Raw genomic sequence first — 60,948 nt, 5'->3', positions numbered from 1 at the left:
TATTTTCATACATACAGTGCCTTCAGAAAGTATTCACACCCCCTAACTTTTTCAACATTTTGTTGTGTTACAGCCTGAATTTAAAATGGATTAAATTGAGATTGTGTGTCACTGATCTACACACAATACCCCATAATGTCAAAGTGGAATAATGTTTTTAGACATTTCTACAAATTAATTAAAAATGAAAAGCTGCAATGTCTTGAGTCAATAAGTATTCAACCTCTTTCTTATGGCAAGCCTAATAAATAAGTTCAGGAATAATAATGTGCATAGCAAATCACATAAGTTGCATGGACTTACTCTGTGTACAATATAGTGTTTAACATGAATGTTGAATGACTACCCCATCTCTGTACCTCACACATACAATTATCTGTAAGGTTCCAAGCACAGATTCAACCAAGAAGACCAGGGAGGTTTTCCAATGCCTTGCAAAGAAGGTCACCTATTGGTAGATTAGTAAAAATAAAATAAAAAGCAGACATTGAATATGCATTTGAGCATGGTGAAGTAATTAATTACAGTTTGCATGGTGTATTAATACACCCAGTCACTACAAAGATACAAGCGTCCTTCCTAACTCAGTTGCTAGAGTGGAAGGAAACCGCTCAGGGATTTCCCCATGAGGCCAATAGTGATTTTAAAACAGTTAGACTTTAATGGCTGTGATAGAAAACTGAGGATGGATCAACAACATTGTAGTTACTCCACAATACTCATCTAAATGACAGAGTGAAAAGAAAGCATGTACAAAATAAAAATGTTAAAAACATGCATCCTGTTTGCAATAAGGCACTAAAGTAATACTGCAAAGAATGTGGCAAATAAATTGAATAGAAAGCATTATGTTTGTGGCAAATCCAATACAACACATCACTGAGTACCACTCAGTATTTTCAAGCATGATGGTGGCTGTATCATGTTATGGGTATGCTTGTCATTGGAAAGGACTAGGTAGGTTGTTTTGGATAAAAATAAATGTAATAGAGCTAAGCACAGGCAAAATCCTAGAGGAAAAACTGGTTCAGTCTGCTTTCCAACAGACACTGGGAGACAAATTCAACTTTCAGCAGGAAAATAACCTAAAACTCAAGGCCAAATATACACTGGAGTTGCTTACCAAGACGATGTTGAATGTTCCTGAGTGGCCTAGTTACAGTTTTGACTTAAATCGGCTTGAAAATCTATGGTAAGACTTGAAAATGGCTGTCTAGCAGTAATCAACAACCAACTTGACAGAGCTTGTTTAAAAAAAAAATAATTGTATTTAAGTATTAAAAAAATTATAATGGGCAAATATTGTACAATCTAGGTGTGCAGAGCTCTTAGAGACTTACCCAAAAAGACTCACAGCTGTAATCTCTTCCAAAGGTGATTCTAACATGAATTGACTCAGGGGGTTGAATGCTTATCTAATCAAGCAGTTTGTTTTGGTGGTGTTTTGGATTATGTTTTGCCCAATAGTAACTGAATGATGACTTGAGTAATTTTCTTTCTAAATGAGTAGATAAGATGTTTCTGAACACTTCTAAATTAATCCTGATAGTAAGAAAAATCATGATTGAATCATGAATAATGATGCCGTTCAGAGGCTACAACAAACATGCTAACCTCTCACAATTACCAATAACAGGAGAGATTAGCATTTTCTGGGGGGTATGATCTTTATGCCTCTGTAACCTTCTCACTCAGACATTCACGATTCATTCATGGCTATCCATAATCATGGTAGCATCCACATGAATGTATAAGTGTTCAAAAACATATTCTATTCTTACTTAATGTACAATCAAAGTGACTCCAAAATGGCATAAGACATTATTCACCATTCAGTTCCTGTTGGGCAAAACATAATCCAAATCAAACCGCAAATTCATCCAAAAAGTTTGTAGAGTCACAAGCTTGATGTAGTCATTGCGTGCAAGGAATATGTGACCAAATACTACACTTTTAACTACTTTAATACACTATGTGAATTTGTCCAAATGGGTGGACTAGATACATAAAGTGCTTTCATTTCTAAATAGTAAAACAGATATGTTTGAAAATACCCTCAAATAAAACCTGACATTCTGTACTGTCGCCTATATGAAACGTTCTATATTAAATATAAAATGCTGGAGTATAGAGCCAAAAAAAAGTAAGTGCTTCACTCTCCAAATACATATGGAGGGGAGTGTATTTGCTTCTGCTGTGTTACTATCCAACTCTGAAAATTAGTTACATTGACTTGCATTCTCACACTCAACCATGTTCTCTGTTTTTAAAAGTTCAGCTCAGGGGAAAACCAATCCCTTTCAAGGCACATTCACCCTAGTGAGAGGGAGAGGTGGGAGTTGGCATACATAGTGAAAACATTAGTGAGTCAAGCATTACTATGTAGTAGTACTGTCTACAATCTTCAAGTGTTCCCTCCCTGTGCAGAGAGCAGGAAACCTGTTGAGATACCAAACAGATGGGGCATGGACTAGTTTGTCATAATATTCATCATTAATTTCCTTCAGCCAATTCTGTAATGATGAACATGCCCGATTCTCAAGGCAAGGGCATATTGTCCCTTGTAGCAAAGCAAGGTCCCCTGTAGCTCAGCTGGTAGAGCATGGCACTTGCAACGCCAGGGTTGTGGGTTCGTTTCCCACGGGGGGCCAGTATGAAAAATGTATGCACTCACTAACTGTAAGTCGCTCTGGATAAGAGCGTCTGCTAAATGACTAAAATGTAAAAAATTACACCATTAATGATGGGGTTCTCTCCATGTCTGCTAAATGGCATATTATTATTATTATTATTATGTTGGCATACAGCATTGACTGTAAGCATACACACATAATTTAATCCATTATGAGGTTGGGGGTCTTGGTCCCTTCCATGACAGTCATGCTTAATTTTGACTGCACATTTTAGTGGTCTACCATGGTTATGTTGTAGGATACAACCAACAGAATACAACCATAGAATGGACACAACCACAACTCCTTTTGCTGTGTGAGTCGTTACCAATGATTTATATATACACTAGATGACACACAGGGTGCACTGTTTTGAAGCCACCACACCTCTATCTTGGCACTCCCCCACAAGCGTAAAAAAAAATATTTTGGAAGGCATAAAAATGCATTTATTAATGTTTACATTTCTTTTTGCCACGTTTATTATATTACTGACACCTTCATGCATACTGTTTAAGTATATTATGTGAGCTAAACATAAAAAATTAAAAACTATATTAAAATATTTTACTTAAAATATATTTTTTGGAAAGTACTAATATTACTGTCCCACTACAACAACACATATTTAAATACATGTAATTTTGTCCTTGAAACCTTTAATTGAAATACAGCTTCAAAGCCTCTCATTGGCCAATACATAGCATCAGCAATCCAGGGTTTATATACATGATTGGTCGTGACCTACATAATGAGCATGAGCTCGCAGGGGGAGTGGCCAATTTCGACATGTGTATATATATAGGACCTCCCCGCGCTGAAATAGAAGTTATGATATGGCCGGTAGAGGCGAACTGAAATGTCCCCCTATAAACCAGAAGGCGGAGAAGAGCACGAAGTGAGGAGGCTACGATCCAGTCGTGAGTGATACTCCATTTCTTTACTCCATCCTTGAGTCAAGTTCTCAGAACGAACGGTTAGCGGGAGAAATACTGTCAATCTAGCCATAAAAAAAAGCAGAATGACTAGACATGATGCACGTGCAATAATTGCTGTTATCTCATTACGAGGAAGAATAGATATTGTCAATAAATGCATTGTATCACATGTTGTGCGGATTGTCATTGTTTGGTTTACAGTGCAAGTCCACTGCGTGCGGTCATTCGCTTGAACCACAGACAAGCTGTCAATTTAGAGCGGATGGGCACCAGACTTTCTAGCCAGAAATCCAGAAACGATCATCATGCTCAGAAATACATTCCGGCAGACAAACTGAGGCTGTAACAAAGTAATGCATTCAGCCAGACAAACTGAGGCTCTAAGAAAGTGTTTCATACTCGCTGTCAATCTTGTCTTGGAGCATTTCGTATTATTTTGTACGTAAATCCGAGACCCTGTTTAGAACGTTTCATATGGTATGTATTTATTTGTGGCTGTCATCACACATTTTAGCTAGGGTTTAGGGTTAAATTTAAGGGGTAGGTGAAGGGTTAGCTAAAAGGGTTAAGGTTATGGGAAGGGTTAGCTAACATGCAAAGTAGCTAAAAGCAGTAAGTCGTTGAAAAGTTGCTAATTAGTTCAAATGCTGAAGTTGTATGCGATGAGATTCGAACTCGCAACCTTTTGGTTGCTAGACGTTTGCGTATACGTCTACCCCGACTAACCACCCTCCTATCGTTTTAAGTAACCATCTGTCTTATGTAACCATACCAAACATAACATATCATACTAAATGGGGTGTCTCGGATTTACATACAGAATAATACAAAATGCTCTGAGACCAGGTTGCAACTGTACCTGTATTTGGCCAATTTGATGTACTATTTGGGTCCACGAAATGAGTGCCTTTTGCGTTGACATTTTAAGTAGAAATTGTGTACAAATATTGCATTTTAAAAGCATGTTATATTAAATAAAGTGCCTTTTTAATATAGCTACAGATTTTTTTATTTTTTTGGGGGGGGGCGAGATTAGTTTTTTAATAAGTTGAACATGTGCTCTTTATGACAATGTCGAAATAATATGAAATAAAGTGGTGTAATCACCCAATTTCTGACCGCATTGCAGCAGTGGACATATGCCTACTGGACATGTATGTTCTTTGAAGGCTGTAGATCTGTGATGCAGAGCCCCAGTATGAAGGCCAGTCAGGCCGGTGGCCCCCCTGATGGGGGCTATGGATGGGTGGTGGTCACCTCGGCCTTCTTTATCATGGGCCTCACTACAGGCGTCCTCAAGAACTTCGGCCTCTTCTTCCTAGAGATCCAAAACCACTTTGGAGTCCTCACCAGCACCACTTCATGGGTCACCTCCACTATGATAGTCATGTTTCACTTGGGAGGTAAGTGATGGTGAGGGCAACTTGTCTTGTTTGCATTGCAGTTTAACTTCTATTTCATCGATCTACACGTGACTGTATTGCATTGTTCTAAAGTGTTATAAGTTGGCCAAAGAAACAAACATGGGTTTCATGCTCAAACAACTAGAGACAAGGATGACATTTTGTTATAGTAACTATTACCTAGTAATAACCACTAGAACATTCCACTCTGGTTCCTGTAATGATTTGTCTCCTCAACTCAGCCCCAGTCGCCAGTGTCCTGAGCATGCACTGTACCCAGAGGGCAGTCGTTATGATGGGAGGGCTCCTCACTGCTTCAGGGATGATCCTGGCTTCTCTCGACCTCAGTCTTCCATGGATGTACCTCAGCATCGGCATACTGCAAGGTAGGGTTGAGGGCTCCCCAAGTTTAAAAAAATGTCACATTTAAAAACAGTTTCTGAGCTGAGTTCTTGGTGAGTTCCCAGGGTGACTTTTAAAAAAAGGTGAAAAAACAAGAGTTTTTTTTGTCAATGACCAATCACAGGAGACAACGATCACCATACCACCACACCAGCCCATACAACCTACTGTACCAGTACAGTTAACAACAAAATTAGTTACATGAAAACAAAAGGCATTACCTTGACCTTGAGTGATTTTTAGATTTCAGGAGGTTGAGAAAATAGAACTGAAATGGTCATCCCTGAGGGTAAACAATCCTGATGAGTTTTGCCTTGTGACCCCAACCAGAACACATTGTAACTAAACAACTTGGGGTGTAGTTATTGATTAGCTATATTGGCTCATTAAATTTGAGCACATACACACTATAAATTACATTTAGAATCAGACCAACACAGACCCAAGATTTATCTTAACTTTTATTTTTATTTTTTAGGTTTGGGTCTTTCATTTTCCTGGTTACCAGCCAACAGCATAGTGAGCCACTACTTCCTGAAGTGGCGTCCCATAGCGTATGCCATAGCCAGCTCCGGGGAGTGTGTTTTTGCCATGGTGTTCAGTCCTTTCTTCCAGTGGCTCATCGAGGCCTACACCTGGCAGGGAGCACTGCTCATCATAGGGGGCCTTCAGCTCAACCTCTGTGTCTGTGGAGCCCTCATGAGACCTCTGGAATTCAAACCCCATAATCCCACCAAGCCAAATAAGGACAACCACCAGGACTCCAAAGCTGCTGATGACCCGACGCCAAAGAAGCTAAGCTTCCAGTGGACTTTGCTAAGGAAACCAGAACTGCTGCTCTACATCCTGTTTGCCATTTTTGCTGCTGCAGGATTTTTCATCCCACCTCTCTTCCTGGTTCCATATGCCACCAGCCTGGGATTGAAGAACTACTGGGCGGCGTCCATCCTGTCTGTGCTGGCTTTGGCTGATCTGCTTGGTCGTCTGGGCTGTGGTTGGCTGGCCAACCTGAGGCTGGTGAGGAACCTACAGCTGCTGACGATGGTGGTCACCATGTTGGGGGTAGTGCTACTACTGCTGCCCATTGGCAAGGACTACTGGATCCTCCTGGTCTTCTCCTCGCTCTATGGTTTTCTGTTTGGCTGCGTGGTAGCCATCCATGTGACGTCCATTGTGGACATAGTGGGCCTGGAGGGGTTTGACAGCGGCCTGGGACTCTTCATGCTCTTCAGAAGCATCGGGGGCTTCATTGGTCCACCTGCTGCAGGTGAGAGATTGGGGCGAATTTACAATGTTAACATGCACTAACTGAAGATTTGCACCCATTTTCACTTTGAATGAACTAAGCTTTCATTCAGTGAAGCTACTGGTTTATTCATCCAGGGCAGCAGTTGGTGTGGGCTCAAATGTATTCTCCTCTTGGCACAGGTTGGCTGGTTGACCAGGACAAAGACTTTGGTGCAGGCTTCTACCTGTCTGGATTGGTTCTCATCATATCTGGTGTGTTTGTGGTGCTGGTGGACCGGCTTGTCGAGAGGAAGAAGGCCTCTCCCAGTGAAACCGACCTAGAGGCCACTCAGGCCTGTGCTTACAAGATGGGAGTGAAGGTGGTTGTGAGTGAGAGCAACTGTAAATAATGTTAATCTGTTTCAGGGGATATGGAAGTAAATATGTTTGCAGTTCATGGGCTCTTGGGATGGCTTAAGTCTGAGCTTGTAGCGTGTAGTCAGGGTTTTATATATATTAAGCTGCGTCACAGGAGTAAGGTACAGTAAGTAATGGAGGGTGTTGATATTATACTTGGTCGGTCACCATTTGCAAAGTTGCCGGTGTACATATGTTTGAACAGATTGTACAGTAGTGTTTATCACTTTTAATGCCTACCACTAAGTTTTTGAATGTTCACTGATTTTGTCTTGAAATTGTCAGTTATATACTCGTTCATACAGGTATACTGTATGCCATCTAGAAAGTTATATCAGGTATTTTTATTGTTTTTATCTCTGGTGCAATGCATGTATTTTACCTACATTTTAAATGGTGATTGGTCAGACCTGCTGCTAACATCACCTATGCTAAGGCACATAATCTGAGTAAAGGTAAGTACTTTCTATGTGCCGCTTTACCTGTACGTTTGTTAACTCGGGGGCGGCAGGTAGCTTAGTGGGTAAGAGCGTTGTGCCAGTAACCGAAAGGTCGCTGGTTCTAATCCCCGAGCCGACTAGGTGAAAAATCTGTCGATGTGCCCTTAAGCAAGGCACTTAACCCTAATTGCTCATGTAAGTCGCTCTGGATAAGAGCGTCTGCTAAATGACTAAAATGTAAAAAAAAAAAAAAAAATTACATGTTAATGATAAATCAATGTTATTTATCCCCCTTTTACACAACAGAATATTGCCCATGTCAATCTAGTACTAGAGCTGTGTCTCAGCACTTTACATGTCACCAGTGCCTTCTTATTGTTGTATAATTATTGCTTATGTATTACCATTGATTTTTCAATACAGACTCTCTATTGAAATAGTATATCAAGCTTAATGGTTATGGTTGTGCAAATTCCTTCCATCCACATCAGAAAAGGTTGTCAACTGTTGCCACACCATTTAGTCCTCCCCTGATAACAATGTTTCTGAAATAATGATCAGTCTGTTTCAAAAGCTGAATGTCTTCTGTAGCCATTAAATCTTCCTTCACCAAAATGGGTCAACTGAAGAGCAGAAATGACTGATGGGAGGAGCTAGAGGAGGACGGCCTCGTTGTAATGGCTGGAATGGAATAAATTGAATGGAGTCAAACATGCGGTGACCATGTTTGAAACCATTCCATTCCAGCCATTACAATGAGCCTCTCCTCCTATAGCTCCTCTTCTGCTGAAGATGCATTGCCCAGCATTTCTTTTGTTTAAAACTCACTGTGATGGAAGTACCCAAGCCCTGCTCTCTCAGGCGCCATTGTCGTTCTACTTGAGTTGCACACCTAGGGGCTAGATATGTGCTAGCTGACACCCTCATAGTGGTTGTTTTGACATTTTCTGAGGTGCAGAGATATCCAAGCCACAACCGGCTCCTTGCATTATCTTATCGCGGACACTGCCATTGGATGCAACGAAACCACCCGACTTTATAATCCAACAAATCCCATGCAGCCGCGTTACAAATTAAAACACTTGAATGCGCGATATGTTTACACCTCGATTAGACTATAAATTCCACCCACCCATCCATTGTAATATGACAACATGCATTAGCCTACACTCAGTGGCAGCTCCTGAAAAAATTCTCAGGAGGGGCAATTTTTCTGATGATTTAGGTGACCTACACACATTTTTAAAAAGATATGTCCAGCAACAACATGAAGACAGGGGCAGCATATAAGTCAATACCAGAAGCATTTATTGACTGATCTCAAAAGTGTTGGCTTACAAAAGCAAAATAAGTTATCACAGTAAAAATAATCAAGGGTGTTCTTTCACATTCCTCAACACTGCATAAACAATATGTATGGCTTTGTAAAAATGAACAACCATATTCTGGCCAATTGTATAGATTTGTAAATATGAACAACCATATTCTGGCCAATTGTATAGATTTGTAAAAATGAACATGAACAGATTTTTTATTTTTTTGAATGGCAGTACCTTTCAAACATGTCTGCTTGCAGTAAGGTAGCACTCACAAGGTGGCCAGAGAAAGAGAACCTTTCTTTGGTGTGATCCAGGATGGTGTTGCAGACCTCTTCAGACAGCCTCTGCTTCTCCTCTTCTCTCAAAGCTGTTCTGGGTCTTTTGGCTCCTGTTGCTTCTTGCAGCTGCTGTTGAGAGGAGTCCCTGAAGGCAAACAGACCAATGTGTTTGTTGGCTTTGTACAGTATTGTTGTCTATGTGATGCACAGGTATATGCAATGTATCCATGTATAGTACAAATACTTCAGTTCCACTTAAAATGGGCAGGGATGCATAAAGTCTTTAGTGTTTAAGTTAGCCTTTGTGTCTCACATAGCCTGGATGTTCAGCACAGTATACAGTGGTGCTCATAAGCTTATGATCCCATGCTAAAGTTGACTAAAAAGAGGAATAAAAAAGAAAAGAAAATTGGTGTCCTTAAAGGTTGGATTTTCCAACTTTTTTATTAAAGTCATTAAGATCAATTTCCAAAAGATGATTTTTTTATTTTTTTATTCCTCTTTTTAGTCAGCTTTAGAATGTGTTCATACACTTATGAGCACCACTGTACAGTACACATAGTATATAAAATAAGATAGATTACACCACTGGCCATATATAATGACAATAATGTAATTTCAAACACAAATGCAGTCTCCTTTCATGCATACATTTTCAAATAAAGCTCTGCTTTGAGAAAGATCGAATGATATTGTTTAATCTTTATCTTACCTTATGGCCTGCACACTGCTTGCGAAGCTGTCGAGGGCACGTTTGATAAAGACAGCATCGATGTCCTTATTCTGTAGCTTCTGGTACGGTGGGCTGGTCAAATGAACCCAATGAACCCGTCCGGATGGCTTCAAAACATTCTATGAGGTCGTCTCGATTCTCGTAGACAGTGTTCACGACTCTGCTGTTGCTAACCTCATCGTTGTGGCGGCGGACAGCTAGCCTGTATCCCTCATCCAGTTGAGTGGCAATATTCACTCTCACCAAAGCAGACAATCTCAAACAGCTATCAATGTGGGTCTTTGACAGCTCATTTTTCTTAATCTTTTCTGAAAGATGGTGCATGTCGGTTACACCAGTCGCTGTCCAAGCGTTGCTGTCTGCCGTTCATGGTTACGTTACGTTACGTATGACGAAAGCGCGTAAGTGCAAGCCCTCAGACACCCATAGAGAATGTATTGAAAGCTCAGAAATTTGAAAAAAAAATATTTTACATTAGAGGCTATGAGAGACTTCTGGGCGATTTTCAACCTGACTGAAATCGCCCCAAAACGGGCGGGGACATTTGAAGCACGACTTTAGCCTGATTGGACATTTAGTGGCTGGCAGATCAGACGTGAACACTGAACTACTGTTGCCATGATATAATTGATTAGAAAAAAAATCCCTTCCTTTTCCCGTTTGGCAGTGCGTCGCCCATATCGCCCTATTGAACACACCGCCCATGCCTACACTTTCTATCACGGTTTGAACTTCTAAAGTGGTCGGGATAAGGGAGTTGTTGCGTGTTGCGTCATATGATGCAAACGCATCGTACAGGGATGATTTCTGTATTTTGATTTCTGTATTTTGATACATATCTTAAACTTCATTGCTGACAAGCAAAACATTTTGGGACTATGTCAACAATGGACTACTAAAACAAATAGCAAAATAGTTATTGGGTGGATTTAAGGACTTTAATCAAGGAATTAGTTGGCCGAATAGTGGCCTCCATTTTGGAAAGATAGAAGGGTACTTTTGCACTATTAAAAAAACGTTATCTGAAAATGTTACTTAAAAAAAACATCTGTATGTATTTTATGCCCATCAAAGTGGGTTACGTGTTTATTTTTGCCAACATGTTGCAATTTACTGAATGTGTGGTGGCTGTACCATAGCACAAACCTGTATTTTTTTTTATCCCGAAAGGGCACGAGGCAATTGTTGTCTAGGGAACAATCGCTCTTCCCTGTGCTCCTTAAGTTGATTTGCTACTGTAATTTCACTTACACACTAACCAGACCAAGGCCAGTGCATACGTGAGAACAATGGTGTGCGTGAACGGAACAGACCCTCAAGTTAGCAAGCTTTTCAAATTGAGTCTCATACACCCTTTGAAAATGGTATTCCTACATGGTGAATGAGTTGCAAAAACAACCTCATTAATCACAAGTCCATGTGTAATTTAATCATACATACAGGCTGTAGATCTTACAAGTTGTCTATTTTGGGTCTAACCAATCTATTTACGTTGACCTTCACCACAGCACTAACTTTAAAGTGTCAGGATTATTTTAGTTTAAAGTCATTTACATTTTAGTCATTTAGCAGACACTCTTATCCAGAGCGACTTACAGTTTGTGAGTGCATACATTTTCATACTGTCCCCCCGTGGGAAACGAACCCACAACCCTGGCGTTGCAAGCGCCATGCTCTACCAACTGAGCTACAGGGGACCAAGTCATGCACCCACAACTGTTCCATTGATTGTGCTTATGTTTTCAGTTGTACAATAAGTCACACAATGTATTTACTGAGGCAAAGAGAAAAGATTATCACCCAATAGGATTAACAAAATGAAGGAACTTCTCTGGGGTTCTCATGCCATGTCCGTGGGCAGAGTGAACTGGACATTCATTCTTTGAACTAATACTTTAAGCCCAATTAGTTAGAGATAAAGACTGAACGCAGGACAGTCACGAGAACTGTAATCGTCACTTTCACACAATTACAATGTCATCTTAGTCTCTGTTTTGGAGATGAGAAATATCTCAATGTCCAAATGTATTAGTATCAAGTTTCTCAGAACAAATCATGTGGCAAACTGAGTTATTGCTGGTGTTCAACATTCACATCTAGATGGCAGTATTTCCTTAAATGTGAAAAATAACTTACTGAAGTCTAGTCTACTTCCAAAACTCAACAAGAAAAGACAAGGAAAATAGTTGTATTAAACATTGTCTAAATGGGTTGAATTTCTTTTTTAAGATCATTAGAAAACTATCCATAAAAATTCTTAACATCAAGACTAGTATAAGTGATTAGGCAAACGTGTCAAAATACACATTTTAAACATTTTCATGCACAGAACACAGCAAATATTAACAAAAACCCTACACAAGTTGATCTACGTGTCAGTCCGATCCGGTATTTTAGAGCATAAAACGGCATGGAGGGAGAGTCAAGGCAACTATTTGTACAACAGAAAAGAGTCGAGGCACCGAGGGCATATCATTGAAATACAGAAAAACTACGGTGTACAATACAACTCAATGGATTTTCAGAATTTGGAAGTGTGATGAATGATGACTGCTGGTATAACGGAGGCGTTCGTGTCATGAGGAAGCTCTCTTCTCCTCGTATGGTGACTCGTACACGTCCATGGGGGGGCAGGTGCAGACCAGGTGCTGGTCACCGTAGATGTCGTCGATCCTGGAGATGGATGGCCAGAACTTGGTCTCGGGCCTCACGAATGGCTGGAAATGGGGGAAAAATTGGAGTTGACCTTCCTTATTAGAAAGAGTAAAATAATCTGTGTATAAAGATTGTTAACGCTGATGTAAACATGTTGACATTCACATGAAAACAGAGCCATTTTTAGCTCCGGGGGGGGAAGTGGAGTTGGTAGTGTGTGTTGATGTTTTCCAGAGTGAAAACTCACCAAGGGGAAAGCAGCGTACTCCCTGGAGTAGGGCCTATCCCAGGTAGAGGAGGTGATGCTGGCCAGGGAGTGAGGTGCCATCTGTGGACACAGAGACCCCAGTGAACACCTATTTTAACTGCTCTGGTGACATACAGCAACTCTTGCTACATTTAGGTGCTACCATTAATGCACAGATTTATGCTCAATAAAACTATAATAAGGTTGTCCAAATCACAGCGGTATGTCTTATCACAATTAGTTGTTATTTCTTAAACTGACTAGTGAAAATCTTGCTTTTAAAAGTTCATACTCTGTTAACTCCAACCCCAAATAATGTTGACTAATTCTAAAAATAAATAAAACACTTCAAAAACCCCACCTCAAACAGAGTTTCAAAAATGCTTGCCATTTTCTCAGAGGACGTCAACAACACTAAACAGTTACTTTAAGTTGAAATATGGAAGGCTGTCACTCACACCGATTTGATTTAGTAAAATTGCTACGAGTTTAAAGACCACTGTATGTATGTAGCTGACTGCATGGCTTGACACACACACACACTCACATATTGTTAGTTGTCTAGGAGTCAGGACAGTGCCGTACCTTCAGTGGGTTAATGCGGGCATCCATTCTGCCTTCCTCAATATCTGCTATTTCCTGTCTGATTCCCATCAGCGAGTCACAGAAGCGGTCCATCTCTGCCTTGTCCTCCGACTCAGTGGGCTCAATCATCAGGGTCCCTGCCACGGGCCACGACATGGTGGGGGCATGGAAACCTGACCAAGGTCAGACACACAGGGGGATGAGGGGGCTCACAGCTAAATTCCATTTTTTTTAAACTATATATATATATTCCTAATTATTTTTGATTTAATAGAGTAAGATGCGGAGAGACAAGTGGACCATGTTGACCTTTCAGCAGTACCCAGTGTGTTCCAGCTCACCATAATCCTGGAGCCTTTTAGCCACATCCACCGCTTCAATGTTGGCGGACTTCTTGAATGGCCTCACATCCAAAATAAATTCATGAGCACAAAAGCCTGTGGACAAAAACAATCTGTGATAATTAAATCAACATTTTGCTAGTGTCGGCTAATTACTGAAGGACACAGGAAACCATAAAACAGGGATGGGTTCTCAAACTCATTTGTCCCTTGACCGCATTTTGTTAAATCAGAACGTTTTCGCAACCCCACCATGTTTAAAAAGTGATGTAATCAACAGCAAATGTTAACTTTTATTTGGGAGCATGACAGTCCATTACAAATCAGTATTCTAATCTGAAGGGAATATGGTTCCAAGTGACAAATGCATCAGAAAGGTATTGGGAAGTTTAGGGGAAAAAATCAAGGAAGATCATCTGGCAATAATCGTATGATCTTCTGTGTAGAAAAGATAATTGCTTTCAGTGATGTGTTCTTTTTCCCTCCAGTCAGATTTGGTGACTGGTCCTGTCCACTCTGTTTTAAGTCCTGCGCAGCTTGTGCGCCGCAGCTTGTGCGCGTCGTAGAGGGAAAAAGACACGTACGTGTTCCTGCGAGTTTCACCTTTCAAACAATGGGGTCATAATAGCTTATAGCTCCAACCGTTCAAAAATTTGAGCCACATTTGTAGGAAGAAAAAAGAAACTGCTGTTTGTCCCGACCGCTTATAGCTGATATCAAAGGTTACTCGCGTACCTGCGGTTCTATGAACTGAGCGGCACATTAGTTTCTCTCACCCAATTTTCAAATCAGGCGAACCCACATAGGGTCATGACCCCTAGTTTGGAAAACGCTGCCATACGGGGTGAATAGGAACTCTACCACTCACCTTTCCTGCCTTTGAAGAGGATCTTGTAGTGGCTCTCCAGTCTCTTAGCCATATAGTTGGCATTCAGGATAGCCACCTCTGTGGCGTGAACCAGCCCCTTGGCTCCCATCATCTACACAGTAGGATACAACGTCAGGGTCTATATCGACATGTACTCAACTGATGTCGCTGCTTTAGTTGCATGTTTTTTTTCTGCATTTGCCTAGAAAGACAATTTGAGTATCCTGAATAACACTATTCTAACAAATCTATCATCATTATTTAAATTACATGGCACTAAACCATAAGATGCAGGTTGGCATGTAATGTCATGACTTGTGTACTGGAGGCAGCTCTGCAGTGGTCACAAGCTGGCATAGCCACAAAGTAATACAAAGTAAAACCTAAAATTAACCACACTGCTAACCCTAATGCGTAACCTTAATTTCAGACCAAAAAGAACATTTTGGTTTCCATGAATTTTCACGATATGGCCTATATTGACTTTGCAGCTGGCCCATCTAGCAGAAATCACTCAGTTCTTCCTCCAGGGCAAGATTCATGACAAACGTCAACCTGCTCATAGGATAGATACAATCCTGTAGTACTGACCTTGATGTAAGCCCAGGAGATGGGTAGGATGGCACTGGAGCCCCAGGGGGCAGCACTGATTGTGCCCAGGGAGCTGGACATGTTGCCTGCTGACATTAAGACTACTGGGTGGCTAGGCAGGAACGGGGCGAGGTGCTCCTTCCTGTTAACATACACAACTCGATTTAAGTCATCAAAAGTAATTGCTTATCCACTTTTAAATTACGTTTTTTTGCACTAATGCTTAGTGAGAGTAGTGACCTGACCAGGAAAAAACTGGATTTGGCCAGTTATATTTCCTTTGGGCAGTTTTTGTGCTTAGCCCATCAATGTGCGTTTGAGGGAAACTATCCAGTTTGTCTCACTTACACTCCAATAGGTCCCATCCCTGGTCCTCCGCCCCCGTGGGGGATACAGAAAGTCTTGTGGAGATTCAAGTGAGACACGTCAGATCCGTAGTCACCAGGACGACACAGGCCCACCTGTAAAGAGAAGAGCAGGAGAGAGCAGTGATGATGATGTAAAAGAAAGGCAATTCTCCAAAGTTACATTTTCTCTCATCTGCAGGAAGGGGGCACTACTGTACTCTGAGGGTAAAATGCATTTGACCTGGGTTCAAAAATAATATTTCAAATTGAATAGCTCAAATACACTACATTACCAAAAGTATGTGGACACCTGCTTGTCGAACATCTCATTCCAAAATCATGGGCATTAATATGGACTTGGTCCCCCCTTTGCTGCTATAACAGCCTCCACTCTTCTGGGAAGGCTTTCCACTAGATGTTGGAACATTGCTGCAGGGACTTGTTTCCATTCAGCCACAAGAGCATTAGTGAAGTCTGATGTTGGCACTGATGTTGAGCGATTAGGCCTGGCTCACAGTCGTCATTTCAATTAATCCCAAAGGTGTTCCATGGGGTTGAGGTCAGGGCTCTGTGCATGCCAGTCAAGTTCTTCCACACTGATCTCGACAAACCATTTCTGTATGGACCTCGCTTTGTGCACGTGGGGCATTGTCATGCTGAAACAGGAAAGGTCCTTTCTCAAACAGTTGCCACACAGCACAGAATCGTCTAGAATGTCATTGTATGCTGTAGCGTTAAGATTTCCCTTCACTGGAACTAAGAGGTCTAGCCCAAACAATGAAAAACAGCCCCAGACCATTATTCCTCCTCCACCAAACTTTACAGTTGGCACTGTACATTGGGGCAGGTAGCGTTCTTCTGGCATCCGCCAAACCCAGATTCTTCCGTCGCACTGCCAGATGGTGATTCATCACTCCAGAGAACAAGTTTCCACTGCTCCAGAGTCCAATGGCGGCGAGCTTTACACAACTCCAGCTGACGCTTGGCATTGCGCATGGTTACCTTAGGCTTGTGTGCGGCTGCTCGGCCATGGAAACCCATTTCATTAAGCTCCCGACTAACAGTTAATTGTGCTCACGTTGCTTCCAAAGGCAGTTTGGAACTCAGTAGTAAGACACATTTTTACACGCTTCAGCACTCGGTGGTCCCGTTCTGTGAGCTTGTGTGGCCTACCACTTCGCGGCTGAGCTGTTGTTGCTCCTAGACGTTTCCACTTCACAATAACAGCACTTACAGTTGACCGGGGCAGCTCTAGCAGGGCAGAAATGTTATGAACTGACTTGTTGGAAAGGTGGCATCCTATGACGGTGCCACAATGAAAGTCAATTTGAAGGGGTGTCCACATACTTTTGGCCATGTAGTGTATTTATACGCTTTAGAATGACACTTCCTGTTTTGGCAGGAAATACTAGGTTACCCGGGAGAAAAGGGATTTATTCTCGGGATGGAACATTTGTAAAATACTGAAAATATTCAACCCTACTCTGTACGCTGTAGAATAGTGCAATCCCTGAGACGCTTGTAAAAAATATACTTTCATAAGGTTCTTTCAAATACACTTCTGTAATATGACTCAATATTCAATGATGATGGGTCCATGACTCAATTAACACCTGGATAAGCAACCCAATTTGTTAGTTTTTTTAACCAAAAAAGGTCTTACAACAGTTTTAGTATACAACAGAGTTAACTTTCAAATTACCTATGCGGTGTCATGTCCACAAAATGTTTTACTTAAATCAGCAAGGTGACACGCTTATACTCTTCTCTCACCTGTGCGTTCATATTAGCACCGTCCAGGTAGACCTGTCCTCCGTTCTGGTGGATGAGATTGCACACATCACCGATGCTCTCCTCAAACACACCAAAGGTGGAGGGGTACGTGATCATCATGGCTGCCAGATTAGCCTTGTGTTTGTCCACCTGAGAGAGGAATAATGGGTTAGTCTGTGTGACACGACAGTCCACTTTTAAGGGAGCTAATTGACCGCTAATTACACTACCACATAGTGAGTGACCTGACTGTCGGGCCATCATGTTCCTCAATGATTTTTTGTGCATAGATTTACAAAGCATAACGGGATACTCAAGATAATTGGTTAGATTGAAAGGCTCCTCTGTAACAGTGAGCTTAGCAGAATCACTCCAACCAGCTCTTACCAGTGCCTTGAGGTTTGCCATGTCAATGTTGCCATCCTTGTCCACCTCCACCACCTGCACCTTCATGCCAGCCATCTGGGCACTGGCCGGGTTGGTACCATGGGCTGACTTGGGGATCAGACAAACCTAAGCAAAAGGAAAATATCAAACAGTTACACTCAGACCATCACAAAGTAAAAGAGAGAGAATTAGGCCTAAGAAAGTCAACCATTAGAGCCATCATTAGATAGTCCTAAGATTTCTTTGCGCAAATCTCCAATTGACATTAAACATGATTTTAGAAAATAGGTCATCAATTGATTTTATCCCTTATAAGGAGACTTATTTTGACATTTTGCAATATTGTCACACAAGGTCACCAAGACCTGTGTGTTTGTTTGGTAACGTTTACATTTCCCCCCTGACAGGAAAAACAAACTGAGGTCAATCTGTTTTGTCCATGACGTGCTGTTCCCAAAGTCTTTAAATCACCAAATATGGGATCTTGGAATCAAGTAACCTCCAGACAGTGTTATTTTCTGTCCCTTATTTGCACAACTGTGGACCTTGACTGTTTCAAGAGCTCACGCCACTATCAAAGATGTGCTTATAAGGGAGTTGTTAAAAAAAAACAGCCAAATTATAAAACTGGAAATCTACTTGAACAAGCAGTCTTATCTTCAGTCACTTTTCTATCATATTCCTATCACCGGATATCCTCAAGCCACTGCAACCCAGCACATTGTGACACTTGGGGCCTTTCAAAGTTCCTGTAGAAGTATCCAAACACAACCCTCTATTCTTCAGATAGGGCTTTTCCAATACAATGTCTGTCGGCAAACAAGTGATTGATAAAAATTGATTAAAAACGAGTCCCTTTATGGCGTTACATGATAAATGATTGTAGGCAGGTCTAAGTATCCAGTGTGGAATGCCATGTGACAGGTTACAGGTTATTCACAGTGAAATGGCTGACGGCAGCAAACATTCAGACTGAAAATGAATTAAGGTCATTTATAGTACACACCCCCCAACATGTACTTTGATAATATTAATTTTATATAATAATGTATATAATCATTTTATATACCAAGGGTGGGTTATCTTGACTCTGCAGGGTCTTGCATGTGCGCTAGCAAAGATGAGTTTTGTTTAATCAGAACCATACTTACTGTTCTATGGGCCTCTCCTTTAGAGTTCAGGTAGGCTTTGATGGCCGCGAGGCCAGCGTATTCTCCCTGAGCACCACTGAAAGACAAGGTTATACAGTCTGTTAATGTACCAGACACATGCTCACAGACACATGCTCCCAGTGAAGTCTCAGCATAATCATCAAACGTGCCGAGTTCAAAGGTTAGTCTATATGGGCTTCATAGTAACTGTAAAGGAAAAGCATGGAATAAGAGTTGAACAACCAGGACGCTATCGTTCCAGGCCAATGTAGCACGATGTGCTATTCATCAGCCCCATTTATACTGATAAGTGGGGGACTTGGAACCATAGAGATATCAGCCACAAACTCTGACAGTTATATGATCAAGTAAAAGTAATCAATTGACAATGGGGTATGTGTAACAGAGGGCAATTGGGAAATCACGCTCGGATGATGAGTCTGGGAAATTGAAATCCCAGTTGGTCATGAATACCCCACACTGAATGTTGCTGTCAGTGAGGGGCTTACCTGTTGGGTTGGAAGGAGATCTTGTCATAGCCAGTCACCTCACAGAGATCCTTCTCCAGCTGCCTGAAGAGCTGCTGATAACCCTCAGCCTGGTCCAGGGGACAGAAGGGGTGAAGGTTGGCAAACTCCTTCCAGGTGATGGGCTAAAAACAGTGGGAAAGAAGAAACAAAGGGAGAAATATGGGAAATGACAGTCAGCGATATCCTAGTGTTTTTCACAACACCACCACAATATAAGGAGGAGACCAAGAGATTCATTAATCAGGGTTGGGGTCAATTCAAATCGAAGATAGTCAATTCAGGAACTGATTCGAATTTCAAATTCAAAAATGGAAACTTTTAGAATAAATAGCTTTTACTTTTAAGTTTATTGGGAAATCATTGAAAATTGAAGCCCTTTAATTATTGAAGTGGAATTTCAGTACTTCCTGAATTCACTGCCTTCTATCCGAATTGATCCCAACCCTGATATTAACTCACCATGAGCTCTGAAGAACTGTTCAGCTTCATTGTGCAGGAACCCTGACATGGAAAACAAAATGGATATTACAAATAGTGATGGCCGAGTAATCTTTTCAGCAATTTGTAGGTTTTTAGTATTCAGACCATGTAAATAGCTCCAAAGTAAAACATTTCTTCTTTGCCTTCCCATGACTCACCAGTGGGATCATGCTGTGAACCAGAGAGATGTCCTTGTTCTCCAAGCGTTTCATATAGCGCACAATGTTGGTCTCAGAGTGGTAACTGCACGGGATGAAGAATCAGAGTGAATCAAGATTATAAAGATACGTTTTAGGCTTAACGTGTTATTTTACTTTAAAAACCTTAGCTCTAAAACCCTGAAAGGAATTATTCTACCAAGAATCAAGTGGAGTTTGGGAGACAATTAATAAAACATGGAAGGTCAGCTAATGTCTCTCATCAGTCTGGTGTAATTATACTGATAATCCTATCATCACTGAGAACACAAGTCATCATAACAGTTATGGCATAACAAGCTTCATCCTTATCACAACCAATATTGTAATATGTGGCCGCTACAAACAGACCAACCTGTTGAAGACTGTGTGAATGAGGTACTTGCTGGTCCTCTTGAAAGGACTACCCATAATGCCTTTCACCCTTTCACCCATCTTCTCAGCAATCAGCTCCTGTAAATTGAGATTTAATTACATTTGATAGGCGATAGATGAAATCAAAGTATTTGTCCTACGGCTTCAAGATGGACTTTTGCACTCTTAAGAAAGCAATAGGGCCAATGCTGAATATATGCATAATCTTATTCCATTGAACTATTGAAAGCAAACGTACCGCTGAGGATTCACATCCAAAGACCCAGAGCAGATCATCCAAGTCTCTCTCCATCACGGTCTCATCCAGAGACACACCTAACTAGGTAAACAAATAAATCATTTCAACCAATTGCCCACCTTTGATGTGCATCTAAAGCATAAAGGAACATGGCCACGTGGCTTATTCAGAGGGCTACTCCTTCTACAATGCTGCAAATAGATATTTAATAAGTAGAATTCTAATTATTCTACAATACATTTCTATCTGAATGTTCTGTAACATCTAGCTGAACATTCTGCAACATTGCACCGTCTGGAACTAGCCCCTGGATTTATCTATAAAGTACCACAGTATGAGTCATAATACCCATAAAACCTAGCGGTCATACAGAGAAATGGTTCCAATCGTTTTTCCACCATTCATTTTTCCCATAGGGATTTTAGAAACACTTCAAATAAGGGCTGTGTTTCGTTTAGGCTTAACCTGGCGTAATGTTTTGATAACCATGTCAATCTCTCTAGGACAAGGTGACTTTTATCAATATATTTGCCCGTATTTATCCCCCAAAATGAAATGCTAATAAGCTTATAATGTGGCTATCATAAAGAACTACAAATACCATGATGATCTGGACGAGACTGCCGAATTGAGGCAAAGGTAAGAATCTCTGGATGAACTATCTAATGTTAGCTAAATGTAGTAATGAATAAATAGGCTACATTTCTTTAAATGGTCAATTCTGTGAACTGTCTTGTGCAAGTTTTAAATTGACACAATACCTGTTAGCAAATGTGTCAGCTTGAAGTGACGTGCAGGAGCTTGCAGGGATTTGTAGTTTTGCATGTCTACTTTGATGGTAATTTTCAGTTTCGAATCTGAGAGCAAATAGAGCTGAATATATTGATAAGCCACCTTGACCAAGAGAGATTTACATGGTTATCAAAACGTCACATGAAATTATTTTAAGTGTTTTGCTAAAATCCCCTATGGGAAAAATGAATGTTACAAAAACAATTGGAACCCTTTCCCCGTTTGACCGCTAGGTTTTATGACACATCCACTGTGGGGGGGGGGGGGAACACTGGGCGGACGTATATGTAATTTCTTCCCAAACTGCATCTAGTACTACTCACCACTCCCTCGCTGTAGACACGCAGATTGATCTCCCTTTGGACAGCCCTCTCCAGGATGTCCTTGGCTGCCACACTGCAGCCAACCTTCAGCGTGTCGAAGAACATCTCACTGTGCAGCCTGTGTCCGGCCCGCTTCAGACCTGATACAAAAGGATGGCGAGAAAGGCATTTCTAAAAACTCAAAGAATACATTTGTAATTCATCTAAAAATAAGCAATGTTACCATTGTCTTTCTCAATGCACGCTTTTGGTTGAATTTGCTAATGATTGATTGATCATAAAAGTTGTGATGTAAGAAGTAAAAATGTATCTGTGCAGTGAGGGTGTCGGAGGACATACCTTCAGCCAGTATCAGTGCGGCATTGTGTGTCCTCTCAGCAATGTGCTTTAAGCCCTGGGGTCCATGATACACGCCAAACATGGCTGCCATGTTGGCCAGCAGAGCCTGAAAGACACAGATACATTTGAAGGTGAGAAACGTTCCTTTAAATAAATAAAAAACGTATAAATGAAGACAACCACTACATCGTTTTTTTTACACAAACTTTCATAAGAGTTGAATACACTTAGGCAACAATCCTGTTCTGGGGCAAAGTGTGTCAATATTGGATGGAGGCTCAGTGTGTTGGTATTGGGGATGTGGCTCAGTGTGTCGGTATTGGGGGTGTAGCTCAGTGTGTCGGTATTAGAGGTGTAGCTCAGTGTGTCGGTATTGGGGATGTGGCTCAGTGTGTCGGTATTGGGGGTGTAGCTCAGTGTGTCGGTATTAGAGGTGTAGCTCAGTGTGTCGGTATTGGGGGTGTAGCTCAGTGTGTCGGTATTGGGGGTGTAGCTCAGTGTGTCGGTATTGGGGGTGTAGCTCAGTGTGTCGGTATTGGGGGTGTAGCTCAGTGTGTCGGTATTGGGGGTGTAGCTCAGTGTGTCGGTATTGGGGGTGTAGCTCAGTGTGTCGGTATTGGGGGTGTAGCTCAGTGTGTCGGTATTGGGGGTGTAGCTCAGTGTGTCGGTATTGGGGGTGTAGCTCAGTGTGTCGGTATTGGGGGTGTAGCTCAGTGTGTCGGTATTGGGGGTGTAGCTCAGTGTGTCGGTATTGGGGGTGTAGCTCAGTGTGTCGGTATTGGGGGTGTAGCTCAGTGTGTCGGTATTGGGGGTGTAGCTCAGTGTGTCGGTATTGGGGGTAGCTCAGTGTGATGGTATTGGGGTACAGTACAGTGTGTTGGTATTGGGGGTAGCTCAGTGTGATGGTATTGGGGGTACAGTACAGTACCGTACCTGTGCAGTACAGATGTTGCTGGTGGCCTTGTCTCTACGTATGTGCTGCTCTCTGGTCTGCAGAGCCAGACGGTACACCTCCTTACCAGCTGCATCCCTGCAGACCAACAAGGGACATTTCAAACTAATGTATCGAGATAGTCTTTATGTATATGTGCATTCTGTATAATTCAGTATTTTCCACTGCAAGCAAGAATTATATAAAGTCAATGTCAACATGCTGTTTATAAAGCCCAACATTGAACAACCTCAAGAGATCTGACTTCCATTCTGAACAGGGCCAATGTGAATCAAGGGCTCTCACCTGGTCACTCCCACCATCCTGCCAGGCATCATCCTGACCAGGTTTTCTTTGACAGAGAAGAAGGCAGCGTGGGGACCACCGTAGCAGAGCGGTACCCCGAACCTCTGGGAGCTGCCCAAGGCGATGTCCACCCCAAACTCTCCAGGGGGGCGCAACACACACAGGGCCAGCAGATCGGTGGCACAGCAAGCCAGAGCCTACAGGGATGAGAGACGGGGAGTCTTCATACAAATCACTGAGGTACCAAACTGGAATCACCACATACACCACTTTCTCATGTGCCCACTGTTCAACACCAACTGATCAACCAAAGACCTGCATCAAAGTCTATACTGTGATTGTATGTAATGTAGCAATGAGGGGTCCTTTCCTACCAAATGAGGAGCAACAAATCCAAATAACACTACCAAACCCCAACCCCCATTTACTTTAAGATAGCATCCTAGGTTAATAAACCAACCATTACCACCAATAGCTCTCTTACCCCTCCCTTGTGAGCACGGTCCACCAGCGCGGTGAAATCCTCCACTCTGCCGTCGGTGTCTGGGTACTGGAACAGCACCCCGCTCACGTCCTTCCCACTGAAGTCCATCTCATGAGGCAGCTTCAGCACAGTCTTCACCCCGATGTAGCTGTTGATCAACAATCAGAGCACCCATAGTGAGGATGCTGCCTTTGGTACACAGTTCTAACCTTGGTCTGAGTGAAGCTTTGAAAGGATGTCCGTACTTGGCTCTGGTCTGCACCACAGCAATCGTCTGAGGGTGGCAACGTGAGTCGATGTAGAACGTCCTTCTCTTGTTCTGTCTGTAGGGAACATAACAACAAACAATTAAAGATGCAATATGTCACTTCTTGGGCAACCTGACCAAATGTACATAGAAATGTGAGTTATAGATCTGTCATGCTCATTGAAAGCAAGTCTAAGAAGCGGTAGATCTGTTCTATGTGCGCTATTTCTATGCTTCCCGTTCTTATGTATTGTTTTAGCCTCTTTTACTTTAAGTTTTGTACACCAGCTTCAAACAGCTGGAAATATAATATTTTTGGTTATGGAAAACATATTTCACAGCAGTGTAGATGGTACAATGATTCTCTACACTATACTTGCTTGTTTTGTCACAAACTGAAATTCTGCAAACTATTACAATTTTAGGAACCAGGAAATGGCGGGGCAATTTATGCATAGTGCACCTTTAACATGTGTAGGGCCAGGAGTTTTTCCTGAAAAAGTGACCTTACCAGGAGAAACTCTGGGCCTTATTTATACACTATAACTAGACCCTATACATGAACTATACTAAATGAACTACCCTTTAATGGTCAGCCACTATTTCCCTCTTATATTTATTCTCCCCTCACCTATGGCAGAGCTGCATGGCCTCAGCGGCGGCTGTCGCCTCATCCAGCAGAGAGGCGTTGGCCACAGCCATGCCCGTGATGTCACAGATCATGGTCTGGTAGTTGAGCAGACTCTCCAGGCGACCCTGAGCCACCTCAGGCTGATAGGGGGTGTACTGTGTCACCCTGAGGAGAACAGGACACACAGAGAAATCATTACAGATTACATGTACTTGCTACAACTGTGATATGTGGTTGTCTCACCTAGCTATCTTAAGATGAATGGACTAATCGCTCTGGATAAATGACTAAAATATTTTTTTTAATGTAAGAATCTATTACAATACACAGAAAAAGGAATTGAGATACTAGGGTGAAGTGGGTGGAAGTTTATGAAGATAGAGAAAAAGTCAGAGTGCTGTGTCTTTTTTTAAGTTGGACAAAAACAAATCACAAGATCCCACGTGAGGATGTCATTTAATGTGGTGCAAACCTAAACTGGATACTTGAGCCTCAAGTCAAAAGATTTATCTGATTAGGGGCACGTTTTTCTGCAATGTAGCATTTAGTGCTTTAATGACTGGCAGAAGCCCATACATCCATGCACCTTGAGTACACAATCAAATATACAGTATCTTGCCCTATTGATGGAGACAACTTGGCTAGATGCAGAACACATCACAACTCTCTTTTGTTTGTGTGCGTTTGTACCAAAGTGACAGTTACCATCCTGAATTCTCCAGAAGGTTTCTCTGTATAACTGGAGGCACTGAGCAGTTGTAGTAGCCCATTCCGATGTAAGACCTCCACACCTTGTTCTTTGATGCAATCTTTTGGAGATGCTCCAAGACTTCATTCTCGCCTGCAGAAATAGAGATCACAATTGGCATCACATATATTTGAGGCAAAAATGTATTAAACAATTATACCCATACATTTTCTGAACAAACCACCCAAACAAATGGGCAGTAACATCAGATTCACTGTCAAAATGGAGTGGAAAGGAAATTAAACTAAACAGCTTTATGTGTACTCCACGTCACTGTATCGTGTTCTGTGTGAACTGTATACAACATTTCTGTGTGTGTAGAATGCACTTCCATTTGTGCGTCATATTTCTGTCCATTGGAGGGGACAATGATGTGCAACATATGGGCCCTTTCACAAAGGTTTGTTATCTAGCCTAATTCTCCATTAGGAGAAGACCATTCTGCTGTAGGGGAGATCAGCCAATACACACCTAGACACTGGAATTCCTCAGGCATTCCGTCGCTGCTTAGCAACGCCCTCAGCAAGGAATGGACAATACTACCCCTCTGAATCGAGTGCCCAAACTACTCTCATATTCAGGATGAGCATTTCTCCTGTGATTTCTAATGGGGTATACCACCACAAGATCATAAGGTGAACATTTGCAGTTTGAGTTTAGGTGGCACAAAGAATTTAACTGTAAATCCATTCTGCATTCAAAAATGTGCTGCTTTATGACTCAGCAGCACAAGAGAATGGTGTCTGGAAATCTAACATTTGACAACTAATAAAAAACAAGTGAAAGCATCATCAGTAGTAGAGGCCAGTGGTTTAGTGTAGGGTGCCTAATGTGGATTTGCACGTTTCATTAGAGAGGACAGTTTTCCCATGCTCCCAAAGTTCCTCAAAGCATCAGAAAAGCCTGATTCAGAACCATCCAGCACATCTATTGTTGTGAAGAGAATCCCTTGCTGGCTTTGCAAACCAAGCCCCCCCCCCCCCCCCCCCCCCCACCCCAAGCTGAACAAGCAAAAAGTAGTATGGCCTCCAGTATGTTCCTTCAGCATGGCTTGCTACATAATGGAACAAGACAGAGGCAGAAAGGAGTGACCGAGTGTGGTCTTAGAAACCCCCCCGATCCACTGACCTTCTTATTACCCAACCCAGAATAAGGTCCAAGCATTGTGAATATTCAGTCAATCATTTTGCATAACAATAATGCTGGAAACTCCCCAAATAGCAGATAAATGTGTTATTTTCTAGCATCTGATCAGTAAATAGTACAGTGGTATTTCAGAGTACACTAGGCCAAGCCTTCATTACCAATTGAATGACTTATTCCTCTCACCATGTTGAGCACTGCTGGAATAACAGGATAGTGAAAACAATGACTAATGTAACTGATGCAAAACAGAAAATAATGCAACAATAATATTAGGAATTTTGACAGTTGAGAGTTTCAGTACATGACATTGACACTCCAAAACAAGTTAGTAGTTTGTATGACATTGGTTATTGTAGAGATGGGTCACTGGCAAGAGTGCATCATCAATGTGGACTGGTGAGAATATTGGCAAAATAAGAATCATCTTCCATGTATCTTTGATGAAAACTGTCATCAGCAATACTTTGCGTGTAATGCTTTTGTCTGTTTTCAAATGACTTTTTTGCTTAATTATTGTATATTATGGCCATATTGTCAGTTGCTTTAGAATTTTTTTTTTTATAGAAATTTAATCCATTACACAGAACATGGTAAATTAGTAATACAATGTACTGTACTTGTCCAGAATAGTATGTTTTATAGCCTTGTAAATCTCAAGTGATAACAGTATGAGACGTCTGTCTCTGATGGAATTATGCAGGGGTTTGCCAGGGAAATACGCCTCGTAAGTGTTTTGTAGACAATAAACTATTATTGATAGTAAGACATTTCAAAGGTCTCCTAATTCTCTTATTCGACTGAAAATCCGTCTGTCTATTATTAAATGTAAAAAATATTTGTATTCAAGTAAGAATACCAAAACCCATCTTATTAACCATATTAGGAATCTCATGAAGCTCGTTTGCACATGTCATTCGTCTGTGATGTAACGTTAACGCTATAACCAGATTGAACTGGACTTGGGACAGGAGCTCAAGGCTGAACTTTACACTCCAATTGCCATCCTATTAGCATCCGCTTCCCAACAGGAGATTGGTGCTGCTCGTTGAGTTCCGCAAAAACAACTCCAAATATGTTCAAAGGAAGACTTAACGGTGAAGAGCGCTTCACAATGGCACCACAATAGGAGTGCAACCTACATTTCAGCCACTCCCTTGCTTGGCTTGATTTACAATGTTAAAAGAAAATTCAGAGACCAGTAAAATAGGCTGACAAAACATAATAAAGGCTAATAAATAAACAAATCAAGATTACATTTGACGGGGAAATCAACAGCAATATTGAAACACACTTGAAAAACAAAATCATACCAGATGCAGAATTTTATAACACGATGAGGCAATAGGTAACGTATATATTGAGAACACACACATCAACAATAACACGTGCTGTTAAAGATGGGAGAAAACAACTTACAGAGAGGATCATCCATTTTCATACTTCTTTGAATACGGATGGATTCTGGAACTGTATCTTCTATCAACTGGGCGATCGACTGAAAAGCAATGTACAGATCACAAAAAACGCACTAAAACTGTATACATTGTTGAAAATGTAGCTGTTTATGACAAGACACATGCAAGAGCGCCTACCATGCATTATATCGACACATTAGCCTACTTTCTGTCCTATCAGTTCTCTTTTTATCCAAATGTTTGTCAATCTTACCTCAAGTCCAAGAACATCCAGCATCTCCCTTTTCTCCCTTTCGCCTGGACCAATATGCCTCTCTGCAAAATCATCGTGTCTCGGCAGTATTCTGTCTATCTGTCTGGAAGAAGCATAGACTGCAGACGTCTGAAGACCCCAGACAGTTACAAAAGCATTGCGGTTTTGGATTCTAGTCTGTAGTTTCCCAAATATTCGGCTTTTACCAGATATATGTCTGCAAGGTGCATGTGAATTAACCGATTTGGCGAATAGGATCCCCCAAGACTTGGCACAGCTTTGCATTTTTAACTCACTAACACAAAAAGCTATTCAAAGAAATCCTTCTAGCTGCCGACCTCAACTGAATCCCTCAGACATGTGATTTCTCCCAAACTCTCTGCCATCTACTTGAAACTGCTTAGTTTATACGCCTGCCCCTTGCAAAAGAACTAACCAATAGATACGAGAAAGGTCGCTGACGCGCTGACGAGCCCTAGTCAAACAGCTGCATTGAACTTTCTCACGTGCCCGCCCACCGTATAGAAAACTAATCCGCTACTTTGTAACCGGCGACCATCATCTCCCGCCAATTAACTGTCAGTGGGAGCGAAGATACGGTTATTTTGTAGCAAATAAAATGTATGTTTACGACCATAGCAAGAGCGCTCGAACCGACAGGCCAATGCAGTATGCTTGTGCAGGAAAATCGTCTAAGTCTACAGTGCAATTCCATTAGGTACAAAATGTGTGTTTTAAATCTTTATCTCAATTCTTTTATTTTCATTATTTTGTACTGTGCCCTCCTTGGGCAATATTTGCAGGGCCACCAGGAGGCATGTTTGATTATGCTGGTTGATGTAGGCTACCCTAATTATCCAGTTATTTTGAATATTTGTTGAAAGCAATATACATACAGTGGCCTGCGAAAGTATTCACCCCCCTTGGCATTTTTCCTATTTTGTTGCCTTACAACCTGGAATTAAATTAGATTTTTGGGGGGTTTGTATCATTTGATTTACACAACATGCCTACCACTTTCAAGATGCACATTTTTTTTTTTTTAAACAAACAAGAAATGAAAAAAGAAAAGAAAACTTGAGCGTGTGTATCTATTCACCCCACCAAAGTCAATACTTTGTAAAGCCACCTTTTGCAGCAATTACAGCTGCAAGTATCTTGGGGTATGTCTCTATAAGCTTGGCACATCTAGCCACTGGGAGTTTTGCCCATTCTTCAAGGCAAAAATGCTCCAGCTCCTTCAAGTTGGATGGGTTCCGCTGGTGTACAGCAATCTTTAAGTCATACCACAGATTCTCAATTGGATTGAGGTCTGGGCTTTGACTAGGCCATTCCAAGACATTTAAATGTTTCCCCTTAAACCACTCAAGTGTTGCTTTAGCGGTATGCTTAGGGTCATTGTCCTGCTGGAAGGTGAACCTCCGTCCCAGTCTCAAATTTCTGGAAGACTGAAACAGGTTTCCCTCAAGAATTTCCCTGTATTTAGCGCCATCCATCATTCCTTCAATTCTGACCAGTTTCCCAGTTCCTGCCGATGAAAAATATCCCCACAGCATGGTGTTCTCGGGGTGATGAGAGGTGTTGGGTTTGCGCCAGACATTTTCATTGATGGACAAAAAGCTCAATTGTAGTCTCATCTAACCAGAGTACCTTCTTCCATATGTTTGGGGAGTCTCCCACATGCCTTTTGGCGAACACCAAACGTGTTTGCTTCTTTTTTTCTTTAAGCAATGGCTTTTTTCTGGCCACTCTTCCGTAAAGCCCAGCTCTGTGGAGTATACGGCTTAAAGTGGTCCTATGGACAGATACTCCAATCTCCGCTGTGGAGCTTTGCAGCTCCTTCAGGGTTATCTTTGGTCTCTTTGTTGCCTCTCTGATTAATGCCCTCCTTGCCTGGTCCGTGAGTTTTGGTGGGCGGCCCTCTCTTGACAGGTTTGTTGTGGTGCCATATTCTTTCCATTTTTTAATAATGGATTTCATGGTGCTCCGTGGGATGTTCAAAGTTTCGGATATTGTTTTATAACCCAACCCTGATCTGTACTTCTCCACAACTTTGTCCCTGACCTGTTTGGAGAGCTCCTTGGTCTTCATGGTGCTGCTTGCTTAGTGGTGCCCCCCGTGTAGCTCAGTTGGTAGAGCATGGCGCTTGCAACGCCAGGGTTGTGGGTTTGATTCCCACGGGGGGCCAGTATGAAAATGTATGCACTCACTAACTGTAAGTCGCTCTGGATAAGAGCATCTGCTAAATGACTAAAAATGTAAAAAAATGGTGCCCCTTGCTTAGTGGTGTTGCAGACTCTGGGGCTTTTCAGAACAGGTGTATATATACTGAGATCATGTGACACTTAGATTGCACACAGGTGGACTTTATTTAACTAATTATGTGACTTCTGAAGGTAATTGGTTGCGCCAGATCTTATTTAGGGGCTTCATAGCAAAGGGGGTGAATACATATGCACGCACCACTTTTCCGTGATTAATCTTTTAGAATTGTTTGAAACAAGTTCTTTTTTTCATTTCACTTCACCAATTTGGACTATTTTGTGTATGTCCATTACATGAAATGCACATAAAAATCCATTGAAATTACAGGTTGTAATGCAACAAAATAGGAAAAACACCAAGGGGGATGAACACTTTTGCAAGGCACTGTAATGATGGAACTATCTTGCCTGATGGATAGTGCTTGCCATGCCATGCCAGAAATTGTTTTTAGTTTTTTTTTAGAATGGAGGTCACATTGAAGCCAAGCCTCTTACTGCCTTTTTGGCAATCTGGACCATATTCAATATTGTTGAAATCTTTGCAATAATGTTTCTGAATTAAACAATTATAAAATACTTTGAGCACAGATTAATTGAGAATGGAGGCAGTTTGCACCATAGAGATCCTATTAAATTACTAGAGGGGCTACGTCATAAACCCTCAAAGTTCCAGAATGGGGTGAAAATCTTGGTCAGGGAGAAATCCCAAACCAGTCTAATTGGAATTAATGGCATTAGAGCCATAGGTGATGCATTTCCTGCTTGTATTTATGCAGGAAAATAAAAGTATGTGATGTCTCGGAAATTATGTAAGGGAATTATAGTCAGCCTAAATATTGTCATATAATTATAAATACAGTTTATACAGGTTCTATACCAATTTTCGATATACATCAAATCAAATCAAATCAAATGTTATTGGCCACATGCGCCGAATACAACAGGTGCAGACATTACAGTGAAATGCTTACTTACAGCCCTTAACCAACAGTGCATTTATTTTAAATAAAAAAGTCAAATAAAACAACAACAAAAAAGTGTTGAGAAAAAAAGAGCAGAAGTAAAATAAAATAACAGTAGGGAGGCTATATATACAGGGGGGTACTGGTGCAGAGTCAATGTGCGGGGGCACCGGCTAGTTGAGGTAGTTGAAGTAATATGTACATAGCCTAGAATATATGTAAACAGAGCACAAATATCTCAGATGTTTTGTTCTTGGAAAGCTGTGAGTGCTATTATAATACAATATCAGTACTTGTTGCATATACAGTGAGGGAAAAAAGTATTTGATCCCCTGCTGATTTTTGACGTTTGCCCACTGACAAAGAAATGATCAGTCTATAATTTTAATGGTAGGTTTATTTGAACAGTGAGAGACAAAATAACAACAACAAAATCCAGAAAAACGCATGTCAAAAATGTTATAAATTGATTTGCATTTTAATGAGGGAAATAAGTATTTGACCCCCTCTCAATCAGAAAGATTTCTGGCTCCCAGGTGTCTTTTATACAGGTAACGAGCTGAGATTAGGAGCACACTCTTAAAGGGAGTGCTCCTAATCTCAGTTTGTTACCTGTATAAAAAACACCTGTCCACAGAAGCAATCAATCAATCAGATTCCAAACTCTCCACCATGGCCAAGACCAAAGAGCTCTCCAAGGATGTCAGGGACAAGATTGTAGACCTACACAAGGCTGGAATGGGCTACAAGACCATCGCCAAGCAGCTTGGTGAGAAAGTGACAACAGTTGGTGCGATTATTCGCAAATGGAAGAAACACAAAATAACTGTCAATCTCCCTCGGCCTGGGGCTCCATGCAAGATCTCACCTTGTGGAGTTGCAATGATCATGAGAACGGTGAGGAATCAGCCCAGAACTACACGGGAGGATCTTGTCAATGATCTCAAGGCAGCTGGGACCATAGTCACCAAGAAAACAATTGGTAACACATTACGCCGTGAAGGACTGAAATCCTGCAGCGCCTGCAAGGTCCCCCTGCTCAAGAAAGCACATATACAGGCCCATCTGAAGTTTGCCAATGAACATCTGTATGATTCAGAGGAGAACTGGGTGAAAGTGTTGTGGTCAGATGAGACCAAAATCGAGCTCTTTGGCATCAACTCAACTCGCCGTGTTTGGAGGAGGAGGAATGCTGCCTATGATCCCAAGAACACCATCCCCACCGTCAAACATGGAGGTGGAAACATTATGCTTTGGGGGTGTTTTTCTGCTAAGGGGACAGGACAACTTCACCGCATCAAAGGGACGATGGACGGGGCCATGTACCATCAAATCTTGGGTGAGAACCTCCTTCCCTCAGCCAGGGCATTGCAAATGGGTCGTGGATGGGTATTCCAGCATGACAATGACCCAAAACACACGGCCAAGGCAACAAAGGAGTGGCTCAAGAATAAGCACATTAAGGTCCTGGAGTGGCCTAGCCAGTCTCCAGACCTTAATCCCATAGAAAATCTGTGGAGGGAGCTGTAGGTTCGAGTTGCCAAACGTCAGCCTCAAAACCTTAATGACTTGGAGAAGATCTGCAAAGAGGAGTGGGACAAAATCCCTCCTGAGATGTGTGCAAACCTGGTGGCCAACTACAAGAAACGTCTGACCTCTGTGATTGCCAACAAGGGTTTTGCCACCAAGTACTAAGTCATGTTTTGCAGAGGGGTCAAATACTTATTTCCCTCATTAAAATGCAAATCAATGTATAACATTTTTGACATGCGTTTTTCTGGATTTTGTTGTTGTTATTCTGTCTCTCACTGTTCAAATAAACCTACCATTAAAATTATAGACTGATCATGTCTTTGTCAGTGGGCAAACGTACAAAATCAGCAGGGGATCAAATACTTTTTTCCCACACTGTACAACTTGTCTAAGTCCTATCATCAACTGATTTGAGCCAGTGTATGGCTGTGGATTGACTGCATTGTTTGAATGAAATGTTGGCATATTGGCAGTTAATATGAAAAACTTATGGAATCATCATTCCTGGCTAGCTAGCTAACACACACACAGTGCAGTTAAATTATTCATTCATTGTTTTACACAATATCTTATAACAGCACTGGCAAACCATGGGGTGACCAACTCCCTGACCAACATGGCTGACCTTTGGTCCATCAGAAGAAGGTTAATATCCATTCTAGAATTCTAATTTCTAATTTTATGGTTTGCACAATGGTTCTTCTCATTGCCCTGAGCAACACATTGCACAATATATTATCACTGAATATGCCCCTGCAGCTGGTAGTAAAGCTTTTCAAAACACCTTGTTGTGGGGCTGTTTTTGAAAAGATATATTGGCTCATATGAATGTGCTCATCTGTTTTTGCATTTAAATTCTAGATTACTGCCACTTATTGTGATTGTATAGAGATTCCATGGTTGCTATAGACAAACAGAAAACAAAGCGGATCTGCAGATGGCTCAAATGTACTGCTTGCTTATCAGTAAACAATGAGAATTATTTTCATGCCAGACACAGGTGGAATGTCCATCAAGACAGTCAACCCAGGAAACCATATACGGTCCCTCGATTCTCTACTCTTAACACATAGTGATGATATTTCACAGGAAGGGTTTAAAATGAAGCTGATCCAGTGGCTGTGTGAGCAGCATCCATTACTGATGTATCAATGTTTTTTAGTTCCCTTTGCTTTGTTATTCTAAGTCTTGGCTAAACAGGGATGTCTCTCTTTGACATACAAGTCTGTATGATAAATTGAAGAACAAGGCTATACTTTTCTTTGTTGACTTTGCAACAAAGGTCAGACCAATTATAATTTCCTTTAAGGATACACACTTTTTTATCCAAAGTGTTTTCCACACTTGTAAATTCCAAAGGCAGGTTCCAATAAAGACTGTCAATCAAACGGTTTATTTTTGTTCAGTGGTAGGTCAACTAAATAGAACTAAAGGAACTAAATACAGTACCTGTGAACACTGGTCTTGTCAGGTACCTTTTCTTGGCATCAGGAGGCTGTGTCCTAGTTGTTGTCACCATGGGTGTATACAGCTTGCTTCTGCTCGTCTCCACTGTGATCTTTATCCTGCTAGTGTGTTCACTAAGGCCCGGGAACGTCCATCCCATGGGTCTTTGGACTGCAGATGGGTTGGAAAACCTTCTGGCACCTGCTCATACAGTACAGAGAATACTACATCAATGAGCCCACTGATAACAGTTACAGCACTGTTCTTAATTCAGTCAAGACTTTCAAATGGATGTTAGTTTCCCACACGGAGCATACATGTGACTTAAAAATATGTGTTGTGTCTTAGTTGTCTGTGCAGTAGTTATCATGAGCAAACCTTAATCTGGACTTGGGTGGCAATGCGTTCACAAAGGAAACATAACATCAGCTCCGCAATAAGTATATTTGAAATTAAGTCATGGATTTTCCCAACCCACCAATTACATGTGGAAAATGTATCTCAAACTCAAACTGTTTTACTTAGATTTTCTGTCAGGCTTCACCTATCAGTGTCCTCCTTGATGCTGCTCACCCAGAGAGTAACCTCCATGTCAATGGACCTACAGGACCTACAGGCAGAGTGACATTAATAACCCAATCACAATGCCGGGGCCGGGTCTTTCTCCCACTCATCAGCTATGCCCTCAACTTCACTGTCTTGCTCGGCGGACCCCTGTCCTCATTTGACCAATTTGTATGTTTTGTAGAGCAGATAACCATCAGCCCTCCTCCCCAGCCTCTGGGCGTTATCTCCTACAATACCTTTCAGGTGTTATATCTGGAGTAGGCTAGGAGCTATCTCACTCGTCTCCTGAGAGACAATGCCTCCAGTTTGTCCGTCTCCAACTCCAACAATGTCCTCACTGATGTCCTCTGGATATGGGGCCTTGCTGTGGTGTTGAGGATCAGATACTACTCCCACTGGAGGATCAGTCTGAATAATGCTGCTGGGCTTGGGTTCAGGGCCAAACTGGAGCAGCCAGTCTGACGGAGATCTCTGGACCACAGAGATGTCCTGTCAGGTGTCTGAATTTGCCCGTCGGTGGAATGGTACGACAGCCACATGGCTACGTAGGCTGGTTTTCCAAATAATCAAAACTGCTCCGCTGGTAATGACGTTTGGGTTTTCAATCTGGTGGCATGGCTTACATATGGGTCAGTTTGTGGGGTTTCTTGTCTGGGCTGCAGCTGTGAGAGCAGACTAGCAGATATACAAGTACTTAAAGCCAAAGCTCACATCTACTAGGAGGATATCGGTGTGCACCTGTCTGGGTTGGGTAAATACTCAGATGGTCATGGTGTGTGTTGTTATTGCAGTCGAGCTTCGAAATACTTCCTCTTTGAGAATATTGGGTCTGACATACACTGGGGTTTTTCCTCTTCTTAATGTTCTATTTATCTTCATTTTATGACAAGATCAAGAATAATCATAACATCTGGGTTTTAAAATGTTGCTGTAAAATTATTTGATTGATGTAATTCATAGTCATTGATGTTAAAAGCACACCACTTTTACTCAACAGTGCTAATGCTTGTTTGTTTTTGTTGGAGGACTGAAGGGGAAGGTATTGTGTTCTGGCAGAGTACAAACATTGGATTATTTTGGAGCAGTTGTTATCATACTTCAGAAAGTATTCACACCCCTTGACTTTTTACACATTTTGTTATATTAAAAAGTGTGATTAAAATATATTTTTTTGTAAATGATCTACACACAGAACCTGTGGTTAGCTTTATTATGTTTATTTTTAATCCTAAATAACTACTTAGTTTTGCCGATAACAAGCATACCCATAACATGATGCAGCCAACACCATGCTTGAAAATATGAAGAGTGGTACTCAATGACATGTTGTGTTGGATTTGCCCCAAACATAACGCTTTGTATTCAGGACAAAAAGTTACATAATTTCTTTGCCACATTTTTTGCAGTGTTACTTTAGTGTCTTTTCGCAAACAGGATGCGTGTTTTGGAATATATGTATTATGTACAGGCTTCCTTCTTTTCACTTTGTTTTTTAGGTTAGTATTGTGGAGTAACTACAATGTTGTTGATCCATCCTCAGTTATCTCCTATCACAGCCATTAAACTCTATAACTGTTTTAAAATCACCATTGGACTCATAGTGAAATCTCTGAGCGGTTTCCTTCCCCTCCGGCAACTGAGTAAGGAAAGACACCTGTAGCTTTGCAGATACACCATCCAAAGCGTAATTGATAACTTCACCATGCTCAAATGGATATTCAGTGTCTGCTTTTTATTTTATTTTCACCCATCTAACATTTACATTTTTACATTTTAGTCATTTAGCAGACGCTCTTATCCAGAGCGACTTACATGAGCAATTAGGGTTAAGTGCCTTGCTCAAGGGCACATCGACAGATTTTTCACCTAGTCGGCTCGGGGATTAGAACCACCGACCTTTCGGTTACTGGCACAACGCTCTTAACCACTAAGCTACCTGCCGCCCTAACAATAAGTGCCCTTCTTTGTGAGGCATTGGAAAACCTCCTTGGTCTTTGTGGTTGAATCTGTACTTGAAATTCACTTCTCAACTGAGGGACCTTACAGATAATTGTATGTGTGGGGTACAGAGATTTGGTAGTCATTCAAAAATCATGTTAACCACTATTATTGCACACAGAGTGAGTCCATGCAACATATAATGTGACTTGTTAAGCAAATGTTTACTCCTGTACTTATTTAGGCTTGCCATAACAAAGGGGTTGAATACTTATTGACTCAATATATTTCAGCTTTTCATTTTTAATTAATTTGTAAAAATTCCACTTTGACATTATGGGGTATTGTGTGTAGATCTGTGACACAAAATCCCATTTTAAATTCAGGCTGTAACACAACAAATGTGTGGAAAAAGTCAAGGGGTGTAAATACTTTCTGAAGGCACTGTACCTTGTTGAATGCATCTACCAGCCGAGGGTCAGCAGATTGTACAAACTGATTTCATAATAATTTTATGGCTGTTGCATCTTTTTTAGGGCTGTTAGAATTATAGGGTTGATTGGTTGTTCTTGACCTTGATTTTCCTAGAAGCCAGAGAGCTTAAAGCCACACAAAGTATTGTCCAATATGAGCTTTATTGAGAGACAACACCTAATACAGTAAAGACATACAAAATAATGGGTGGTGTATTACTCACAGGAAGCTGGTGAGGGGAGGACGGCTCATAATAATGGCTGGAATGGCGTGAATGGAGTGGTATCAAACACATAGAACCATGTGTTTGATACCATTCCATTCATTCCGTTCCAGCCATTAATATGAGCCCATCTTCCCCAATGAAGGTGCCACCAGCCACCTGTGGTACTACTATATAACTAAAATGTTCTCTGCACACTCATGCATGTTCCGAGAAGTTAATTGTACTGGTAGTTCGGTAGTTCCTCATTTTGCAATAAAGTGTATTTTCTTTCTTTCCACACATTTCCACAGACTATTCCCAAGAACAAGAGCAGTCCAAGGTTTCTGATTGAAACACATTTCTTCCAGCAGTCCTCTGGTTTGTTGATGTCCAATGTGTAAATATACCCAATAAAAGCATCACAATTAGTCACATACAATGAAAATAATTGTTTGGATTCATTGTCACTAATGGGTATTGTGGATTGATTCAGTTGAGGGTTCTGAGTAAAATGTCAACATAACCATGGCCAAAAACTGAAATGTTAGCACACAGCATATCAAATATACCCCCACCTGATGTGTGAGGTGAATAGCCACAGTTGACAGTGTTGCATAGTAAGGCAGAGTCTGTTCTGCGTTGAACCCAGCCACAACCAGCCTTGACATCATGGCCACCATGAACCCACTGAGCCAAGGCTTGGTGTGCTCCTGGAACCTCAATGCTGTAGACTTGACCCCTACCCTGATGTCGTCATCTTTGTCCTGGTGACAATAGGAAGGAATGCAATGCACATATTAAACAGTTGTCATTCATAGAACAATCTAGAATATTCTCCAACAAACAGCATGAACTGAGGAAGCATCAACATTTGCAACAGCAATGTTAAATAGGCACAACATGACAGTCATAGCACAGGTGTACACCTAATACCTGATGGGCATGGATGGTGTCATAAATGAATGTCCACACCACTCCTGAGAAATACAGTGGTAGGCACACTGACCAGTCACAGGAGCCAATGACAGCTGACCAACCAAGCAGTGCTCCCCAATTGAAGGTCAGTCCTGAGGAGAAACAAGTGTTTCATTTCGTCTGTATGGCAGCTCTATTGCAAAGACCAACTCAGTGGCCTTGTGGTTAGTGTCCACCCTGAGATTGGAAGGTGGCCTTGTGGTTATTTACATTGTTATTTATTTTGCTAATTTGCACCCCAGTATCTCTATTTGCACATCATTTATGCACAGCTATCACTCCAGTGTTAATACTACATTTACATTTTAGTAATTTAGCAGACGCTCTTATCCAGAGCGACTTACAGTTAGTGCATACATTATTTTTTTTATTTTTCATACCCCCCCCCCCCGTGGGAATTGAACCCACAACCCTGGCGTTGCAAACGCCATGCTCTACCAACTGAGCTACATCCCTGCCGGCCATTCCCCTACCCTGGACGACGCTGGGCCAATTGTGCGCCACCCCATGGGTCTCCCGGTCGCGGCCGGCTACAACAGAGCCTGGATTCGAACCAGGATCTCTAGTGGCACAGCTATCCACTGCGCCACTCGGGAGACCTAAATTATAATTGTAATTATTTTGCACTATGGCCTATTTATTGCCTTACCTCCATAACTTACTACATTTGCACACACTGTATATAGATTTTCTATTGTGTTATTGACTGTACGTTTTGTTTATTCCATATGTAACTCTGTGTTGTTGTTGTTTTTATCACACTGCTTTGCTTTATCTTGGCCAGGTCGCAGTTGTAAATGAGAACTTGTTCTCAACTGGCTTACCTGGTTAAATAAAGGTGAAATAAATAAAATTAAAATAAATAAATAAAATAAAACACTTTCAAAACAACAAACTTTTCAAAACAACAAATCCGAGCTCTTCCTCGTTCCACGTTGTCGACATGATTCATGATGATGGCTGCTTGTCTAACTTGCTAGCTAAGATTTTGAAAGTATGATGTTGACATGATCAGTCCAATCAATGCTACGGTATATATAATGTGATTTGACGTAATTTTGTCTGTGGCCAATGACCTTGAGCCTTCTTGGATGGGCACTTCTAATGTAACTCTATGGCAGCACCCAAGGGGCTTGAATTTTCGATCTCCCCGTAGATTTTGCGGTGACGTAGTGTCCCCATGAGTGAAAGAACACTGAGCCAATTACGGCGCAACTAGAGAATATTACCAACCCCTACGCTCTGTATTTTCTGCTGGCTGCCCCACTACCACAGAAAGCACTGAGTTAAGCTGAAACACCTGCATTTTGGAGCTGCCTTACTCAAGAAAGCAAAAAAGAGACCATGTTTGTATGCAGCTTTACTAACTTTTTTTTTTTTACATTGTTTGCAAACTGATATGTGACACGTATTCATGGCAAAATAACATGCAAAACAGGCAACAAATATTGTTTTTTGTATTATTTTGTATTTTTTAGCTAAACATGTGGGGTCGCCACTGTATAGGTTGAATAATTCGTGTTTCAAGCTGATCCCATTCCTTCCTTGAACCCCATGTAAAGCGATGTGCTTGACAATATCTGTCTTCTTGTTTGTCTTCCTGCCAGCAGCAGACTCTGTCTCTCCACCCTCAGCCTCTCTGATGGACTGTCTCCACCTTCCACCACCGTGCGCCAAAAACTCAAAATGTGAATCTGAAGGCTGGCACCCGGAGCCTGAGCTGGTGTGGATGGAGTGTGAAGGAGTCAATCTCAAATGTGAAAACTGTTCAAGGGTGTGTAGACTTTCTTCTTGAAGGAAATAAGTTATAAATGCTTGTTGAGCTTAGTTGAACTGTTCTTTCCCATCAGAACCAAACACAGGCCTGTTTAACTGAAAACAAACACTGTATAGCCTCAAAACAAAACATGGTTAAAACTATAATTTTTATGTAATGGATGGCCAGTCCTTGCATCCGTAGCTCCTATATGTTTATGGTCAGTGCTATCAGAGATCCTTGGGACGTCCCTACCCTAAACCTAACCTTAACCCTTACCCTAACCTTAACCATTTTAAATGTCAACTTCAATGGGGTAGGGACGTCAAAAGGATACTGAATAGCACAGACCATATGTTTATCATCTGTGAGCTGTATCCATGAATTCTGTGCAGGGGACACAAGATAAGAGAGACTGGTGTGAGACACAGACAGTGGCCTGACCATAGAATTAGGAATTAGAATACTATTATGACATAGCCTGACAATAGATCACAGAAAATAGTTATTTTTCTAGGGAAATTGATCCGAGGCCTTTGCGGCCCGCGGCCCGCCAGTTGCCCATCCCTGAAATTCTGTGCATAGGTCCCTCTTCTCACAAGGAACAAATGTGCCTCAAGGACCCACAAGGTCTACCATGATGGATTTTCCGCCATTTGGAATTTTTGAAAAACACTTAAATAACCTCTCCTCCATAACCACAGGGCCGATCTGGATGAAACTTGATAATAATAATATGCCATTTAGCAGACGCTTTTATCCAAAGCGACTTACAGTCATGCGTGCATACATTTTTGTGTATGGGTGGTCCCGGGGATCGAACCCACTACCTTAGCGTTTCAAGCGCCGTGCTCTACCAGCTGAGCTACAGAGGACCACATCTAAGGATTTATGGCATCTATGGACCAAGGTCTTTCTACGCAATATTTTCCAGACTAGTATGTCAAACAACTGACTAATAAACATTAATGTGGGCGTGGTCTGGCACATACATGCATATAAATCAGACACGGATGATTGTAACCAAACTTGGTACACATGTTCCAAACTCTGTCAAGACTCAACATATGCGAGCACATTCAGATTGACCACACCGTGGCGCTACAACAGGCACATATTTATTTGTCTTGATCTGTTTGACTCAGTGTTGAAATTGAAAACCTCTGTGGTTATTGTGTTGTGCTTCCCATTTGAAGTCTGGATTGTGATTCCTATGATTTGTGTGTGGTGTCAAAATCTGACTAATTGTTGTAACTACTTATTTTGCTATTTTATTCTATTATTCAAAGGTGCTGTCAGGAGAAACACTTTCACATCCAAGGCAACAGATGGAGAGACGGAGAAGTTCGTCATAAGGTGGCTGCAGCTTTCACCAGACAGAGACAGAAAGGAGAGGACCGAACACGGCAAGGATAGGGTGGATAGACCCAGAGAGAATTAGAACATTTACATACACACATACATACATGCAAGGGATAAACACTGACGCTTTGTACATTATCTGGAAATAATGGACGACTTGGTACTGCCCAAGTTTAATAGTTCCAGATAATGTACAGAGCGGATGCATTTATCCCGCTTATACCACGGTTGCCAAACAAGCATATATTTACTGGTAAAAATGACATGTTTTCATTGAGATTTTAATTTTGATAAGTAAATTCATACTATTTCATCCTTCCACTAAACCTGGTTGTTAGTTCTATTGGTTAGGTTGCTAGAGAAGCAGACTTGTTCATACTATTTGTTTGGATTTGGCCATTACTGGCCCTAAAATGGCAGCTTCGGCTCAGTTCAGGCTGCCAGATCTGGGCCGAATGACTCTGCCCTAGTCTGTACCGTCATTCATTTCGGACTCTGGCTGCCAAACCCGGAGCAGCAGTTTTAGAACTGGGATTCCAGAATCAGGCCAGATGTGGGCCAGACCTTTGTGCTACCTGGGAAAAACTGCATGACCTTTGATCAAATTATTTTAGTAAAGTTCATGCAGTTGACATGTCGGACAATTTTTATAACCATAATGCAACACACTTTGAAAGGCTGTGACCAATGATGGTCAACAACTTGACAAAAGTGATCCACTCCAATGCGCCCAATGAGAGAAGTTTCCTTAATTGTTAATTTTCTCAAAATCCAAAGGCACAACCTAGATTTGAGCCAATGTCTTAAGTAGTTGTACATGTTATTACTCCAACCAAGTGAAAGTGACAAACCGACACGTTTCAATTTTCGTCAAAAACAACTTTCTTTCGAAGGTGTACCTTTGATTTGACCTCATGCACATGCGTAGTTCGGCGCGAGATACCATTAGATTGGGGTACGTGTTTTTTACGCATGCGCTTAGCTAGCCAACGTCGCCATGACATCGCCTACAAACGTTATCGGGGATTTCTATTGGAGAAGCAGTTTCTGCCCATCTTCATGATTGTACTGTCTTTGGCTTTATCGTTGACTGACTGATTTATTTGCATTGCACGCCACCCCCTGGGAATATCTTGACTGTTAAGTTTTTTTGTGTGTAGGTCATCTAGCTTCTGATCCTCGACCCCGGCGTTGCTGGTTCGCAGACGGAAGAAGACACATGAGGTTGTTGTAGGAGCGGGAAAAAATGGCGACGAACATCGACTACGGCGCTAACACATTGAGGACTCGAAACATTGTCTGAATCGCACCGATTCTCTGTGGAAACGTGTAAGTTGGCTATTCAATCTATTCCATTAACGTCTTTGTAAATGTTCATTGCATGCCACGTTTTGTAGGTGTTTGTGTCGTAACATTTTTCATATTTCTGAGCTTGATCAATAGAAAGGCAAAGGGGGTTCCGATTCCACTCCCCTTGCAATTTTATTTCCTGGTCGACAAGTGACAGAGCTAGGACGAAAATGGTGTAAACTTGATTGTTCACAAGTTTGATTCTAATAACAAATGCAGCAAGTGTTATTTGGTCAATCTGTGCAGTTATCAGTGTTTGCAATATGTTATCGGGTTGCATTTAAGAGACAATCTAGCTACATTATGTCGATGCAGCCAGTGAGCTCAGTTCAAGCTTTGGCTACCTAGCTAATACTGCTGTGTTAAAGCAAATGACCCATTCTAGTATAACGCTGCAAATGTCCAGATATTCTTGTTCACAATTTCACAAGAGGTTTTGTCTCGCATGTGACGAAGCCTAGAGACTAAGTGTGTGCTGAAATGTCCTAATCCTTTGATCTAATGCTGGGTTGAGGATTTCAAAGGAAAGATCAACTGAAAGCTTGTGGTTAATCATTTTCTGGTCCTCCTCAATCTGAGGACTAGGCTATAAACATGCAATGTCTGTAGAGACACAGTGTGCCACTTGGGTGTGCTTACAAAGCAATGCACAACTCTACATTTCTTACATACTCGTATTATTATTTGATTTATTCCACTCGCTCTAGCGCATAAACGACTTCCAAATGTACAGACTGCCCAATCTTAGATTGCTTGAGAAAATATTTTTGATAGCAAGTATACTTTGTGAACTACAACAAAATTTAAATGAGTTCCCAATGCATTTCAATGGCAATAAAAGTGCCATAGATTTACATGGGAACATTTAGGAAATTTGGGCGTGTATCTCCTACACCATTTAAACGTTCAACGTTGAGATGTTCAGACTCACCCGATCTAGATTGTTCCCATTCAGAATTTTGATAACATTTTATACTTTTTGAACTATAAACATTTAAAATATTAATAACAGCTCCATAGGCTTGAATGGGAAGTATGTGGATTTGCCACTGCTCTTACACCGTTTCAGCTATCAATGCCAAACTAACATTGAGATGTTCAAACTGACCCAACTGAGATTGTGTGCATTCAGATTTTTGTTACTATTTATACTTGTTGAATTATAACCATTTTAAATTTAACTCACCAACAGTAACCCCTGAACCTTTCAAGCTAGAACCAACTTTCACATGTTCAGGCAATCCTAACTTCAAATTCTTAAACTTTGATCAACTAGAACTATACAAATGTGCATAAATTAGCATAAAATAACCCACCAACAGTAACTCTTGAACTGTTCAAGCTAGAGACACCAAACCAACTTTCTCATGTTCAGGCTATCCTAACTTCAAATTCTTAAACTTTTATCAACTAGAACTATACAAATGTAGATACACCAGCTTTCAAATGTGCAGACATCCCTAACTTAGATTGCTTGAGAAAATACTTTTGATACTATTTATACTTTTTATACTACAACCATATTTGCATTGTTCAGACGGACCCTACTTCGATTGCTTGCTTTCAGATTTGTTATACTATTTATACCTTTTGAACTATAATTATTTAATATTTACGTTAGTCAATAGCGACCATGAGAGGTAGATATTCAGTGCCACTGCTTTCTAACCATTCAAGTTAGAAACTCCAAACCAACTTCAGGATGATGGAAACACTTCATAGATTCTTTCATTCCTTCATCCTTTAATCACCTACATTTGCATTCATTTCCATATTAGGACAAATGCCACAACTCTGTAACCCTATAAGCTATAAACACAAAACCAACTTTCAAATGTGCAGACAGCCCCAAATTAAATTGTTTAAGAAATGATTTTTGATAGCATCCATACTTTTTGTACTAGAACACATATTTAAATGAACTCCCAATGCATTTCAATGGCAATAAAGGGCCATAGACTTACATGGGGAACATTTTGGCACGCATCTCCTCTTACACGTTTAAGCTATCAACACCAAACCAATGTTGAGATGTTCAGACTGATCCAAATTAGATTGCTTGCATTCAGATTCTTTATACTATTTTATACTTTTTGAACTATAACCATTTTTATATTTGCATAAATCAACATGGGTTTGAATTAGAATCACAGTAATACAGTGGTAGCTATTTAAAATGGTCATTCTCCTTGGCCAATTAAGCTACAAGACCAACTTTAAAACATTCAGGCAATCCTAACTTCAAATTTTGTAAGATCTTTATCAACTATAACTGTACAAATGTAGATACATTAGCATAAAATAACCCACCAACAATAACTCTTGAACCGTTCAAGCTAGAGACACCAAACCAACCTTTACATGTTCATGCTATCCTATCAATCAATCTAGCATGCACACCACATTTTCTTCAGGAAATTTACTTTTCTAGTTATTGTTATTATTCCGTCCACTCTAGAGCTTAAATGATTGAATCTATATATACAAAACCAGCTTTCAAATGTGCAGACATCCCTAACTTAGATTGCTTGAGAATCATTTTGATACTATTTATACTTTTTATACTACAACCATATTTGCATAAAACTAAATGCTAGTCAATAGCCATAGACTTGAATGGTAAAAAATTGAGAAATGGAGACGGATCTCCTCTTTCACTGTTTAAGCTATCAACACCAAACCAATGTTCAGACTGACCGTACTTAGATTGACTGCATTCAGATTTTTTATACTATTTATACTTTAACTATAACCATTTAACATTTGCATGAATTAACATGGGTTTGAATGAAAACCATAGGAATACAGAGGTAGCTATTAAAAAAGGGTCCTGCTACTTGGCCAATTAAGCTACAAGACTAACTTTAACACATTCAGGATACCCTAACTTCAAAATCCTTTAAAACCTTTATCAACTAGAACGATATACATTAGCATAAAATAACTCACCAACAGTAACTCTTGAACTGTTCGAGCTAGCGGTACCAAACCAATTTTCACATGTTCAGGCTATACTATCTGACCAGAACTACTGACCACAACCACACAACTACTGACCACACCCACACAACTACTGACCCACATAACTACTGACCACAACTAATGAACCACAACTACTGACCACAACCATACAACTACTGAACCACATATAGCTACTTACCACAAAACTACTGACCACAACCACACAACTACTGACCACAACCACACAACTAGTGACCATGTCCATACTGTAGGGCCCAAAGAACCTGCAACAAAATCACACAACTACTGACCACAGTCACACAACTACTGACCACAGTCACACAACTACTGACCACAGTCACACAACTACTGACCACAGCCACACAGCTACTGACCACAGCCACTGACCACAACAACTGACCACAACCACACAACTAGTGATCATGTCCATACTGTAGGGCCCAAAGAACCTGCAACACAACCACACAGCTACTGATCACACAACTACTGATCACACCCACACAACTACTGACCCACACAACTACTGACCATAACCACAAAACTAATGACCACAACTACTGACCACAACCACACAACTACTGACCACAACAACTGACCACACAACTCCTGACCACAAACACACACCTACTGACCTCAAAACTAATGAACCACAACTACTGACAACAACCATACAACTACTTAGCACAAAACTAATGACCACAACTACTGACCACAACCATACAACTACTGACCACACAACTACTGACGACAACAGCTGACCACAACCACACAACTACTGACCCACACAACTACTGACCCACACAACTACTGACCCACACAACTACTGACCCACACAACTACTGACCATAACCACAAAACGAATGACCACAACTAATGAACCATACAACTACTGACCACAACCATACAACTACTGAACCACACAACTACTTACCACAAAACTAATGACCACAACTACTGACCACAGCCACACAACTACTGACCACAGCCACACAACTACTGACCACAGCCAAACAACTATTGACCACAGCCACACAGCTACTGACCACAACAACTGACCACAACCACACAACTAGTGGCCATGTCCATACTGTAGGGCCCAAAGAACCTGGAACACAACCACACAGCTACTGACCACAGTCACACAACTACTGACCACAGCCACACAACTACTGACCACAGCTACTTACCACAACAACTGACCACAACCACACAACTAGTGGCCATGTCCATACTGTAGGGCCCAAAGAACCTGCAACACAACCACACAGCTACTGACCACACAACTACTGATCACAACCACACAACTGACCACACAACTCCTGACCACAACCACACACCTACTGACCACAACCACACAACTACTGACTCACACCCACACAACTACTGACCACAAAACTAATGAACCACAACTACTGACCACAACTACTTAGCACAAAACGAATGACCACAAGCACACAACTACTGACCACAAGCACACAACTACTGACCACAAGCACACAACTACTGACCGCAACTAATGAACCACAACTACATACCACAAAACTAATGACCACAACTACTGACCACAACCATACAACTACTGACTACACAACTACTGACCACAAGCACACAACTACTGACCACAAGCACACAACTACTGACCACAAGCACACAACTACTGACCACAACTAATGAACCACAACTACTTACCACACAGCTAATGACCACAACTACTGACCACAATCATACAACTACTGACTACACAACTACTGACGACAACAACTGACCACAACCACACAACTAGTGACCATGTCCATACAGTAGGGCCCAAAGAACCTGCAACACAATCACACAGCTACTGACCACACAACTACTGACCACAACCACACAACTCTGACCACAACTGCTGACCACAACCACACAACTACTGACCACTACTGACCACAACTACTGAGCACAACCACACAACTACTGACCACAACCACACAACTACTGACCACAATTACAACTACTGACCACAGCCACATAGCTACTGACCACAACCACACAACTACTGACCACAACTATTGACCACGTCCATACTGTAGGGCCCAAAGAACCTGCAACACAACCACACAACTACTGACCACAGCTACAAACACCACCCCAATGTTGACACGTGCAGACTGGCTCAACGTAGATGGCTTCTACACAGCTTTTTGCTATCATTCCTACTTCACAACTATAAAGCTTGTTGTATCGCCATTCATTTCAATGGCGGAATGCAGGCCTCAACATTCAAAACTGAAATCACTGCCACAACTTTTAGAATGTTCCAACTAAAACATTTTGAGAGCTTAAAAACACATGATATGGCTTATTGATGATATAGTACTCACTCTAGCCTACTATACTAGCCCACTATAACCCACTATAATAACTCCACACATACAAACCTCCCCAAAATAGGTCATTATAACTAACACACAGCCTTTGAAAACCATACTACTAACATTACTACTGCTGTCACTATCACTACTATTTCACAACCATAAATACTTCAAGACTAGCAAGCACACCACATTTACTTCAGTAAATGTCATTTTCTAATGTTGTTTGTTTATGAATGCATGGACTCAATTATTTTACATTTACATTTTAGTCATTTAGCAGACGCTCTTATCCAGAGCGACTTTACAGTTAGTGAGTGCATACATTTTTCCCCCAACATTTATTTCATACTGGCCCCCCGTGGGAAATGAACCCACAACCCTGGCGTTGCAAGCGCCATGCTCTACCAACTGAGCTACACGGGGCCATGGATTGTGGGTTAGATCAATGTATGCCTATGGTAAAATATCATGGCCTAGGCTATGCTGTGTGTTTTTCCTACATTACACTTACCTTTCAAGAGTATCACCTTATGTCTTGGTTGTTCAGCACTTAGTTAGGCTATTAAAATAGTTATATGCTTTTCCAAGAGGACATTCAGAGCTAGTCATCTTAAAATGCAGTTGATTATGGTTATAATGACACCATTATTGTGTGTTGATAAGCTAAAAGCCACTACTTTGTCAGTAATGTGAATGTGATATTGTGCACTGAGACAGAAAATTATAAGAATATCACTAGCAAACTGTACTTTTAAGTCTTGACCTGTGACTGTACCTGTTTAGCAACAATTTTCAGTGTGACTAACTGTACTTACAAGTTATTAAATGTAAACATGACAGCGAACTTGTGGGACTTGCTGCAAAAATGTTAGCTTCAGATCAGCTATAGGCCAAAATCCTATTCAGATAAATCACACCTATTGTCTTATTCAGTCATTTGGCCAGAATTCATTTGAATCAATTGTAGAGTCGCTCGGTTGTGGAGAAATTGGTAAATGTCTCTCCTTTTATCAGTATGTTTGCATTTTGCATGTTTAGTCTGGTTTTGCTAGTGTGTTATGAGACAATGTCATCAAATTATTATGCTCCCCCATAGGTTTCTCTCCCGTTTGTCAGTAAAGTTCTGGGATCAAGAAACTCACAGAGCCAGGGGAGATGGAGGAAGGTATTACTTATTGTTCTTCTCATTCTTGAGTTGTATACTCTTTAAAACAGTTCTGCTAACAGCCTACCCCATAATACAAGTTGTAAACAGGAGAATGGTGAACTTTATCACCTACCTTTTTTAGCTGCTTGGTTGGTCTGGTAATACTTAGATACATAGCACATTTCATCATTAATATCTGATACACATGTATTATTCTGCAGTTGTATAGATTAAGGTATTTTATACACCCACAGATTCCAGGCGCCTTGACAAGTCTGACCAAATGACCCACGGTCAACCAGCCTCTCAACAATCCATGTCTCCAAGTCAGTCATTCCAGTGTAACCATTGTGTCCTCCTCTTCAAATCAAAATATTTCCTCCTTGAACACATGAAGAAGGTGCATGGCGTTGATGTGGATCCTTCACAAAGTGATGGGAGTTCTACTCCCTCAGAGAGTTCCACACAACCTCACAGTAGCACTCTCTACAACAATTCAGAGGAGCTTTTCTCTTGCCGACATTGTACGTTTACGTCTTCCAGTCAGCCTGTTATTATCAAACATGAAAGAACAAATCACAAGGTGCCGGGAAAGGGTCCTGGTAAGGGTAGGACCCTGAAAACACAGAAACGGTATTTAAGGGGCAAGCTGCTTAATGCCAAAGTGCCACTGCCAGGGAAGAAGAACCAACACAATGTGTCAACACTCCAACGCAAACAAGGGGAAGTTGGGAGATTGAATTTCCCGAAATCCAAGTCTACCTCAAAAACCATAAACATTCCTAGCTCTAGTCTATTGCTGGAGAATCTGCAAACTCAAGTGGGATCCTCAGGAAATATTTCTAAATTCAGAGTCGTATCTGGAAGTTCTGTGCATGGGTCATCTTTAAATTCCTCACAACTGAAGTTGCCCAACCTCCCAAGGCCATCACGGGTGCATCACGTGACCCTCCAAGACGATGGTAAAGGTGTCTCTAAAGTAACTGAAGAGAGATCTCATACAGAAAGTGAACAGAAGGGCTCTCACTGCTGCTCACTCTGCAACTTCTCTGCGACTTGGCTAGAAGATCTTCACACTCACCAGCGAAGTGAGCACAGTTACCTTTTTTACAGCATGGGGTTAAGTCTGCTGGACGGAACAGCGACAGAACCGCGGGATCCCAAACCTGAAACGTATAATGAAATGTCACTGACAGAGCCATTGGCTAATGCCACCAAGAAGAGGACGCATGATGACACCCCTTTGAGTCCTGCTAAGAAAAAGATCAAAACAAACCCTGAAAGTACAGTCATCCAAAGCAAGCTATCAGGGGGCACTGCTTTCACCTTTGAGGTTAGTGAGGATGAAGAGGAGGGGGATGCCTGGAGAACTGAACTAGATGTCTCGGGAACTGAAAAAGATGAGCACAATCAATTGGAAAATAGAGAAAGCAGGGCCAAACAAAAAATACTTTATCGTTGCAAACATTGTGACTACAGTCACAAGTCATCTCGCAGTTTGAGCACCCATTACCAGAGAATGCACCCTTACATCAGGTATGACTTTCAGTACATCATGAATCCAGATGATTGGACTGCCACCTTCCGTTGCTTGGAGTGTCCTGTTGAGTTTGCCACCCCTGATGACCTCAAGAAGCACTATAGGGATAATCACCCAGAAGCTCCAGATGTGTTCATGATGCGATCAGATCAGCTTGATTTGGTGTACAAGTGCTTTGCCTGCCCATTCACAATTTCTAATGGCAAATACTTGAAACCCCATTACAAAAACAAGCATCCCAAACTGAAAATGAGCAGTCCTTTAATGTACTGCAGTTTTACTGCCAAGCCTTCTAAAGACGAACCCTCTACATCACATTTAAGGCAAACCTCCAGCCTAAAGGATGCAGAGGTTGTCTCTCCTGAGAGGTCTCTGACCCCATGTAAAGAAACTGTTAATATCAACTCTACACCCCCAAAAGAATGTTCTGCTTCCATGGGAGTGGATGAGGAACTGTACCACTGCAAACATTGTGCCTTCAGCAATAAGTCAGTGGTTGTCATGCTTGTCCACTACCAAAAAAGCCATCTGAAGGCAGGATTGACAATTGACGACATAAAACAAGCATCTCTTTCCACTTCCAGGAAAGCTAAGGACGAAACACTGGCGTCTCCTCAAAATATGGTTTTGGAACCATTAAAACTCCCAGAAGTAAAGTCCCCCAACACGTCCCTCTTCAAACCCGATGTTGCACAGGAAGATGTAGAGAACATGTTTTTCTGCCAGCATTGCAACTATGGCAACCTCACAGTGAAGGGGTTGTTGAATCACCAAAGGTCAAGACACAGTGATCTCAATGCTACTGTTGAACAGATCCATTTCCATACTGCTGAGGTCCGTAGTCAAAGCAAAATGTCACAAGGCATAGGAATAGTCTCACCTAGCACTCCCCTCCAAAAAGATAGTGCACAGGAACAGGTTTTAAAGCCATTCAAACTCCCAGAAGTTAAGTCTCCTAACGCATCCCCTCCCATATCCAATGTTTTGCAGGCAGATGATCAGCGTTTGTATTTCTGCCAGTTTTGTGGCTATTGCAACCCCACAGTGAGAGGCGTTATGAATCATCAGAAGTTGAGACACAGTACTCGTAAGTCAACTGCTGAACGGATCATTAAACATACTGCTGTGATTCGTAGCAACCCCAAAGTGAGAAGGGTTTTGAATCATCAGAAGTTAAGACACAGTACTCGTAAGTCAACTGCTGAACGGATCATTAAACATACTGCTGCGATTCGTAGCAACCCCAAAGTGAGAGGGGTTTTGAATCATCAGAAGTTAAGACACAGTCATCTCAAGGTGACTGCTGATAAGGTCGTCAAGCACACTGCTGAAAAGCTTCAGTCTACTGGATTTGACTCATCAAACTCCTCTCTCAAATCCACTGTTGAGAACGAGGTAGCTGACTTGTTTTTTTGCCAGTACTGCAACTATGGCAACCCCAGAGTTATAGGGGTTTTGAATCATCAGAAATTAAGACATCGTTATCTTCAGACATCCACTAATCAGATCCTTCAATATACATCTGAGCTTCGTAGTCAGAAAGATGCATCTCAGTCTGCTGGATTTGACTCCTCTCTCCTCAGATCTGATGTTGGGAATGAGGCCGGTAACTTGTTTTTCTGCCAGTTTTGCAACTATGGGAACCCCTCAATGAGAGGAATTTTGAATCATCAAAAGAGAAGACACAGTGAACTCCAAACAACTTCTGGCGACATCTTCAGGCATACTGCTGAGGTTGGAGGGCAAACAGAAAAATCTAAAAAGTCTAAGAGCGTCAACTCGACTAACTCTTCTCACATCTTACCTCTTCCTCTTGTGACAGAAGAGGCTGTGTTATTCTGTCAGCTTTGCAACTATAGCAATCCAACCATGAGGGTGGTTGTGGAACATCAAAGGAAAAGACACCCAGATCTTAAAGCAACTGCTAAACAAATCCTTGAATATACTGCTACTGTTTTGTCCCAAATTAGCAAATCGCCTAACTCATCCTTCTTAACATCTGATGTTGTCCAAGAAGAGTTAGATAAGTTCTTCTGCCAATATTGTGACTATAGCAATCCCACAGTGAGAGGGATCTTTAATCATCAAAGCAAAATGCATTGTGATCTCGAAACAAACGCTGCGCAGGTCTTAAGGCATACTGTTGTGGTCCAAGGGCAAACCAAAGAATCTCAGTCAAAAGCAGTGAACTCTCCTCACCTCTTGTCTCATCCTCTTTTGAAGGACGAGGTTGAACACATGTTTTTCTGTCAGCTTTGCAACTATAGCAATCCAACAGTGATGGGGGTTTTGAATCATCAAAGGAAAAGACACCTTGATATGAAGCCAACTGCTAAGCAAATCCTTGAATATACTGCTACTGTTTTGGGCCAAATGGGAAAATCCCAGACAGTACGAAGAAACTCTCTTAACTCATCCCAAGAAGAAGAGGGGAAGTTGTTTTACTGCCAGCATTGTGACTATAACAACCCGACAGTTAGGGGGGTTTTGAATCATCAGAAATTAAGACATAGTGATCTGAAGGCATCTGCGGATGAAGTTGTCAGGTATACTGCAATTGTTCCCGGCCCAAATAAAAAATCAACAATGCAACAACCTAACATGTCCTCCATGAAAGCCTCACAATCTGGCAAGCAGAAAGCTGCACTGCTCAGGTCCTTAAAGTGCCGCAAATGCTCTTATACAACTCCCCATATATATCTTTTGAAAAGGCATCTGAGGAATAACCACCAAGAGAAAGCCCCGATCACTACCATTATACATTGGGCTTACCAAGATGGCCATTTACAGGAAGGTTATCACTGCGAGTGGTGTGTTTGTTCACATACTGAAGCGAAGGGACTCCTCCGGCACTACCGGCAACGTCATCCAGATAAAAATACTGGACTTGAATCCATCATCCTGAGGTTACATGCCGGCCCTAAGATTTCTCGATTTAAAAAAACGAAGCCTAACCCAGAGCGCAATGAAAAACATGATCAGATTACCCTCAGGTTTGGGGATGTTCCAAAGACCTCTCCATCTTTTCAGACCGGAGGAGGTGACACAAAAGTCTATCCATGCCGAGCGTGTCCCTTTAAGGCTACTTCCATGGGGGGTATCAGCAGCCACTACCGTGCAGTTCATCCATGGTCTGTCAAGGAAGATGGGTCTGTGTTAGATGTCATTAGTTGTAGGCAGACCCAAGAACCAGAGGTCCATGAACAGCTTGATGTTCATGAAACCTCGAGGTCAAGTGAGACATATAGGTGCCCTGTCTGTTCCGGAGAGTTCAACACCCTCCATGGTATGTCTACTCATTGTGGAAAGAAACATCCGGAATATGATATGAAGGTCCATGAACAGCTTGATGTTCATGAAACTTCAAAGCCAAGCCAGCGATATAGGTGCCCTGTCTGTTCCGGAGAGTTCAACACCCTCCATGGTATGTTAACTCATTGTGGAAAGAAACATCCAGAATATGATACATCAACTTATGAAAGGGAACCTGAAGAGGAACCTAGTACAAGTGAGGGGACTCTGGTATTCAAGTGTTCAATCTGTCCATATGTGAACTCTCACGCTCATGGTGTTCTAACTCACTGCCAGATGAGGCATCCAGCCGTCAAAGCCAGAACTGAGAGACTTGAACAAGAAATTGTACACTTCACTGACCCAAATGAGTGTCTGAAAGTCAGATCGGGTAAGAGGATGGGATTGGCAGGCTTCAGGTGCAATATGTGTCCAGTCATCCATGCAAAATTCAAGAAGTTGAAGGCTCACTATGAGATGGATCACAAACGATCTGCTGCAAATATATTCAAACCGGCTTTGAAACAATCCGCTGCCATTAAAAAACAATTGCTCTCCAAATACAGAGGCTCCCAGACCTCAATTGCCCAGGCTGCCATTTTAAAAAATGGGAAATCCATCATAGTCAAGTGCCACCTTTGCAAGTACTTTTGCACCACTAAAAAGGGCCTTGCCCATCATCTCCGCATTAACCACAGTACAGTGGCTCCAATTGAGGACAAAGAGTTTTCCTACAAGTGTGCACTGTGCTCGTATACAACTTCGATTTGTAAGTACCTTGCAGCCCACTATAGGAGGCAACATGGCAATGCTGCTTTCAACAACCACTTTGTTCCAGCATTCAGACCTCACCGCATTCCTCCAAACTCACCGGACCATAAGGCTTCTTTGAGTCAGGAAACCAAATCACCTGGTGAGAAGATAAACTGTTCTTGCTGTTTTTTCCAATGTCTTAGTGAAAAAGGCCTGGTCTCCCATTATGCAATTTGCCACCCAGGAGTCTCTCCCAGCAAGCACAAATCTAGCAAAGTTAGTCCGAATAACACACTGCACTTTCCCCCCAAGCCCAGAAATCGTTCCCAGCAACAGAAACCTGTATGCAAATTATTTGATCCACAATGTGAGAAAGGCAAAGCATTGCGTCCAGTTAAATGCAAGAAATGCGTGAAGTTATCCTTCAACTCAAATCTGCTGCTAAGTATCCACTACACCAATTTCCACAATGAAGATTTCAAACAAGACTTCACTATACTTTCAAAGACTTCAGAGGATGGCACAGAGTTCTACAGATGTGGATACTGTAACCTCCAAATCCAGGGCAGTGCGGACCTCGGCTCCCATCTCGACCATCATAATGAGGAGTTTCAGAAGCTGGCAAATGGACAGAAGAGGAAACAACGCCTCAGTGAGCCACCGCCAAAGACCAAGCCTGTTAAGGTAAGTGGCACATAATGCAATAAAGTGCAACCCTATGCGCTCGTGATTGTTTGACAGATGGTAGGACTGTGCAACATTGGAAAAATAAATCTGTGTTTTCCCTTATGTGATCCTTAACCTTAATAATTTATTTATGTCTTTCAGCATGAAAGACAAGAACTGCCCGAGGTTCTGACAGCAGAGGAATCGGACAGTGATTGGATTGTGACAAAGGTGGAATCTGTTACAACAGGGATGGGTCCACTGGTTTCCCCTTCCCCTGTCCCATCGACAACAGAACCAGAGGGGGGGTCAGTAGGAGAGGAGTGCAACCACTGCGGGCGAACTTTCATGTCTTTGAAAGGTTTACGCTCACATGAGCGGAGCCATGCAGCTACAGCAGCGCTAAAACGGCTGGACAATGTACCTCATCAACAGAAGCAGATGTAAGAGGAAAATATTTAGATTGTATATTTAAGCAAAAAGGCCCGAGGGGGTGTGGTGTATTGCCAGTATACCACAGCTAAGGGCTGTTATTAAGCATGACGCAATGCAGAGTGCCTGGATACGGCCCTTAGCTGTGGTATATTGGCCATATACCACAAACTCCAGAGGTGCCTTATTGCTATTATAAACTGGTTACCAATGTAATTAGAGCAGTAGAAATGCATGTTTTGTCATACCCGTGGTATACGGTCTGATATATCAGCATTCAGAGCTTGAACCACTCAGAGGGGAGTATTTATAGTATGTGATTGATTCTATCTTGTAATGTTACCTTCTTAAGTACTTCATAAAAAGCATGAGCTGGCGCACACCCAGAGACATTTATTTAGTGTAGAGGTGCTGACTAACGGGGAATAAACTGTAAGCAATAAAAACTAAGCGAGTCGCACACTCCATATGTATAACCTCCCATTAATTTATTGGGTAAAAAAACACCAACGTTTCGGCATTACTGTGCCTTCTTCAGGGTACCACCATACAACATTCTTTCTTGTTTGTATATAAACCATGAAGATTAGCTTAACCATCTGGATAAATACATTTGTGAAATGACTGCTTGTCTGCTCATGTCTCTTCAGGTTTGACCGCCATATTAGACATCGACCTGGGACCATCAGACCCTTCCACTGTGGGCTCTGTCGTTACAGAACTACAATCTTGAGCCTCTTGAAGAATCATCTGCTCAAAGTACATGGCGGTGAGACAACCTTACTGCTAGAGCACACTGTCATGTCACAACATTTCAAATACAATACATGTTCAAATACATGTTTTTTATTTATTTGTTATCTCAGAATCTGATACTGTATAAAATGTAAATTGAAATGGCAAAAGCTGTGGAAAATATCTAAAACATGTTTGCTTTTTTAATCTATCTTGCTGGAGTAGCTGAGTACCCATCCAAGAACCTCCCTTCCTCTGTGACTGGAAGCCAGAACAAGGAGCACACCCTGAGGGCCACTGAAGAGACCCAGAACCTGCCAGAACCTCAGGAAGGCAACCAAATGTCTGATGCTTCTGAGGAATCGGACCTCACTGAAAGCAAGTGCTCCCCTTTACTTTCATTGTTTTAGAGTTTGAATGATTAAACATCATGATTAGATCAGAACATTTCCTCTAAAATAAGCACATTTGTTATGCAGCATACAGACAAGACAATCAATATAGCTATACAAAACCAGATTTTTGAAAAATGCATAACGTCTTGCATATACACTCAATAGTATTTTGCCATTAGCACCTCCCCTACCTTTCTGTAAATCAGAGAAGTAATCTGCTGAGTGGCTGAATCAAATGTGGTACTAATATCCAGTGTATTTTCCTTTACAGAACCAGTATACTCAGAGCCCCCAGATGTCCAGCGGCAGCTCAACCACTATAGGCAGGTGGCTCAGGCCAAGGCCTCCAGCAGCCCTCCAGGCCCACAGACCCCCAGGACCACTCAAGATGGCTTATTCATCTGTGAGTTTTGTATCTACACCTCAAAATACATCAAGAGTATGCGTCGACACTACATAAATCGCCACAATGGGAAAAGGCTCGTGAGGTGCAAGGACTGCTCCTTTTTCACAGGCTTCAGGTAATATATTATTTTCATGCCAATGCTTGCCTTTGCTGTGTCATATTTGTTGTTTAGTATACATATTCCTGCTATATCTAAAGAATAGTGATTGAACAAGAAGCACCTGTGACACCTAGTATTGCTACATTAACGGACTCTTTAAATAACGAACAAATGCTTCTTGGTCACAATTGTTGCCATCTATTTTAGCCTCAGTATGCTATATTGCCAAATTTGTGATAACATATTTTTCTGAATGCTTATTACATTAGGAAGAAGTTGGAAATGCACATAGAGACGGCACATGCCAGTAGCCCAACAGAAGCTCCAAAGGAGCTACGCTGCCCTCTCTGTCTCTACCACACCAAAAACAAAAACCGCATGATCGACCACATCATCCTCCATCGTGGTAGGTGTTCTCTTGGTATTGTTAAAATAAATCCATGCTTTATACATCATGACACTCACTTGACACCTTTTGTGGCTGTCTACCATTTATTCTGTGGGATACTTGTCAGTATCATACCCCGACTTTACACTGCTGATCCTGTTTCTTTTTTTTCTTTCTTTTTAACAGAGCAGCCAGTGGCCCCGATAGAGGTGCGTCGTCCGAAGCTGTCGAGATATCTCCAGGGCATCGTGTTCCGCTGCCACAAGTGCACCTTCACCAGTTCCAGTGACAAGAAGCTGCTACTGCACATGCTCAAGCACGACGATATCAAGCCCTACAAATGCAGACTGTGCTACTTCGACTGCACACAGCTGAGCGAGTTGGAGGCACACCTGTGCGATAAGCACCAGGTTAGTGTTCTAGCTACACTCTCCTTATACCGCCTCAATCATGACTCCCTGCTCACTAGACTGTGGCTCTATCCAGAAACAGCCCCTAAGGCACTGAGAGGACTGCATAGGTTTAACCAAATGATTGTATATCCACCCTTTCCTCTGAAAGGTGGGAATTTCTGCCATACTGCTTACACTTGCAGTCCCATCAAAGCTTCACAGTGCCTAGGGGTAAGGGTTATTTCTGGATGAGGCCTGTCTCTCTCCACATGGAGAACGGTTCTGTTGACAAATAGGCCATCAAAGGTCACAACTAGTACAATGGGTATTCTCACACATTGTTTTGCTAATGTTAATTCTGACCGTCTATATTTTATCAAGTCTTCTCTGTTGAGTCATTTGTCCTTCTGTATCTGATGTAAATATGTAATCTGCCTTGTGGTGTTCTCTCCGGTAGGTCGTGAGGAACCATGAGCTGGTGGGACAGGTCCATCTGGAGGAACTGGAGAGAAGACTGAGCCGAGTCAACGAGGAGGAAGAACAATTAATGGACTGTGAGGAGAACCAAGGGCAACAAGATGAGGTGAACAGAGATGCCGATAACAAGGTGGCAGAGAACACAGCCCAAAACAGTGAATTCCATGAGAGCCATGATTTTAGTAATGATGAGAACAAAGAGGAACAATATAAGCAATGCCACGAGAAGCTAGAGAATGAGAACAAGGAGAAGGTAGAGGAACAATTAATGGACTGTGAGGAGGAGAACGGAGAACCTGGAGAGATGGACATAGAAGAACAAAACAACCAATATCATGAGATGCCAGTGCTTAAAGATGAAGCCTGTAACTATCACGAGATGCCAGTGCTTGAAAATGAAGAGGGCAAAGACGAAACGCACAGTAATCATGGTGAGAGACAGGAACATGAGGAGGAGGCAGTGAAGACTGACCGTCTAAAACCTGAGTGCAATAAGAAACCGGAGCAAGGGCCTGAAGAGGATGAAAAATATGAAAAAAATACCAAGAGTGGCGAGAAGCAAGATCATGAGGTGGAGGAAAACAACAAGGAAAATGGCAACATACCTTCACCAAAAGGTAAGTCAATTTGGACATGAAACTATTGACATCCAATTGATCTGTTTCTGGTTCCCTGTCAGGTGTTTAACTCTGCGCCTTATTCTGTTATCATTCCTATAGATGCCTCCACTACCCTGAAGATAATTCCAGTGACCAGAAATGAGAAAGCGCTTTCCTGCGAGCTCTGTGGCCGAACTCTCATGAACAGCACTGACCTGGAAAGGCATGTGATGCGCCATGGCTTGTAACTCTGTGTCGGTGCAACTAATGAGGATGTATTGACACTGAGGGTGTTGCTGCTTAGAAATGGGAGACATGTCATAACAGGGCTGCTTTTAACAGCAAGATGATTATGTGAAGTTCAATTGAATGTAGTGTTTTATTGTCACTTGTTGCATACTGTTTCACCTGTAACAAACTATTATTGACTGGAGACACTGCAGCTATTGTTGTAAAGGACAAAGTCTGTCATTATTGTATATTATGTTGTGAATGACCATTGTTCACATTTCCAACGAATTGGCTGTTTTGATGCTCATTGTAAATATGTTAATCCTGTTGTCTTTTAACATTTCTGTAATAAATGACTTTATCCTAGAACTATTCTGTTTCATTGATATTTCATTTTGTGAAAACGCTTTTCCTCGTTTTAAGGATATGAACTGTTCCTGAACCAATCAAGACACTTTTTAAAGGGGGGACAAAGCGGTGATAAAATCCTTGACTAGGGAAAGAAGTGCAGTAGTTTTTGTAAATATGTACAATGGATGGGGAATGGTGGATAGCGGCAACAGCTCCTGTGAATCTGCATTGACTTCACATTTTCACCCTACATTTCTTCACACATTCACTCGTATTATTTTTCTCATATAAGTAGCCACAGTTTGTATTTATAGCTGGTTTCCCAAAATCATCTTGAGGCCAAGTTCGTTGTTAGAACCATTGATCTCAATGCTTCTAACGAAATGTATGCCTGCCTTTGGGAAACTGGGCGCAGGGCGTTTGTACATACGCGGAGGTCCGTGCTAACCGGCTCATTGGGACGTCCCTAGCCCATTGAAATTTAAATGTAAAATGGTAAGGATTAGGGTAGGGTATGACGTCGCAAGGATTCCGCATAGCACTGAACCATGCTTGGATCAGTGGAGGGCTTGCTTCTGTGCGCATACGTCACATTCTTGTCATCGCAAATGATAAATGAAATAAGACACCGCTTCCTGGTCCAGTCAATTGGAGGCTTCGAGAATCAGGTG

At 41.6% G+C, this 60,948-nt stretch overlaps 5 protein-coding genes across 5 annotated transcripts in view; 4 read left to right on the top strand and 1 right to left on the bottom strand.

The window, feature by feature from the left end:
• The first annotated feature begins 3,296 nt into the window (after positions 1 to 3,296).
• On the top strand, positions 3,297 to 7,459 carry LOC311141017 (monocarboxylate transporter 13). The gene is made up of 5 exons (XM_084176295.1): positions 3,297 to 3,592; positions 4,780 to 5,013; positions 5,256 to 5,399; positions 5,894 to 6,682; positions 6,844 to 7,459. The coding sequence occupies exons 1-5, from the start codon at positions 3,532 to 3,534 to the stop codon at positions 7,050 to 7,052; spliced, it is 1,437 nt and encodes a 478-aa protein (XP_084032421.1). The 5' UTR covers positions 3,297 to 3,531; the 3' UTR covers positions 7,053 to 7,459.
• Positions 7,460 to 12,001: 4,542 nt separating this feature from the next.
• LOC311141173 (glycine dehydrogenase (decarboxylating), mitochondrial-like) lies at positions 12,002 to 28,585 on the bottom strand. Its single transcript, XM_084176428.1, has 25 exons — positions 28,210 to 28,585; positions 27,958 to 28,036; positions 25,353 to 25,488; positions 24,648 to 24,812; positions 24,015 to 24,092; positions 23,770 to 23,917; positions 23,286 to 23,482; positions 22,982 to 23,078; positions 22,049 to 22,154; positions 21,710 to 21,849; positions 20,595 to 20,675; positions 20,337 to 20,434; positions 19,943 to 20,027; positions 19,764 to 19,805; positions 19,284 to 19,426; positions 18,775 to 18,850; positions 17,624 to 17,749; positions 17,237 to 17,386; positions 15,465 to 15,577; positions 15,117 to 15,258; positions 14,526 to 14,637; positions 13,658 to 13,753; positions 13,317 to 13,489; positions 12,732 to 12,812; positions 12,002 to 12,546 (listed from the first exon to the last, which is right to left on the bottom strand). Exons 1-25 carry the CDS (start codon positions 28,492 to 28,494, stop codon positions 12,406 to 12,408), a joined length of 3,090 nt encoding a protein of 1,029 aa, XP_084032554.1. The 5' UTR covers positions 28,495 to 28,585; the 3' UTR covers positions 12,002 to 12,405.
• A 5,484-nt stretch (positions 28,586 to 34,069) lies between these two features.
• LOC311140922 (ghrelin O-acyltransferase-like) lies at positions 34,070 to 35,660 on the top strand (the record flags this gene model as incomplete). Its single annotated transcript, XM_084176194.1, has 3 exons — positions 34,070 to 34,113; positions 34,440 to 34,576; positions 35,419 to 35,660. 3 exons carry the CDS (start codon positions 34,070 to 34,072, stop codon positions 35,658 to 35,660), a joined length of 423 nt encoding a protein of 140 aa, XP_084032320.1.
• Positions 35,661 to 42,700: 7,040 nt separating this feature from the next.
• LOC311141541 (uncharacterized protein) lies at positions 42,701 to 60,295 on the top strand. The gene is made up of 11 exons (XM_084176902.1): positions 42,701 to 43,020; positions 49,471 to 49,539; positions 49,776 to 55,789; positions 55,934 to 56,214; positions 56,854 to 56,972; positions 57,164 to 57,316; positions 57,605 to 57,854; positions 58,109 to 58,245; positions 58,414 to 58,637; positions 59,077 to 59,713; positions 59,816 to 60,295. The coding sequence occupies exons 2-11, from the start codon at positions 49,530 to 49,532 to the stop codon at positions 59,941 to 59,943; spliced, it is 7,953 nt and encodes a 2,650-aa protein (XP_084033028.1). The 5' UTR covers positions 42,701 to 43,020; positions 49,471 to 49,529; the 3' UTR covers positions 59,944 to 60,295.
• Positions 60,296 to 60,910: 615 nt separating this feature from the next.
• The window catches only part of LOC311141854 (major facilitator superfamily domain-containing protein 10-like), a 10,551-nt gene continuing 10,513 nt past the window's right edge, over positions 60,911 to 60,948 (top strand). The window contains exon 1 of the mRNA XM_084177347.1: positions 60,911 to 60,945. The gene's annotated coding sequence lies outside the window, so the exon portion shown is untranslated. The remainder of the gene's footprint in view (positions 60,946 to 60,948) is intronic.

This window comes from Coregonus lavaretus (assembly GCF_964263955.1).
Source record: "Coregonus lavaretus genome assembly, chromosome: 14".
NCBI classification, from domain to species: Eukaryota; Metazoa; Chordata; class Actinopteri; order Salmoniformes; family Salmonidae; genus Coregonus; species Coregonus lavaretus.
The sequence above is the reverse complement of the archived record's forward strand: the minus strand, read 5'-3'. Positions and strand labels throughout refer to the sequence as shown.

What these genes read in the sequence shown, in the direction of transcription:
- LOC311141017 (XM_084176295.1), top strand. Translation starts at nt 3,532, where the DNA reads ATGTCCCCCTATAAACCAGAAGGCGGAGAAGAGCACGAAGTGAGGAGG. An exon ending in CAGCATCGGCATACTGCAAG is followed by an intron (nt 5,400 to 5,893) that starts GTAGGGTTGAGG and finishes TTTATTTTTTAG; the next exon opens with GTTTGGGTCTTTCATTTTCC. An exon ending in CATTGGTCCACCTGCTGCAG is followed by an intron (nt 6,683 to 6,843) that starts GTGAGAGATTGG and finishes CTCTTGGCACAG; the next exon opens with GTTGGCTGGTTGACCAGGAC.
- LOC311141173 (XM_084176428.1), bottom strand. Translation starts at nt 28,494, where the DNA reads ATGCAAAGCTGTGCCAAGTCTTGGGGGATCCTATTCGCCAAATCGGTT. An exon ending in GTGGTGCAGACCAGAGCCAA is followed by an intron (nt 23,918 to 24,014) that starts GTACGGACATCC and finishes GTTGATCAACAG; the next exon opens with CTACATCGGGGTGAAGACTG. An exon ending in ACAGTTCTTCAGAGCTCATG is followed by an intron (nt 19,427 to 19,763) that starts GTGAGTTAATAT and finishes CACTGTTTTTAG; the next exon opens with CCCATCACCTGGAAGGAGTT.
- LOC311141541 (XM_084176902.1), top strand. An exon ending in CAAAGACCAAGCCTGTTAAG is followed by an intron (nt 55,790 to 55,933) that starts GTAAGTGGCACA and finishes TATGTCTTTCAG; the next exon opens with CATGAAAGACAAGAACTGCC. An exon ending in CCTCATCAACAGAAGCAGAT is followed by an intron (nt 56,215 to 56,853) that starts GTAAGAGGAAAA and finishes ATGTCTCTTCAG; the next exon opens with GTTTGACCGCCATATTAGAC.